The sequence below is a fragment of the Eschrichtius robustus genome, chromosome 14 (assembly GCF_028021215.1).
Source record: "Eschrichtius robustus isolate mEscRob2 chromosome 14, mEscRob2.pri, whole genome shotgun sequence".
NCBI lineage: Eukaryota > Metazoa > Chordata > Mammalia > Artiodactyla > Eschrichtiidae > Eschrichtius > Eschrichtius robustus.
Window position 1 is genome coordinate 47,694,138 of NC_090837.1, and position 61,356 is coordinate 47,755,493.

The 61,356-nt window shown below is 40.4% G+C and overlaps 1 protein-coding gene across 1 annotated transcript; it reads left to right on the forward strand.

Moving 5' to 3' along the window:
- Positions 1-17,652: 17,652 nt before the first annotated feature.
- On the forward strand, positions 17,653-55,486 carry RNF125 (ring finger protein 125). The gene is made up of 6 exons (XM_068563108.1): positions 17,653-17,981; positions 37,027-37,180; positions 41,160-41,254; positions 43,984-44,074; positions 51,328-51,435; positions 53,955-55,486. The coding sequence occupies exons 1-6, from the start codon at positions 17,818-17,820 to the stop codon at positions 54,039-54,041; spliced, it is 699 nt and encodes a 232-aa protein (XP_068419209.1). The 5' UTR covers positions 17,653-17,817; the 3' UTR covers positions 54,042-55,486.
- Positions 55,487-61,356: the final 5,870 nt, after the last annotated feature.

Genomic DNA, 61,356 nt, shown 5'->3' on the forward strand with positions numbered 1-61,356 from the left:
TTATCAATATTCATTAGTGCTGTATATATCCTGCCTACTCAACCAGTTGATCCAGTTGAATTACTGACAGGGCAATATATGGATCACTTCCCAACATCAATTACTTCACTTCCCATTGTGAACCCTCCAAATGGTTGAGAAACTGATGACAGCTACAGGGGTATTCCCCAACCTGATAAAATCACCCCCTTCCCCAAGTATTACTGCAGGATCCCAGGCCTAAGTTATGGAAACCATTCTTATTTTGAGAATGGTTATGACTTAATTCAGGCCAATAAAGGAAGTTTCTTAAGGACTTTTTGGAAATGCCCTCACTTTGAACATCTGATGACCATTCAATCCCTACATAATCCCCATGAGCTGGAAAGCCTACCATCAGGAAATAGGTTGCGTAGGACTTCCCTGGTGGTACAGTGGTTAAGAATCCGCCTGCCAATGCAGGGAACACGGATTTGAGTCCTGGTCCAGGAGATCCCACATGCCGCGGAGCAGCTAAGCCTGTGTACCACAACGCCTGAAGCCCACGCACCTAGAGCCTGTGCTCTGCAACAAGAGAAGCCACTGCAATGAGAAGCCCGCACACTGCAACGAAGAGTAGCCCCCGCTCAAAGCAACTAGAGAAAGCCTGTTTGCAACAACGAAGACCCAACACAGCCAAAAATAATTAATTAATTAATTAATTAATTAATTAAAAATAAAAGGAAATAGGTTGCGTAATAGATGTAGCCCTTAGGAGAGGATTCTGTGCTGATGCTCACCCCAAATATGGCCAAAGAGGACATTGGATAAAAGACATCATCCCAGAGGACAGAACTAGGGCTCAGTGAGGGCAAGAGAAAGGGTGATCCTCTCAGGGACACAACTCTGACTACCAGTGTGGTTAACCAAAGACCTGACGCCTCTGCATGGCATAGAGGGCTCGCTATTCCTGTCTAGCAGGATATGATATGTGTTTGGAACTATATGTTGTTGCCCAGCCTCCCATTTTCCAACTCTTTAATCAGTTATCTTGTTCTTTGATTACTGGGGTACTGGAGGTTATTTATTATTCAGACATAGGCCCCCCGAGGAACTATGGCTAGAATTGGTAAAGATGATGACGTAACACCCAGATTGCTGAAGTTGGTGCTAAGACCACAGTTGGACGTCTTTGGGTTGACTCCTGAGTGAATGCATCTCATGTAAGGGGTGGTGCAGGAAGGTGTATGTACTGGATGTCACCGTGCACCACCCAGACCTCCCCTCCATGACCAAGCCACTCTTCCCCCACCAGCTTCCGTGAGTGATGTCTGCTAGTGCCTCACCACCAAGTCCCACCCTAGAAATTGTCCTATCTCTGAGTTAGACCTATCCTCAGGGGAAGCCTGCATCCAGCATTACTCACATGGGGGCAGGGGTGCGGAATGAGGGGTGGAGCAAAGGCCTCAATGAAGGACAGCTCCCTGCCCACCTCGCCCCACAGGCTCTGTTAAACAGCATCCCAAGTCAAGTTCTCCCTCTGCCCAATCCTAACCTCACTCACAGTGGTTAATCTCAAGAGTACTACCCAATAACTTTCCTACACCAAAATTCCTATCTCAGAGTCTATTTCCTGGAAATTCGAACTAAGATAATAAATGATACTGATAATAACTTTGGGGAATACTTAGCGAGGACTTATCATGTACCAGCCACTCTTCAAAGTGTTTCACATGTATCAACTCACTTAATTCTCACAAGCCCATGTCATAGGTGCTATTACTAACCTTGTTTTATCGATGAAGCAAAATTAAGCACAGAGAGGTTAAGCAAGCTCTCCAAGGTCACACGGCCAGCTGTTAAGTGCCAAAGCTGAGATCTAAGCCTAGGCATTCTTTTTTTTTTTTTTAATACATATGTATTTTTAAAATTTATTTATTTATGTATTTATTTTTGGCTGCATTGGGTCTTCATTGCTTTCTCTAGCAATGACCTGAGTTGCGCGGGCTTTCTCTAGTTGCGGCGAGCGGGGGCTACTCTTCGTTGCGGTGTGTGGACTTCTCATTGCGGTGGCTCCTCTTGTCTCAGAGCATGGGCTCTAGGTGCGCAGACTTCAGTAGTTGTGGCACGCGGGCTCAGTACTTGTGGCACACGGGCTTAGTTGCTCTGCGGCATGAGGGATCTTCCCAAACCGGGAATCGAAACCACGTCCCCTGTGTTAGCAGTAGGACCACTGCGCCACTAGGGAAGTCCCAGCCTAGGCACTCTGTTTTGAGATTTCTGTGCTCTCAACTGTGCTGCCTCTTAAACAATTGGGATAGTACTTACTATGTGCTGACCACTTCCACATCCAGTACCACTGCTGAGACATTCAGGGCCAAGAAAAATATCACGTTGCCACAAGAAGCAGCCACAGTCCGGATAAAGTTTGGTGGTGGGCTCACCCACTCTCAGAGATCCCTGGATCATCCCTGGCCTCCTGGGCTGTCTCAGAAGGAACAGTCATCAGCCATACTGAGGGCCCCAGAGAGCAAAGGCGCCTCAGTGCAGATTAAAGACTCTGGTGCCTTCTTTAAGCAAGAATATGACAGGGCCAGTGGCCGCTGAGGGCAAGAAGAAGACTCAGAGGGAAGCCAAGATTCTGAAAAATCTCAGGCAGTCTGGCTCCACAGCCAGTGCTGTTCATACTATACCCATTGTTTCTCAGCAAGGAGGAAGAAGGGGCACCTGTAAGGATGCTAACGAGCCCAAAGGGGGGCTAGAGTGGACTCCAATATCTGTTCTACCCCCGCCCTACAGTAGCAACCATATTCTTTTTTTTTTAATTTTTATTTTATATTGGAGTATAGTTGACTAACAATGATGTGTTAGTTACAGGTGTACAGCAAAGTGATTCAGTTATACCCATACAAGTATCCATTCTTTTTCAAATTCTTTTCCCATTTAGGTTATTACAGAATACTGAGCCTAGTTCTGACTGCTATACTGTAGGTCCTTGTTGGTTATCTATTTTAAATATAGTAGTGGGTACATGTCAATCCCAAACTCCCAATCTATCCCTCCCCACCCCACACTTTCCCCCTGGTAACCATAAATTCGTTCTCTGAGTCTGTGTTTCTGTTTTGAAAATAAGTTCATTTGTATCATTTTTTAGATTCCGCATATAAGCCATATCATATGATATTTGTCTTTCTCTGTCTGACTTACTTCACTTAGTATGATAATCTCCAGGTCCATCCATGTTGCTGCAAATGGCATTATTTCATTCTTTTTCATGGCTGAGTAATATTCCATTGTATATATGTACCACATCTTCTGTATTCATTCATCTGTCGATGGACATTTAGGTTGCTTCCATGTCCTGGCTATTGTAAACAGCACTGCAATGAACATGGGGGTGCATGTATCCTTTCGAACCACAGTATTCTCCAGATATATGCCCAGGAGTGGGATTGCAGGATCATATGCAACCATGTTCTTCAGGAAGATAACCTTGTTGAATCTCCATCCTGCTTTCCAGATGTTAGTTCAGGAACTCGGGCCTCACCTTAGCACATGACATTGCCCTGGCCACAAGGATTGTAGCAAGAATTAATGTGAAATGTGTTAGGGACATTAGGAAAGTCTCCTTGAACTCATAGTCGGTTATCTCACCACTTGCCTAAGAAGGAGGTGGGCATGGAGGTGACAAGATAAAAGGAAACGGTGCTGATGTCCCCAGGTTAAGTCAGCCCAGAAGCTTGTGTTTCCTCCGCACTTGTAGCTGCAGAAGCCAGTAAGTCTTCCTTGCTGGTTAAGTCGGTGTGAGTTGGACTGTCTTTGCCTGCATGTGATATGATAGAAGGGGCATCTCCAGACTTCACTCACACCACCACTCCTCCAGACCTATCGATGTTCTTATGAGACAGACAATTGGGAAACTGCTTAACGCATTTATTTTTTTTTATAGAGTATTAGTTCAGAACTCTTTTGGTTGCAAGTGACAAGAGTGAATTTTAGCTATCTTACACAAAAGAAAGAACTTTCTGGAAAATCAGGACACATCACAGAATCCAAGGACTGAGCCCCCACTGGGCATCAGGAATAAACTAAAGCCTGAAGCACTGTAGAGAATCCAAGGTATTCCTCATTCTCCATGTCTCTCCGGTGCTTCTGCATTTTTCTTACTGCCAAAGGCTTTCTCTATTCTGCGGTCCACGATGAAGAACATAATGACACAAAGCTTCAGAATTTTACAAGTTACAGCCAGTGCAGAGAGGAACTGATTCATTTTCTCTCCCTTCCACCCTCCCTCCCTCCCTCCCTTCTCTATATTTTGAAATCTCTCTGCCCGAATTTTGAAATGCCTATGGAACAGAATTCTCAGCCCAGCTTGGGTCAGGTAGCCATCCCTGAACTAATAAACAGTGGCACGGGGGCTTCCCTGGTGGCGCAGTGGTTAAGAATCCGCCTGCCAATGCAAGGGACACGGATTCGAGCCCTGGTCCAGGAAGATCCCACATGCTGCGGAGCAACTAAGTCCGTGCGCCACAGCTACTGAGCCTGCTCTCTAGAGCCTGCGAGCCACAACTACTGAGCCCACGCACCACAACTACTGAAGCCCTTGCACCTAGAGCACCTGGTGCTCTGCAACAAGAGAAGGCACCACAATGAGAAGCCCGCGCATCGCAACAAAGGGTAGCCCCCACTTGCCACAATTAGAGAAAGCCCGCAGACAGCAACGAAGACTCAACGCAGCCAAATAAATAAATAAATAAAAATAAAGTCAAAAACAAAAACAAAAACAAAACCAGTGGAGGGTGGCTGGGGGCGGGGTGTTGGGTGCAAGGTCATTTCTAGGAAAGTGGTTACTCTTGCTAAACCGAAAGGATAGAGTAGGTGGAGAGAACAATAAACGGAAAAGAAGTTGCCAACGATATTCCTATGAATAACGAAAGGGGATGCAAGAAAATGAAAGCAGTTTTACCAGGGCTATGGGATTATTTATGAAGTTATTCTCTTAAATTCTATACTTTAGAACAGAAAACACAGAGCAGCAATTAAACTGAAACTTCATTGTCATACAGACCCGTGTCTACCTTCCAGCTCCACCACTTACAAGCTGCATGGTCTTATGCCAGTTATTTAAGTTCACATGGAGGTAGTAATACCGGTTTAAGAGTGAAGGATGAAATGAGCTAAGCTATGTAATGTACTTCGCACTTAAACGGCACATGGTAAGTGCCTTATAAGTAGTAGCTAACGTAATTTATGAATTTTCTTTAACTGATTAAAATACCACTTCAACACAAATCAAAAGTGGAAAAGGGAGGAAATTTCTGCTGTTTATCTGAAAACCAAGTCATAACTGATTGGTACTGGGAAAAACAGTCTTTGCTAGGGCCTGTGGGTGAGACCGCGCCGGCGGCTTCCTCTACCTTGGAGGTCAGAGGTTCACGAGATATGAAGTCTGCAGCCCCGCCCTACTGTATCGGAATTTTTCCACAGGGGATTTGACAATAACAGAACTATTAGCAGTATCTCCTTGAGAGCCATCTGGCATTGATTTTTCCACTGTTGCCTGAAGGAGTACTCTCCAGAGCCTGAAAGTGAAGGAAACACTGATCCTTCTCTTACCTCTGCAACTGCTGACCTAAAATCCCAATTTTTCTGTATTCTCTTTGACACAGAGCCAAGCTAGAAGGAGGCCACCGCTATGCCATAGAAAAGGCCATTATTTCTGAGTTAGACCAGGGGCACAGTGGTTCAGTTTACAATTCGTGTTTAGTTTTTATTCCTGTAAGTTTTATGTTTAGGATAGAATTAACTCATAATTAATGTTAATTTTATATTATTCTAACATAAAAATTTTCCATTTAAATTTTGCTTGTCCTTTGCATTACTGCTACTCTACCATCACTATTGATAACTTCAGTTTTTGACCAACCTTTTGGCTACTCATTCTTATCTGGCAATGGAGTTCCAGATGATTCTCCGAAGCAAATCTAATAAAGCAGTATTTATTTCCATTAAATCTTTTTTTTTTTTTTAAACATGGGGGTGATTTCTTAATTTATTTATCTATTTATTTTTTTTTTTGGCTGTGTTGGGTCTTCGTTTCTGTTCGAGGGCTTTCTCTAGTTGTGGCGAGCGGGGGCCACTCTTCATCGCGGTGCGCGGGCCTCTCACTGTCGCGGCCTCTCCCGTTGCGGAGCACAGGCTCCAGACGCGCAGGCTCAGTAGTTGTGGCTCACGGGCCTAGTTGCTCTGTGGCACGTGGGATCTTCCCAGACCAGGGCTCGAACCCGTGTCCCCTGCATCGGCAGGCAGATTCTCAACCACTGTGCCACCAGGGTTGCCCCCATTAAATCTTTTGAGTGTGTTAGTTTATGTATTACAGTTAGCAGTTGTAAATACAAAGGTTAAATATAAGGTGAATATAGAGCTGCTTATTTCTCTCTTTTTGAGTGGAATCATCTTTGATTAGACTCATATGTAAATTTTAAAATTTATTTTAAAAAATGACAAACTGTATTGGTGTGTTTCTTTTTTAAATTAATTTTTATTGGAGTATAGTTGATTTACAATGTTGTGTTAGTTTCAGGTGTACAGCAAAGTGAATCAGTGATACATATACATTTATCCACTCTTTTTCAGATTCTGTTCCCATATAGGTCATTACAGAGTATTGAGTAGAGTTCCCTGTGCTATACAGTAGGTCCTTATTATCTATTTTATATATAGTAGTGTGTATGTGTCAATCCCAGTCCCCTCCCCCATTTCCCTCCATAAGTTTGTTTTCTACATCTGTGACTCTATTTCTGTTTTGTAAATAGGTTCACTTGTACCGTCTTTTAAGATTCCACATATAAGCGATATCATATGATTGATATGCTTCTGATCACAAAATTGCTTGCTGAAAAAAAAAAATGCTCAGTAGACCCTCGTTGGCATTTTAATAGTGACTGGTTTTACATATTGGATGGGAAGCCAGTTTTATACTGGGACCAATAAGAGAAGAAAATAGGCCAATACAATTCATTAGAGGTATATACATACACTACAAAACAATTGTGGCACATTCTTTTTTTTTTTTTTTTTTTTTTTTGTGGCACATTCTTAACATGCTGGATCGAATTGCCTGGTGCCCTGAAGAAGGACTTATGGATTTAAGTTAATTCTCTTTGTATGATCTTTTATATAAATCTTGGATATTGTGCTTTTAATAAATTTCCATTTACAGTGATGATATGTTATTTTGGTATACTCCAACTGAAGTTGGAGAACTGCTACATTTTTAATAATCCCAGTTGAAGTCTTAAAATTAATAAACTTACTCCAGTGTCCATTGGTCCACAACACCTCTTCTTTCAACATGTGCTGCTAACTGTAAAGGGACACAAAGTGACCCCACTCAGCCAGCACCTCACCTAACCTGTCCGGGCACCATCTGGAAAAAGGCTCTGTGTATCTAGCACGGCACCTGGAGGGCTGCTTCACAGCATGTCCTCATCCTGGCCCAGGGGTATGCACCTAATTCCCAGGTGGACCGTGTCTCTCCACCCTGTCCCACTTTTCCTATTGCTTGTGCAAAAGATCAGAAGACCAAATACAAACAGAGGAGGAAAAAGAGGAACACAAGCACTGCATAGAACGTATTTATTCTAGAACTTTCTTATAGACAGTAGTTGTTTACTTCAACATCTGAGGACACCATTGGTCTTTCACATGGTGCAACTGATATGGATTTGGATATAATGTCAAAAAAATGACACCCACAACCCTTACTGCTATGCTATTTTTTAAGAGGAGAAGTTGTTCTTCAGTTTGAGGCACAGAAAAAGAGCTCTTACCATTAATTTTCCCAGAAATTTCTTCATAAAATTCATACAGTAGCTGTTGTTGCCACTCCAGATCATTGGAATTTAACCTCTAACATAATTTCTGTGTTTCTTTTTCAACTGACGTACCTTTCAAATTGTGAGGGCATAGCCTAGAAATAAATGGTGTGTTAGGCCTATTGGTATGCTTGAGTTGTCCATTTGTAAAGTGGGAATAACAAAGTTTACACCTGCTTTATTCTAGGGACATCTTTAATACTGTAAGATATTTTCAGTTACCTATGTTATGCCTTAAAAAAATCAAGTCTGTTTTCACCATATCCTATATTATTTTCTGGATTTGGGAACTCAGAGTGTCAACCTAAGGAAACAAACAGCATAAATAAAACAGACTCAGTCCTACCTATATATCTGATGCTATAATGGGGAAAACCTGACACCTGTAACCTTGCGTAGTGACCACAAACATAGACTTAGGAGGCTGAGCTATGTGGTGCCAAACTCTGGCTCTGCCACATGGGGATTGTTCGACTTTGGAGAAGTTACTCTCTTAGCCTAAATTTTGAAAAGGGGATCAGAAAGAAATATGTCATTGTAAACATTCAACTATACACACACATATGTATATAAACGCACATGTATGTATATGAATGTATACATGGCTTAATTGTTATAATACTGACATATACATACATCCATATATGTACTTGGCATTAAGCATTGTGCATGATTTGTAGTAATCAATCAAAATAGTGTCTGTTGGGCTTCCCTGGTGGCACAGTGGTTAAGAATCTGCCTGCCAGTGCAGGGGACACGGGTTCGAGCCCTGGTCCGGGAAGATCCCACATACCGCAGAGCAACTAGGCCTCTACGCCACTATTACTGAGCCTGCACTCTAGAGCTCATGTGCCACAACTACTGAGCCCGCGTGCCACAACTAGTGAAGCCTGCACACCTAGAGCCCGTGCTCCGCAACAAGAGAAGCCACTGCAATGAGAAGCCTGCGCACCACAACGAAGAGTAGCCCCCGCTCGCTGCAACCAGAGAAAGCCCGCGCACAGCAACAAAGACCCAACACAGCCAAAAATAAAAATAAAAAATAAATAAAAATAAATTTATTAAAAAAAAATAGTGTCTGTTGTTATCTTTATTATCTGATAGCTTAAAGAAGACTTCCATAATGGGAGCGTATTTATATACACTCATGTGTACCAATAAAGTATATTTTTGCCTTCCCCAGGTGAAAAGACATAATTTATCTATATTATTTGCTTATAATGGCAGCACAGAAAGCAATCACATTTTTTTGGAATTAAAGCCTGAAACATTGACATTATTCTGTGATAAAAGATGGATAGTTGTGTAGGTAATAGAAGAATATTCAATGGCAAATGTTGGTGTTGTGCAAAATCACAAAGAGATCTTATATTTGTATGCAATTAATCATGGACTACTTTGTTAATATTGCTTCTAATTTTGTTTTAAACTACTATTTAAATCATTTATTGTTACTTATCTTTTCATCATTTGTGATCTTGCCTCCCCAAATAGACTATGTCGCTTATAAATATGCCAATGCTTTCCGAGTACTTAATGCCTTAATTTTTCTTTCAAATGTGTCCATTTGAAATGTTGAACGATGCAGTGTAACTGCTTTCACTTCACTGGAAATCAGTTTACTAATCTGCAAAATGAGAGAACTGGGTCAGAAACCCTCTATGGTCCTTTCCCATTCTAGGCATGCCATGATTTCATGTTCATTGAAGTAGAACACCCCAAATGTGGATTTGGTTCAAACATTACTCAGTTGTGCTGTCCACTGAAAGTTACGGAAATATTTCACCGAGTTATTCCTGGAGTCAGACAGCACGTTTTGAGAATATGCTGTAATGTGACTGTCCATGGTTGCAGAAAATGGCAATGGTCGGAAAGGCACAGGGACAGCTGCCCCTAACAAGATACCTGGGAAACCTAGCAACAGACAGCAGTGAGATTGCTTAGCAGGAAAACTGAGGACAGTACTCAAGTGTGAAAAACCAATTATGCTGAAACCAGAGACGAAGATTTAGGACCTTACCTGGGGGGGAACTCATAAGTCTTTCATTCAGCAAAACTTCATTTGTGATGATGTTCTTCTCCCTTTAAGAAGAGAATCGTGCCTCATTGTACCATCAAATGACACTTCAGATTGTGGAGGTGTGCTAACACCATTCAGGATCACACGTCGGATGCCCGTATTTCTGACGAACACTATGAATCTTTATTACTCTCGATAGGTTTATAGGTAGGAATTTTTAAATTGTCTTTGTAAATAAAGAGATATGTATGTTTCGGTGCCATGGTATTTACCAGTGTAATCTCATCCAGTATTGAGGAGGCAGGGTCAAGGTGGTGGACAGATTACATTAGCAACGCATGTAAGTAACTCTCTCCTGGAAACTGACATCTCTGCTGTTGTCAAAGTAACCCAAAGGATCTGCTGCTTGCCCATCATGTGGAACCACATTTCTCAAGGAATGGTCCATTGACCCCCTGCATCAGAACCAGCTGGGGGACTGTTAAAAATGCAGCTTCCATAGCTCACTCCTGGCTCCCTGAATTGAAATATCTTGGAATGAGGCCATTTTAATAAACTCCTCAGGTGATTCTGATGCTACATAAAGTTTGAGAACCCTTGACATGAACAGAGTGACTTGTTAAAATCGCAGTATGGCCATTTCACTCTTCTACCTAACCTCCTAACTGGCTCCGCTAAACCACAGAAGTGAGTTGAAATTTTTTCACCTGTCAAATACAGCTTTCATGATATAACCTCTGCCTCGGTCTCTGGTTTTTTTCTCTCCTTACCGCCTGCTGTGTGCTTAAAATTGCAGCAACAGAGAACTGCTTGTAGACTCGGACAGAGCATGCTGCTGCTTGCCTCCTTATCTGTGCTCACCAGGTCCTCTATCTGGAATGCTCTGCCCTTCTATCTTTCATTCCAGATTCCCTCTATTTGGAATGCTCTTTCTTTCTCCTCCCCTTCATTACATTCCACCTGGGCTAAGTCAGCACCAATAATGATCTTTCTCTGTACAGATTGGTCTTATCATATTGAATAACAAAAGTAATGCTATTTTTCTGTCCATCTTACCTACTTGGCCATGAAAGGCCTTGAGAATGCGGAATAAATATGTAAGTGAGTTTGGTGGCAAGCAACAGAACTCAACTCAATAAATTAATCAAGGAAGAAGGGGAAGCACTGGTAAGATACTGCATAGCTAGGAGATAAATAGGAAGTGTGTCAACTGTACTTAGGAAGGACAGACACCAGGGAAGCTGCAGATCCCAGCAACAGGAACTCCTACTCAGGACAGGGGAGGGCAATGAGGGCTACAAAGCAGACACATGATTGGTGGCCCCACTGAGGTCGTGTGAGATGACGAAAAGTCAATTCCTCCAAAGGAAGAGGATGTGGTGCTGTTACTGAAAAAGGTTAGGAGATACTGGGCAGAGAAAAACAACAGCTTCCACTCCATTGAGTCTTTTTTTTTTTAATAAATAAATTTATTTATTTGTTTGTTTGTTTATTTATTTTTGGCTGTGTTGGGTCTTTGTTGCTGCGCATGGGCTTTTTCTAGTTGAGGCGAGCGGGGGCTACTCTTCGATGCGGTGTGCAGGCTTCTCATTGCAGGGACTTCTCTTGTTGCGGAGCACAGGCTCTAGGCGCGCAGGCTTCAGTAGTTGTGGCTCATGGGCTCTAGAGCACAGGCTTAGTAGCTGTGACGCACGGGCTTAGTTGCTCCGCGGTATGTGGGATCTTCCTGGACCAGGGATTGAACCCATGTCCCCTGCATTGGCAGGCAGATTCTTAACCACTGCACCACCAGGGAAGTCCCTCCATTGAGTCTTGCGCCTGCTTGTGTCCCCAGAGTCTAGTGAGGAGCGTGACACCCGGTAGGCTCTCCTTGGATGTTTGCTGAATAAACAAAGCCAGAGATAACTAACATTTATTTAATACTACCTGCCAGGCAATGAGCAAGGGTTTCAACATTATTGCATTTGACCTCTCACAACAGTTCTACAAGTAAACATTATCTGTGTTTTGAAAATGAGGAAACGAAACCAAAGAAGTAACTTGCCAAGGTCACTCAGCAAGAGAAAGAGCTAGGATCTTGAACATGTACTGCACTGCCTTCCCCCAGTGAGAAATATATAATGCTTTTTCTCCATAAGAAGTATAACATCTCTTTTTTCAACAATATCCCTGTTCAGTTAACAGTGTCTTAGAGATACCTCCCATGTTATCCCAGGGAAGGCCAGTATTGCATAGTGGTTAAATTCGTAGGTATTGAGAGAGATTTCCTGGGTTGGACTCCCAGCTCTGCTTTTTACCATGAATGTGATCTGAGGCAAGTTTTTAACCTATCTGAACCTCTGTTTCTCTGGAAAATCAGGAGGACAAAATTAGTTACCTATGTCATAGGGTTACCACGAGGATTAAATTAGTTACTATATATAAAGCACTTAGCTTAATACCTGATATATAGTTAAGTGCCATAAAATTTTGCTTGTTCTTTTTATTACTGCATTGCCTTCCACAGAATGTGTGTATCATAATATATTTAATCATTCCCCATGGAAATTTTGTTAGCTGCGTATTTTTGATATTATAGACAATGCTTCAAAGAACATTTCTGTTTATATCTCCTTGTTATATGTTTGTCTACACATTAGTTCAAGGATTAGAATTATTGCGTTAAAGGGTATATGTATGTTAAAATTAATTTTTATCTATTACAGTGCATACACAGCACAAATATCAAAATATGCAAAAGTTCATGCAGTAAAATTACTTCTTCCCATTCTTGCTCCCCAGCAACCGATTAGTTCCCCTCCCTTGAGGCAGTCACACTTATTCATTCCTTGTGTATATTTTTAAGGATATTAATATGCATATGCCAGTACAAATATGTGTGTGTGTATGTATGTATGGATGCGTGCATATGGGCTTTTAAAAAATATAAATGATAGTATTCAGTACATACAGTTGTGCTCCTAAAGCCTTTTTCACAACAACATATGTTGGAGAGCTTCCTTGGAGGAGAGTTACAGAGTTGCTCTTCTTTTTTAAAGACTGCATAGTAGTCCATTGTAAAGATGTACCATAATGTATTTAATCACTCTTGTATTGGTAAACATTCAAAGTATTTCTAATATTTTGCTATTACAAACAATACTATAATAAACATCCCTGTCATTTCACCCACGTGCATTTTTAAAATGAAACACTACAAACGGGCCTAAAAATGGCAAGCTGCACATTTTTTTTGAGGGGGAGATGGCTGCGTTGGGTCTTTGTTGCTGTGGGCGGGCTTTCTCCAGTTGCGGTGAGTAGGGGCTACTCTTCCTTGTGCGCGAGCTTCTCATTGCAGTGGCTTCTCTTGCTGCGGAGCATGGGCTCCAGGCGTGCAGGCTTCAGTAGTCGTGGCTCGAGGGCTCTAGAGCACAGGCTAGTTGCTCCTTGGCATGTGGGATCTTCCCGGACCAGGGCTCGAGCCCCTGTCCCCTGCATTGGCAGGCGGATTCCTAACCACTGCGCCACCAGGGAAGTCCAAGCTGCACATTTTTAAATGGTGCTTTATCTGTTTGTTAAGTAAATTTACCATACTTTACAAAAACACTTTCCTATTAGACATTTAGATTTCCTCTAAGTTTCTGGTATGAACAATAAACTTCAAAGAATATAGAGACATCTTTCTCATATCTTCAACACTACTTAAAATTGTAAATTCATTTCTTTTCATTACTCCTGGAAGGAACTAAGTAAGGAAAGTATGTATTTTTTCTGGCAATTTTATTCTCCTTTTGACTTACTGAGAGATTCATCAGCCTTCCTGATACCAGAGATGTTGATTATAGGGCTTTCAAATTTCTTTTGTACTAACCTATACTTCTGATGCCTTTCAGGGCCTAGAGTCTGGATTGTAAATTTATTCTCTGGCTGATTCCTCCATCATCATCGTCATCATTATCATCATCATCATCATTATCATCATCATTACTGTCAATTTTATAAGTTTATTAAGAGCCTTATAAATAATATCAGATGTTTAATTTTCATCTATCCTCCCAGGTCCCAGTTTCCTGCCTTAATTTATCTAATTTTTGTCTTATTCTTTTCTAAGATTCTCAGTACTTCTCATCTCTACACAAGTGCCTTAGTGAAAAGCACATGGATTTTAAAACAAAAGATCTGGTATTAAAGTCTGGATCTGCCACATATTTGCTATGTGACCTTTGCTAAGTTACATTCTCTGAGGCTATAAAATGGGAACATATAATATCTATCTTGTGAAATTAGTATTGAATTACATATATAAAGATAAATACATGTATCAGCTCCTACACGCAAGGCTCCTCCTACACGTCACATTCATTACGTCTACTCTTAGAGTAGCCGCCACAGGAGAAATAGGAAGGCCAATCCCACAGACTATGAGAAAATCAAGGAGATGATAGTATGAGATGGATGTGGTGTAGAAAGTCACCAAACTAAGACCTGAGATTTGAATTAGAGGGAGCTGAGAGTTGTGGGTGTTGGTAGGAAGTGTTCAAACAGAGCAAAAAAGCATGTATAAAGGCGCTGAGGTCAGAAAGAGCTTAGTACAGTCAAGGAATTATAAGAAGTAGAGAAATTTAGGACCATGCAGAATAAGGGAGAGAGTGATAGCAGATGGGGCCCAAAATGGTATTTTGGGAGGCCCTATTGTTGGCCTATCCAATTTCCTTATCTTCTTCTTTCCCAGTAAAGAACCCCTAATTGTATTGCTCAGACAACTGAAGTGCCAAGCCCGATGGAGTATATTATGAGTTTAAGCCAGTTAGAGTACCCTCATTATCCTCTGCTGGTGACTGGTTTAAGAACCATCATGGGGCCCAGTTTAGACAAATAGGATATAAGGGGAAGTCTGCAGAGGAAGGCCCCTAGGAAATGTTTTCCCCCCACTTAAAAGGAGAAGGAGCTAATAGAAGGAAACTCTATCTTTCCTTTCTGTTTTTGGAGATGGTTGTGTGTAGATGTGATTATTGGAGCATTTCCTGCCATCTTTCTGCCATGAGGAAGACACTACTGATACACTGGGGATGGCAAAGGGCTGAGACCTTAAGGACATCTTTAACTGCTGAGCCAACTCTGGAACTGCTTCGCTCTGGACTAATTTACATATTAGATAACAAATATCCTCATTGATTAAGGCGCGTTCAGTTGAATTTCTATTCCCTGCTGCTGAAGGTATTCTACTGATTATAGTTATGGAAGGAGTAAGACCATGGAGAGCTTCATAGATCATGCTAAGGATTTGAAATGTAATCCTAAGGGTTATGGAGAGCCATTTAAGTCTTTTGAGCATGGAGTGACACAAGATAGGATATCTTTTCAAAAGGTCACTTTAGTTGCGATGTGGATAATAGATTGGACAGTGGCAATTGTGGATGCAGGTGGAGAAGATAGGAACTATTGCAACAGGTCACACAAGAGAACACAGTGGTTTAAAGTAAGTGGTGGCTGGCCATGGGAATAGAGAAAAATGAAACAATTCAAGAACTGTTGAGAGATATATTGGAGGCAGAACTGTGATTGGGGTTGATTCAATGTGAGTGAAGAAGAGGAAGAAATCAAAGATGGCTCCCAGGTGTCTGGACTGAGCTACTAGGTAGATTATGATGCCATTTACTAAGAGAGGAATAAACAACTGGAGGTAGAACAGGTGGGAAGTCACAATAATGAGTTCATTGTTGGCGGTGTTGAGTTGAAGGTGCCTGAAGCAACCAGGTGATTATATCAAGCAAGCAGTTGGGCATTTGAGTGCCTAGAGAAAGATAAAGAGTTTGGAATCTAGATGGTAACAGAATCTATGTGATTTTTGAGATTCTTAGGTAGGGAATGAGTGATCAGAAAGGAAAAGGTCCCAAGACAGAATCCTACGATCCCTAGCACTTAGCTTTTCCATGGAGCAGGGGAGTCCAATGAAGGAGACTGAGAAAGAACAGCCAGAAAGAAAGAAGGAAAGCCAAAGCGTGTTTCTACAAGGAGGGAGCAGTCAACACTGACAAATGCAGTCGAGAGGTGAAGCAAGAAAAGGACTAAAAGGAGTCTATTAGATTTATCCACATAAAAGCCACCCACCAGTGACACTGATGACGAAGCAGTTTTTGGACAGATAAAGTGGTCAGTTCAGAACCCAGGTTAGATGGCATAAGGATGGAGTAATTAAGAAATGAAGACCTAAAAAGTAGAGCATCAGGTCAAGAAATTTGGCCTTAAAGAAGACATAGTGTAGGAGCTGAGGGAAATGTGGGATCAAGGGAAGGTTTTTGTTTATCTTTTACAGGTAGCAATAGTTATCTTTCCTTCACTCCTATATCCAATTCATGAGCAAGCCCATTTAGGTCTTTGTCTAAAATATATCACAAACCTGTCCATCTCTCGCCTACTACCCAGATGACTCCCTGGTTCGGGCCATTATTATCCTCACTTGGATTCATTCAGTAGCCTCCTAACTGGTTTCTCTGCTTCCATTCTTATTTTGTTCCTGTCTTTTCCAAACCACACAGCAGTGGAAGTAAATCAAACATGGCACCTGGAATCAAACCCAAACTCTTGGTCTTGCCCTGTAAGACTGGGTATGATCAGGACCGTCTCCTACCTCATCTCATCGCATTTACACCCCTGGTCCCTCATGCTCCAGCTCCACACCCTTGATTCTGGTTTTTGTTGTTGTTGTTGTTCTTGCCTCGCTCACTGTTCCCAGAGCTTCTTCCTAAATCTCTGAATGGCTGACTCCTTTTCATTATTCATGACTCTGCTCAAATGTCACCGCATCCAAAAAGTCCTCTCTGACCTTCTTACCCTCCCCGCCCCCATCCTCACTCCCTGTTTTATCTTCTTTTTGGCTCTTATCAGCTGAAATAAACTTGTTCATTTATTTATTTATTGTTGATTACTTATAGCTTCTCATTAAAAGTAAAGTCTGGGGAAAACTGGGTGAAGTTTATAGGATTATTATGTATTATCGTTTGTGTGTATTGCATATGCATATTATGTATTACCATGGATTTTTTTAAATAAAAAGAGCGTGAATTTATATCTCCAAAAAAAAAAAAAAGTTTTTTAAGTAAGTTCTGCGAGAACTGGGATTTTGTTTGCTTGTTGGGAACTGTGTCCCCATCACCAGAAAGGAGTCTGGCATGCAGTGGGCTTTAAAGCCTTATTAAACGCGTGAATTAATAAATGCTATATTTGGTCATAAATATTCAAAAGAGGATGGAGAGGGGAATACAAACAACAGCAGGAGATTCTAAGGCGACGAACCTGGACGGGGTGGGGGTCGGGAGGGTCCTAGGATTTAGCACTAGAATCCCTGTCCTAGCGTTAGGATTCGAATCCAGGTCCCAGAACTCTTTCCACTACTGCATGCTACCTCTCCATTTATGCAGTGTTGATTACATGACGGAAGTGGTGATTAGCACTTTCTTAGGAGACGCTCGTAGATCATCTTTGTGGCCTATTATGATTACAACAGTGCAGGACCCATAGGACCACCACCTTACAAGTGGGTGTTCTCTGATTGCCTTCAAACAGGACCACGCCCGCACTTTCATTCACTTGCTACAGTGGTTCGGAAGGAGGAGGCGGGCGATTGCTTGGAAGGCTCACTGCCCGCCCAGGTCCTCTGCTCTGCAGTTGAGGTGTCAGGTTTCAATCCTCCCAGGACCACTGGACATCGCGGCGTGCACGGTGCGGCGGCCGCCTCCGCCTCCAAGCCTAGACTTAGGCAGCGAGCGAAGGCTCACTTCAGACGCGCGGCCGCGCACTCGGCCTGCCGCAGACCGAGGCTGGGCCCCGCGGCGGAGGCTGCTTCGGGGCTGCGCTGGCTGCGCGCTCTGGGAGGCGGCGATCGCGGCTGGGCCGGGACTTCCTTCCTCCACCGCGGGACAACAAAACAAGCCGGCTGCAGGCACCGGGCTCTTGGCAACGGTCTGGGCCCGAGGCGCAGCGATGGGCTCCGTGCTGAGCAGCGATAGCGGAAAATCCGCGCCCGCCTCGGCCACCCCGCGGGCCCTGGAGCGCAGGGGGGACCCCGAGCTGCCCGTCACGTCCTTCGACTGCTCCGTCTGCCTCGAGGTGTTGCACCACCCCGTCCGGACCCGCTGTGGCCACGTGTAAGTGCCAGGGGAGCTGGGTTTGCGCGCCCACCCCCTGGGGAGGGCGATGTTTGCGGAGCCGTTGGGGATCTGGGGGTTCAGAAGCCGGCGCTTGAAGGAAACTGCTGCAGGGAGAGACCTGGACCCGTCGAGTGCGGACGACGGGGAAAGTGCCCAGTCGGAAGGTGACACAGGATTTCAGGAGGAGAAAACAGCAACAAGCGGGCCCTGCAGCCCCCGTAGAGCCGCCTCCTCCCGCAGCCCAAGTGCGGAGTCCCTGGGACGGGAATTCCGGACGCGAGAGCCGCGGGGAGCAAGGGCTTGCCGGCTGAGGAGGGTGCGCTTGGCTGGAGAAGCAGCACCCGCCTGGGCCCAAGGCAGGGGCTCCCGCCGAGCGCAGTTCCCGCTCCACTCGGTTAATCGGGCGGTGCTTCCTTCTCCGCCCGGAACCCGGGTCGGTTTTGTTTTGCTGGCTCTGTGCACGTGTTCTAGAACGCCCGCGAGGCTGGTCTCTTAAGCAAACAAGGATCTGTGCAAACTGTCTTTCCATCCCCACCTCCCTTTCCCAACACAGACACCCAAACCCCTCAAAGGTCAATCAAACGGGAACGTCCAAGTGACTTTCTGTAGTCGTTAGAGTTGAACAAGCCGCCAGGGCGGGGTCTGCGGCTTGAACGTTACCCCCCCAAGCCCGTGAATGCAGCAGTTTAAAACACAGCCAACCGAGTGAAGGAGGTCGCAGACTACCTGCCTTACGCACCGCCTCCCCACCGCGGTAGGAAGTAGAGATAAAAAGAACTGTCTTAGAAACCACGTACACACCAACTAAAACTCGCTGTTAGCGCACAGCCGTGGTAGTTTCTAGGAAGAGTTTTAAAACAAAATCCCTTTATAAAATTGGCGCGTCCTTAACGTGTGCCTGAGTAATTAGTAATAGGGGTTGGATCTATGAGTTTGTGTTCTATTTGCTTAAAAGCTTTCTTCCCGTGGATGCGTGGGTGTGTGACTGTGTGTGGGTGAGATTGGTGGGGGGGTGGGGGTGGGGGAGGGGATTTCATAGAGCATGAGTGGAAACCCACTTAATGTCTTCTCTGGGCCGCCGACTAACTAGTTTGATGAAGCCCCGAGGCAGTAAGTGCTTTCTGGCTTACCAGGAAAAAAGAAGTATCATAAATCATGAATGCAAGTGCACAAACCGGCTTTAAAAGGACTTAGGTGGTCCTTGACACCTATAGCCTAGTATCTGAGAAGCAGTTTTCAACACCGAAAAGCCCAGCAGAGAGCCAGGGAGAAAAATCTGCAGCCCACACAATGTTTAAAGAAAGAGTGTCCCTGGCCCTTCTTTTGTGGCCATATTTTCAGGGCCTGTTGTTTCAGCTCTGTACTTTAAACTCAAGGCTAATTTACCTCCTGTCTGATTACTGACGTTGTTTCCCAGCTGTCCAGATGTAGCCCATTGACATAATTCCCCAAGGCCAAGATGGAAGCCAAGATGTTATTGCGTTATATGAAATACCTTGATTAGTTCAGAGCAGTAATAACCTCAGGATACCTACCTTTAAATTTAGTCTGTATTAGCATTAAAACTTTTAGGTTGCACCGAAGACACACAGTGGGCCTCAAGTCTTGGAAGATTTTCTTTTGTAGAACTGAACTGGGCAGCTTTGCTATTGGAGATTGTTATCTTATTGTTTTCCCTGGTTTGGATTTTGAATGCTATAACTTAGTGTGTGCAGTGTTTTGCTTCTGCTAAAGAGTAATATAAATTTGCAAAATGTTGAATCCTTTGTTTAATCTTTTTCTTTGTTAGAGTGAATAGGAAACCAGCAACTGGAAAAATAGTCATGAAGTAGCACAATAAGGGCTGGACAAATGCCTTCCCTCACTTTACTGTTCTTTGTTTTGACAAATCTATGTCCATTGTTCTGGCCAGGGGCAGAATTTCCATATTCCTACTTTTGGCAAATTTACTTGGGCCTCTTCCACGTTGTAAATGTTAACTAGAGTCCCTTCTGCTCTGGGGATGGTGAGTCTTCCTAACACTGTTTGTACTTCCTAAATGAATTACTCTCTTCCATTGAACTTAATTTGGAAAATGAGGAAGTGCAAATGAAACCTCTACATTATCCCATACTTAAGCTAATTTCCAAACTTGCTGAACTGGGTTGTTTATGCTAATTTCTGTTTATAAACTAGTTTCAAGTCAAGCAAGTATAATATGGCAACAATACCTTGAATGAATATGTGTATATGTATTGTGATGCAGTAAAACAGTGAGAGCTTCATAGCCACTAACCAGCTGTGTAATCACCACTTTGGTTAATCTTTTTGAATCTCAGCTTCTTCATTTGTAAAATAAGGTGAGTAATGGAATTTTTGAGTATTTAAAGTGTAAAAGTAGCTCATAATATAGGCTCAAAACGTTTCTTTTTTTGTTGTTGTTTAACTTTTATTGGAGTATAGTTGATTTACAATGTTGTGTTAGTTTCAGGTGTCAAAACATAGTTTCTATTTCCATCAAAGTCATTCCGTAAAGCAAGCAAAAACCCATGAACAGGTTTTATTTCTTTTTTAAAAATAATTAATTAATTGATTTACTTTTGGCTGTGCTGGGTCTTCGTTGCTGTGCGCGGGCTTTCCCTAGTTGCGGCGAGCGGGGGCTACTCTTTGTTGTGGTGCGCGGGCTTCTCATTCTGTTCTGGTCATTGCGGAGCACAAGCTCTAGGCGCTCGGAGTTAGGCAGTTGTGGCTCTCGGGCTCTAGAGCGCAGCCTCAGTAGTTGTGGCGCACGGGCTTAGTTGCTCCGCGGCATGTGGGATCTTCCTGGACCAGGGCTCGAACCCGTGTCCCTTGCGGTGGCAGATGGATTCTTAACCACTGTGCCACCAGGGAAGCCTCCAGGTTTTATTTCTTATCTCTGTGTTTCTTTTGGAATAAAAGTGGGCCACAAAAGATAAGTCTGTGACATTTCCAAGATGTCCCAGATAGCCTTACTTTTAGCTTAGTTCTTTTTTCATTTGGTGGACTTTAATTTAAGAAGTTCTGTTTTAATGTCTGTCATTTCAAACTGACGTTATTCATATCTCCGTATCAGTTGTAAAAGTAGATTTGGGGGAAAAGACTTCCTACTTCTGCCTTTTTTCTATTATCAGTGAGCTGGGGAAAGAGGGAGTAGATGAGTTGAAACTGCATAAGGGAAACGAAAACGGAATCTGATTTACATTTAAAAGAAATATTCAAACAATTTGGTATGGTAGATACCGAGGGAGACAAAGGTCGAAGACAGAGATATAGGGGGACAGAGTTTAGCTCAGGAGGAAGTTAATGAACTCACAGTTAGGCCTGTTGAATGTACAGTAGTCTGATAGGGAGACATCTAAATGGAAATGTCCCAAAGGCACTGGGAAAGTGGGTTTAGGGACAGAGCTCAAGGCTGGAGCTAAGGGAGTTACCAAAAAGGGTCAAGAGGTTGAGAATGGGCCTAAGAGAGCTAAATACAAACCAGAGCAGACCATACAGTACAAAGAGCCACATCGTCATAGACCTGAGTTGGGTTGAGTTGCTCCAAGTCACAGAATTTGCCTAATTTTTTTAAATGAAACTGTTAAGGATAGTTCTGAAGTGCTTTCTGGTAACTGGATTAAAACGTTCCATTTGTGGTCAAGTATGATCATCAAATTCATGGTTCTCTAAGTAGAGTCTGAAGGTTTCCTGATGTGTTTTAAACTGACCCAGAAATAGACATCAGTGCTTTCATTCTTTTTTTTTTTTAATTTTAGTATATTTTATTTTATATTAAAATTTTTATTGAGGTAAAATTGACATATAACATTATATTAGTTTCAGGTGTATGGCATAATGATTAAATTTTTGTAAATATTGCGAAATGATCACCACCAGAAGTCTAGTTAACATCTGTCAGAATACATGGTTATAAAATTTTTCTTTCTTGTGATGATAACTTAAGATCTACTCTCTTTTTTTCCTAATTAATTAATTAATTTATTTATTTATTTATTTATTTTTGGCTGCATTGGGTCTTTGTTGCTGCACACGGGCTTTCTGTAGTTGGGGTGAGCGGGGTGCAACTCCTCGTTGCAGTGCACAGGCTTCTCATTGCAGTGGCTTCTCTTGTTGCAGAGCACGGGCTCTAGGCACACGAGCTTCAGTAGTTGTGGCACACGGGCTCAGTAGTTGTGGTGCATGGGCTTAGTTGCTCTGCGGCACGTGGGGTCTTCCCAGACCAGGGATAGAACCGGTGTCCCCTGCATTGACAGGCGGATTCTTAACCACTGCGCCACCAGCGAAGTCCCGAGATCTACTCTCTTAGCATCTTTCAAATAAGCAATACAGTATTATTAACTATAGTCACCATGCTGTATATTACATCCCATGAGTTACTTATTTTATAACTCAAAGTTTGTACCTTTTGACTCCCTTTACCCTTTTCACTTCCAAAGCCCACAGTGCTTTTATTCTTACAGGAGATACGCAATCCCAGACTTCTTTTTAACCTAAGATTAAAGCTACTTATCCTATTATTTATTATAGATATTCATACATATTTTCTATCAGTGAGGATTCTCCAGAGAAACAACCAATAGGTTATATATAAATATATGGAGAGAGAGAGAAAGAGAGATTGATTTTAAGGAATTGATTTACATTATTGAGGATAATCGCTCTACTTGAAGTCAACTGATTATAGATGTTAACCACATCTACAACATACCTTCACAGCAACATTTGCTTAAGTGTTGAATTAAACTGAGTACTATAGGCTGGCTAAGTTGATACATAAGACTAACCATCACATCTTTTCAACAGGCTTTTAAGGGTTATTAAAATCTGGTGATCAAAACCAAAAATTAGATCATTATCAGGCTTTACTAGAAGACACTTCAGAATTCTCTTAAGAAGCCTGACTATCGGGCAGCCATGCACACACCTACATGTTGCTCAAGCAGACAGTAGGAATCCATAGTTTTCTTAAAATTAAAGTCATTGTTTATTTAGCTTCATCATTATCATTTTAGTTTGCTGTGGGTTGTTTGGTTAGACCTACTGTTGCATGGGGTGCATTCGTTTTTTGATCCAGCCAACGTGGCCTGCTCTGTGCTGAGCACACAGACACAAAGGCTTATCCTTTTGGAGTTTGCATTCTTATGAGGAAGATGGACAATAAACAAGATACAGGTGTTAAGTATGTAGTTTGTTGTATAGTGTTAAGGATTAAAAAAATAAGACAAAGAAGTGAGATAGGAAGTATGTGGGAGTTGCAATATTAGGATATTTAGAGCAGTGCATCTTAAATTATCTGCTGTAAAGAACCTCTGAAGTGTTTTGTTTTAATTTCCAGCCCATCCTAGACCAATAATTTTATAAAATAAAAAATGTATTGTGGAAAAATGAAATTTAAAAATACCAAAGATAGGGAGTTCCCTGGCAGTCCAGTGGTTAGGGCTCGGTGCTTTCAGTGCTGTGGCCCGGGTTCCATCCCTGGTTGGGGAACTAAGATCCCACAAGCCATGAAGTACGGCCAATAAAAAAAAAAAAAGATATATAAAATACAAGCCGTCATTTGAAAAATTGTTATTAGACTCAACAGCATAATATTACTCTGTCAGATTCCTATACAATTTTCTAAATATTACTTCTCTCAATTTCTATTCTTAATTAAGCATGGACTCTTAATAAACAGGGCCTTATTTTGTACAGTGTTGGTCCAGAGGAAAGCAGGAGGTGAGGAAGCTAGTTTGACTGGTGTGGGGACATTTATAAGAAGTTTGCCTTTTCCTCTGAGTGAGGATTTTGAGCAGATTCATGGCTTGAGCTGATTTAAAAGCATCTCTCGGGCTGCTGAGAATAGTCTGTAGAGGGAGGAGCAAGCTGAAGAGATTGAGTTCAGAGGCCGCCGTAGTAATCCAGGTGGGAGAGGACGGGGCCAGCATGGGGACCGTGGGGGTGGTGAGAATAGTAGGGCTATAGAGATGTCTTTGAAGGTGCTGGTAACACGATGGATTTGATGCGGAGTGTGGAAGAAAGTGAAGAATCAAGGATGGCTGCAAAGTGCTTGGCCTGAGCGAAGGCTGGAGCCGCTCTAACTGAGATGGGAGAGACTAAGAGGAGGGGATGAAGATCACGGTTAAGTCAAGAGTTCAGTTACTGACAAGCCAAGTTTGAGACAACCGAGTGGAGCTGTTGAGTGGACAATTGGATATGTGAGCTTGGAGTTTAGAGGAGGAGCTGGGCTGTAGATAATAAACTTGGGAATCATAAACATATACTCGATATAAATCCATGGGACTGGATGAGCTCATCAAGGAGTTAAGTATAGTTAGAAAAGAATAGAGGTCCAAGGACTGAGCAGCGGTGCCCACCGATATTTAGAAGCTGGGACATGGGAACTTCCCCAGTGGCGCAGTGGTTGACTCCGCACTCCCAATGCAGGGGGCCCGGGTTTGATCCTTGGTCAGGGAACTAGATCCCACATGCAGGCCGCAGCTAAGAGTTCGCAGGCCGCAACTCTTAAGGAGCCCGCCTGCCACAACTAAGACGGTGCAACCAAATAAATAAATAAATAAATAAATTATTTTAAAAAGAAGAAGAAGAAGAAGCTGGGACATGGAAGCCAGAAAAGCAGCAGCCAAAGGAGAGGAAGGAAACCCCCAGGTGTCCTGGAGGCTGAGTGAGTGCAAGAAGTATTTTCCAGGGAAGAGGGACCCGCTGAATCCAGTGCTGCTTTAAAGGTCGAGTACGTGATAGAGACGGGGGAGTAGAGAAAGCCCTTTCGTGAAGTTTAGAGGCAAAGGGAAGAGAGAAATTGGGCAATAGCTGGAAAAAGAAGTGGGATCAAGAGAATTTTCTTTTAAAAGAAGAATGGAATATTTTGTATGCTGATGGAAATGAACCAACAGTGAGGGAAATTTTGATGCACAGGAGAGAAGAGAATTGCAGAGCTAGGATTTACAGTGGGGGGCTTGGCCTTAGGCAGGAGAATGGACAGTTCATCCATTTAAGAGGATGTAGAATATTAAATGGGCACAGATGCTAGTAGTTGAATTGAAGTAGTGGGAGTTCGTGGAAGGTTCCCATCTGATTGCAACTTATGTTGACATAATATTTGACCTGTGATTTGATTTTTTTTTGAAGTATAGTTGCTGTACAATATTATATGTTACAGGTGTACAATATAGTAATTCATAATTTTTAAAGGTTATACTCCATTTAGTTATAAAATATTGGCTATATTCCCCGTTTTGTACAATATATCCTTGTAGCTTATTTCATACCTAATAGTTTGTACCTCTTAATCCCCTACCTCTAAAGTGCCCCTCCCCCTTCCCTCTCCCCACTGATAACCACTGGTTTGTTCTCTGTGAGTCTGCTTTTTTTTTGTTGTATTCTCTAGTTTGTTGTATTTTTTAGATTCCACATGTGATATCATACAGTATCTGTCTTTTTCTGTCTGACTTATTTCACTTAGCATAATGCTCTCCAAGTCCATCCATGTTGCTGCAAATGGCAAAATTTCGTTCCTTTTCTATGGCTCAGTAGTAGTCTATTCGTTTTCTTCATCCATTCATCTGTTGATGGACACTTAGGTTGCTTCCATATCTTAGCTATTGTAAATAATGCTGTTATGAATGTTGGGGTGCGTGTATCTTTTCAAATTAGTGTTTTCATTTTTTTCAGATATATACCCAGGAGTGGAATTGCTGGGTCATAGGGTAGATCTATTTTTAGTTTTTTGAGAAACTTTCATACCATTTTCTTACAGTGGCTGCACCAATCTACATTCTCACCAACAGTGTACGAGGGTTCCCTTTTCTCCACATCCTCTCCAACATTTGTTATTTGTGTTCTTTTTGATGATAGCCATTCTGACAGGTGTGAGGTGATATTGTGGTTTTGATTTGCATTTCCCTGATGATTAGCAATCTTGAGCATCCTTTCATGTGCCTGTTGACCTGTGATTTGATTTTAAGATGAAATCATCCAGGCCCCTGATGCTAAAACAGATGTATATAGAATGCTTCCTCCTTCTAATGTACTTGGGTAAGCATCGCTTAAAATAGGATGATTGGAGTCTTTTGTACCATCAAGACCCAAAACTCTTGAGAGCCGTTGCTCTAATAAAGGAATGCTACTTTCTGCATTGCCACTCCTTTAAGGTCTGGCGCTTAGTAGGTGTTAAGTATTTTGAATTAATGAATGACTCTGAGGCAAAATTTGGGGGACTTCCCCGGTGGTCCAGTGGTTAAGAATCCACCTTCCAATGCACGGGACGCAGTTTGGTCCCTGGTCCGGGAACTAAGATCCCACGTGCGTGCTGCAACTACTGAGCCCGCGCACTGCAACTACAGAGGCCACGTGCTCTGGAGCCCGGGTGCCACTACTGGAGGGAAGCCCAAGTGCTGCAACCAAGAGCCTGTGCACTGCAATGAATGATTCGTGCCGCAACTAAGACCCGATGCAGCCAAAAATAAATTAATTAATTAATTTAAAAATAATAATAATAAGACAAAATTTGGGGCTTCCCTGGTGGTGCAGTGGTTAAGAATCCGCCTGCCAATGCAGGGGACACGGACGGGTTCGAGCCCTGGTCTGGGAAGATCCCACATGCCGTGCAGCAACTAAGCCCGTGCACCACAACTACTGAGCCCGCATACCACAACTACTGAAGCCCGCGTGCCTAGAGCCCGTGCTCCGCAACAAGAGAAGCCACTGCAATGAGAAACCCATGCACCAAAACAAAGAGCAGCCCCTGCTCGCCACAGCTAGAGAAAGCCCACGTGCAGCAATGAAGACTCAACGCAGCCAAAAATAAATAAAAAATAAATTTATTTTTTAAAAAAAAAGACAAAATTTGGATACTTTGGTGAGCACAACTTTGGACAACCATTTCATAGTGCCAGCCAGCTGGTGCTATGGAGTTTGAGTCATAGAGAGGAGTCCCATGATAGTTTTTGAACTCCCTTCCTCTTATAGGGTTACTCATCTGTGCCTGTATTACCGAGAATTTTAGAAAGATGTAATAAGCTGGCCTGAAATTTGCCTCATCTGGTGGTTGGACTGCTCTGTGTTACTTAGCAACATTAGTGTTGTCGTAGGCACATTAAATATTAGTGATCTATTAAATTACATATTCTCCAACAAACAGAACCTAAATAATGTAGCAGACTGAGTTTTTACACCGGGATTCTCTTTAGCACCTGACTACTGGTCCTAGGACCAGCAGCATTGCAGAATCTCAGCCCCCAACTCAAATCTGCTGAATCGCAATCTGCATTTTCACAAGATGCCCATGTGATTTATATGCATTTTAAGATTTGAGAAGTACAGCCTCAGATAACCCTATTTAATTGACATAAGATACTGCAAGTTGAGGACAGTGTTTGAGGGTTATAGAGAGGTACCCCTGTAAGACTGTAGATTAAAGGAAATAAAATTTTCGTTAGGGGGCTAAATATAAAAATCAACACGTAAAGGAGTGTAGAGATATGCAGAGTCAATTTTTGGAGGCTGAATGATTCCCAGGATGGACTTTGAGCGTAACCTAATTGAATACATAAACACCTCCAAGGAAATCTTGAGGGACAGTGGCTGAAGGCCTGTGCTCTAAGAATAGCTGCGCTTGGGACTGTCCAGGCTGATCCATCCATCATTGGATCACTGAAGAGGGAGACTGGTTGTGTGTGTGTGTGTGTGTGTGTGTGTGTGTGTGTGTGTGTGTGTGTATTGTCCTATATTGGAGTATTTTAGCCTGAGACTCTCATCCTCCCTTTGAATAACAATTGCAACTCCCCTTATTCTATTTCTATGTTCCAGCTCCCCAAGGGAGCCCAAGATTTTCATTCAGCTTCATATTGGCCTACCCACAGTGAGGCAGCCCAGCGTCGAGAACATAACGAAAATGTTAGACCAACCACATGTTGCCAAGGGCTTCTTCCAGAACCACATTTAGGGACCACCTCTGGCTACTTATTTTGCCTGTCTAGCCCTAGGCCCCATGGAGTCCCTAATACAGCCCTTTCCTCTTTAATTCTCCTATACTTAGGGTGCAGTTTTCCCCCTTAAGATTGCGTGCATAACTTTACCCAGTGTCCTCAGCAACCCTTTCCCCATTTTCCTCCAATACCTTGCTGCCCTTTCCTTATATGAGCTTTATTGCTAATCACTTAATTAGAGAAACAGAAAGGGGTTAATAAAATAAACAATGGGGGTGGGATAATTAAGTTCCCAGCTGGCTTTAAAGTTCTTAGAGTCATTATCTGGTTCCTGATTGATGTCATCAGGAGCTGCAGACTCAGCAGGGGGGAGGCAAGGGGTGTGAGTGAGCGAGGAGGATGGGTGTCTACAGGAAGGGGCACCGACCCATGTGGCCACGTGGGAAATGAGTCCAGAGTTGCAGGAGACTTAGCTTTTCAAGAGAAGCCAGAAATTTGAATTTGTGTGTGAAATCTGATTTTAAAGCTATCACAACTTGTGCTTCCACTGCCGGGGGCACGGGTTCTATCCCTGGTCAGTGAACTAAGATCCCGCATGCCACAAGGCACGGCCAAAAAAAAAAAAAAATAAGACTATGACAACTCATTTAGAATGTTTGAAAACATTAAATCGGTCTTTAAAAAAAATGCAGTTGACTTCTGTCTTTCCCCTACATTCTCCTAATTCTGATCATGTCTGTTGTGATTCGTCATTCTCAGCCGCCTTATGGAGGGGGAGAGGGGGACAGACAAATAGGAATTTCTTATCTCTGGGGTTTGTGTTCATTTTTACCCCTTGGGTTCTTCCAGAAGGACACAACACTTATTTATTAATGGGAACATTGGGCCCTGCCCAGAAAATTCCCCTTTGGCCCATTGCTCATAACTGATTTAGTTATTTCAATCTACTGACCATTTACTGAGTAGCTACTCTACCTGGGGCTGTGTGGGAGGGACCCCTACAGGATTCTGAATGGTTCTGTGCTGTGTGTATTTCTGTGATTCTCATGCAGTGTTGTTGTTACTGACCTGTTGTCACTGGGGCATTTTTTGTTTAGTTGGGTTGCGTTTTTCAGCTTTCTTGAGGTGATACAGTACATAATTGTATACAATCCTATAACCACCACCACAAACAAGATCTAGAACAGTTAGTTGCATTACCCTAAGAAGTTCCCTCGAATCCTTTACAATCAATCCACTCCCCAAACTCCTGGGCCCCAGGCAACCCCATCAGCTTTCTGTCACTGAGCTTTGGAGTCATACAGTAAATAGTCTTGTATTTGACTTCTTTCACTTAGCATAATGGGGCATATATTTGTTGTCATTTGGTAGATTGTAAGCCCTTTTGCCTCTGCTTCCCAAATCAATACTAAATCTGTCTGTCCACTTACACTGTCTACTGCTACTTTGCTGGGCTAAGCCACCATCCTCTTTTGAACCAACCCTTACGATGGAATTAACTCGGGCTCTGAGCCGTGACTCTTGTACCTCTGTAATCCATTCTTCACACAGGAGCCCAGTGATCTATGTAATGTAACTCAAGTCGTATCACTCTCCCACTTAAAACCCTCCAGTGCCTTCCCATCACGCTTAGCTCTGGCTTTATGGTTGGTCTCCTACCTACCTTACTGTCCCACATATTGCCAATTACCCTCCCCTGGGCCCCCTGCATTTCAACCACGCTGGCTTTCTGTACCTCAGCAAAATGGTCCCTGTTTTCAGCTGGGAAAACCATTCCCAGATCTTCCCAAGACTGATGCCTTCAAATGTCATCTCAGGGACCACCCATCTCACTGCGCCCTCTGCCCCACCCACTCAATTTTTGTTGTCAACTGTTTTATTCTTCTCAGAGCATTTATCGTTTGCCAGTCTTTTTGTTTACCTGCTCATTTCCTCTCTCCTCCTTCTAGAACTCTTGAGAGCAGGGACCTCGGGCACTGCCATGGTTTCATCTCTGGCATGTCAAACATTGGCAATCGTAAGCTATTAGTGAAAATTTCGTTAGTGAATGCATGCTTGTATGGTTGGGTCTGGGGAGACTTGTGCATGTTTTATAAATCTTCATTATAACCATGCAATAACTGTTCTTGCTAAAAGCCACATGAATTCATTTTTTTAAAGTTTTGTTTTCTCTCCCTTCAGCCTTTTATTATCTTTCAAATTGTTCTGTGCTCTTTAAACTTATTTAAATAATCATAAATGCAAAGTAATCTTTTCCTCACACTGAATTTGGATGCTCTTAAAAATATCATTTTTAAAAATGTTTTTCTCTTCAAATCACATTCTGTTAAATATTTCAGGTCTCTCATCCTCCAAGCATTTCCCTTCTCTGTTTTCCAACTAAATTTTTCTGAAAAGTAAAAAAAATTTAAGTCATAGTAAGGTGGTTAATTTTCCCTAACATTTTATTATGAAAAATGTCAAACATACAGCTAAGTTTAAAGAATTGTGCAGTGAACAACCATATATCCATACCTATTTCTACAATTGTTAATTTTGCCTTATTTGCTTTTACCTCTCACTTTATCACATACCTATCCATCCATCAATCCATCTTATTTTTTGGATGCATTTTAGAGTAGGTTACAAACATCAGCATACTCTACCCCTTCTCATATCAGCATGCATAATATTAACCAGAGTTCACAATTTGTTTATGGGATTTTTTTAAAGGTAAATTACACATAGAGTGAAATGCATACATCCTAGGTATAACATTTGCAGAGCTTTGACCAATGTTTAGCCCAAACCCCTATCAAGATATAGAATAGTCTCATTACCCCTCATATGGTTCCATTATGCCCCTTCCCAGCCATCCCCATCCGTGTACCCCCATAGGCAATCACTGTTGTGTTATTTTTTTCCCTATCATAGATCAGTTTTGCCTATTCAAAAATTTCAAATAAGTGGAATTACACAAGATGTACTTTCTTGTGTCTGGCTTCTTTTTTTAAAATTTATTTTATTGAAATATAGTTGATTTACAATGTTGTGTTAGTTTCTGGTGTACAGCAAAGTGATTCAGTTACATATATTTATATTTATATATATTCTTTTTCATATTCTTTTCTATTATGGTTTATTACAGGATATTGAATACAGTTCCCTGTGCTATACAGTAGGACCTTGTTGCTTATCCATTCTATATATAATAGTTTGCATGTGCTAATCCCAAACTCCCAATCCATCCCTCCCCCACATCCCATCCCCCTTGGCAACCACAAGTCTGTTCTCTATGTCTGTGGGTCTGTTTCTGTTTCGTAGATAAGTTCATGTGTCTGGCTTCTTAGTATGTCTCTGAGAGTCATCCATGTTATGGCTTGTATCAGTAATTTGTTCTTTTTTATTGCTGTGTAGTATTCCATTGTAGGAATGTGCTATGGGTTGTTTATTCATTTTCTTGTTGATAAATATCTGGGTTATTTCCAGGTTGGGTCTACTGTGAAAACATTCCTTCTGAATACAAATGGATATATTTTTTAACTTCTCGAGTAAAACATGGGCTTGGTACTGCAGGGCCAAGGGGTCCCTGTAAGTTTTGTTTTATCAGACACTACCAGACCATTTATCCCAAGTGGTTGTAGGTAATTAACTTTTTAAAAGAATTGTTTATTGTGTAGGTAATAAGGTTATATGGTTCACACTTAAGATTCGACAGTGAAAATACCCTTCTTCTACCATATACCCCTTTCTTTCCAGTTCCCATTTCTCCAACAGGTAGATACATGTTCTTATTTTCTTTACCCTAGATGTTTTTACACATCTACAAACCTGTAAGAAGCTCACACTCTATATACACTTCTACACTTTGCTTTCTAAGAGGTTTTAGTTTAGAGTTATCTTGTCTCTGTGCCCTGTTATATAATATATACTACCTAAAGCTGAATAGCCCTGTGAGGATTCTGATTAGACAATTCAAAAAATGATCACTTGTATACTTTTCACACCAAGGTGCTAGGGTAAGGATGGTAGATGCTTCAGCTCTCATGACTTGAATTTGATAACTGTACCTTTAAGGAGAGAATGTTCCCCTCAGATCTTTTGAACTAAGCAGTTCTGCAGTCTTGCTTCTGCACCCCAGAAAGTGAGACTTGAGGTGCAGCAGCATCCAGTACCTTTCCATGGTAACACTTCTAAAAGTTGTGGTTTTTATATACTCATAATCAGTAAGTTCAGTCTGTTCCAAAACACCTTAATCTTGATGTGTTTTCTCCAGTTCATAATCACTTCTATTAAGAATACAGTTAATTGACTAATCTACCGGATTGGCAACTAATATTCTCACATAATGCAACGACATCTATATAATGCTCATTTGAGAGTTTCATGCCACAGATAACACCACTGTACAGACTTAGTGGGGGTGGTTATAGGGAGGGACTTGATTTTTAAAATGCCTCAATAAATTGATATAGCCACTATGGGGAACAGTATGGAGGTTCCTTAAAAAACTAGAAATAGAACTGCCATATGACCCAGCAATCCCACTACTGGGCATACACCCAGAGAAAACCATAATTCAAAAAGATACATGTACCCCAGTGTTCATTGCAGCACTATTTACAATAGCCAGGACACGGAAGCAACTGAAATGTCCATCAACAGAGGAATAGATAAAGAAGATGTGGTACATATATACAATGGATTATTACTCAGCCATAAAAGAGAACAAAACTGTGCCATTTGCAGAGACTTGGATGGACCTAGAGACTGTCATACAGAGTGAAGTAAGTCAGAAAGAGAAAAACAAATATCGTATATTAAACCATATATGTGGAATCTAGAAAAACGGTATAGATGAACTTATTTGCAAAGCAGAAATAGAGACACAGACGTAGAGAACAAATGTATGGATACCAAGGGGGTAAGGGTGGGGTGGGATGGATTGGGAGATTGGGACTGACATGTATTCACTACTACATATAAAATAGATGACTAATGAGAACAGACTGTATAGCACAGGGAACTCTACTCAATGCTCTGTGGTGACCTAAATGGGAAGGAGTCCAAGGAAGAGGGGATATGTGTATATGTGTGACTGATACACTTTGCTCTACAGCAGAAACTAACACAACAGTGTAAAGCAACTATACGCCAATAAAAAAAATTATTTTAATGCCTCAAGTGTGCTACTTTTCATGAATATCTACTAGGAATTTCCATTGTTGTGGTTATCAATCATAGTTACAAAAACACGTATGAAGTATTTATAAAATAATAGCAGAAATGTACCCTAGGTAAAGCCCACTGGCTTATACAGCTACATCAGTGATCTCAAACCTTTGCTGCCTCTGCTTGTCACTGGGAGGAATTAAAGTGTCTTTAAGAAGACTACAGGGGGCTTCCCTGGTGGCGCAGCGGTTGAGAGTCTACCTGCCAATGCAGGGGACACGGGTTCGAGCCCTGGTCTGGGAGGATCCCGCGTGCCGTGGAGCAGCTGGGCCCGTGAGCCACAACTACTGAGCCTGCGTATCTGGAGCTTGTGCTCCGCAACAAGAGAGGCCGCGACAGTGAGAGGCCCGCGCACCGCGATGAAGAGTGGCCCCCGCTTGCCGCAACTAGAGAAGGCCCTCGCACAGAAACGAAGACCCAACACAGCCAAAAATAAATATAAATAAATAAAAATTTAAAAAAATTATAAAGAAGACTACAGGGACTTCCCTGGTGACGCAGTGGTTAAGAATCCGCCTGCCAATGCAGGGGACACAGGTTCGAGCCCTGGTCCGGGAGGATCCCACATGCCACAGAGCAACTAAGCCCATGTGCCACAACTACTGAGCCTGCACTCTAGAGCCACAACTACTGAGCCCGCAAGTCACAACTACTGAAGCCTGCGCTCCTAGAGCCCGTGCCCCACAGTAAGAGAAGCCACCGCAATGAGAAGCCTGTGCACCGCAACAAAGAGTAGCCCCCCGCTCGCCGCAACTAGAGAAAGCCCGCACACAGCAACAAAAACCCAACGCAGCCATAAATAAATAAATAAATAAATGTATTAAAAAAAAAAAAAAAAAAGACTAAAAACTTTGAGCCTCTCCCAAAACAGTTTGAGGATAAAAATACTACTGTCTTCTGGCTCTGTGACTTCGGCAAGTTGTTACACCTCTCTGAACTTCAGTTTGCTATCAGTCAGGGTAAGGAGAAAGCAGCATTTAGGATTCCTGTGAGAGCGAAATGAGGTAAAATGAGCTGATGTGTATCAGTGCCCACCACGGGGCTTGGCACCAGTATATTTTGTTTGTTTGTTTTGCATGTCCCCTGCATTGGCAGGCAGATTCTTAACCACTGTGCCACCAGGGAAGTCCCTTGGCACCAATATCCATCTTCTGTTTGTATTAGCATAAAACTCAAACAAACTGTGAGAAAGGGGCGAAGACTTTTAGTTGACAAGAAACACAGTGTTATCTGCTTGCTCCTAAATTATGTAAACAAAGAATTCCTGTCAGAATCGCAGGTGTTGTATTAGAAGTGTTAATTATGAGTTGAGCATTTGGACCATTTGTAATAAATACCCTTCAAAGCTTACACTTTGAGAACCAATTCTTAGGGACTAAAAGAAATGCAAGGACAAATGTGCCTTAGAACTTACAATTAATCACCTGGGACAGAAGTAAAATACAGCAGAGGACTTAGGTCTTTCGATTCTGAAAGTATTGCTCTTTCCAACTGGGGTAACTGCGGTTGTGGAAAGATAGGTCACTGAATTCTGAGTCAGGAAACCCCAGCTTAAGGTCAACAAAGTTCAGGCACTTTCTGTAGCTGTGACCTTGCTGAAGTAACTTAACCTCTACGTACCTCAGTTTCCTCATCTATAAAGGAAATAATGATCTTTCTTAGGGGTTTATTAAGGTTAAATGAATTACGGTATGTGGAAGTGTTTTAAAATTTTGTAAATAAAAAAAAGCAGTGTATCAAATTTGAAATTATATCAAAATATAAAGTTACCAAATGACATTAATAACAAAAACACCCAGGAAGAAAAGGGTAGGAACCCAGGCAGATCTGGGGTTCTAAATAAAGAGCAGGATAGTCCTATCAAGTTGTTGCTGAATCAGTCTTTATGTCACTCTGTTTAGTATTCATCTCCCAGAGAGAGGGTTTACTTAGTGTGGCCGACATTAGGTGCTCTGCCTTCAGCAGGGGATTATGGGCACCTGGATTGAGGTCCCACCAAATTGTATCTCATATAAGAGGTGTAGTTCCTGCAGAGCAAAACCAGGATGCTATGGCAAGAGAAAGGGGAAATGGGTGCTGGGCAGGCATCAACATCAGGAAGGCATTCTTGATGCATTCCTGAGGCATCTGCCTCAAGAACAATGAAGACGTAAGCATCCTCTGTGTGCATATAAGAATTTTATAACAGAGGCAGAAGAGAGTACTTTTAAGAATCAGTAATGGCTGGGCTTCCCTGGTGGCGCAGTGGTTAAGAATCCACCTGCCAATGCAGGGGACATGGGTTCGAGCCCTGGTCCGGGAAGAATCCCACATGCTGCGGAGCAACTAAGCCCGTGTGCCACAACTACTGAGCCTGCGCTTTAGAGCCCACGTGCCACAACTACTGAAGCCCATGTGCTTAGAACCCGTGCTCTGCAACAAGAGAAGCCACCCAATGAGAAGCCCCCGCACCGCAAAGAAGAGTAGCCCCTGCTCGCCGCAACTAGAGAAAAGTCCGCGCGCAGCAACGAAGACCCAACGCAGCTGAAAACGAAAATAAATAAATTAAAAAAAAAAAAAAAAAGAATCAGTAATGGCTAATATACTAGGAATTTTGTTTGTGAAACTTCATTCAGCTCTATGTATACCTATGATATATGAACTTTTCAGTATGTATAGTTTACTTAAACAGCTTAACTTTTGCCGTGTATAAATATTCGCAAATATATATTACGTGCTGAGTTAAGAGCTGTCAGCTCATGCTAATGTGTATAATCTATTGAAATGCTCACTTTTACTTCTGTGCACGTGTAGCCTTCAGCAGCTCCCATAGATAGGTCAAGATTTTCTGTGAATTCCGTTGACTGTGTTAAGATTTTATCATGATCATCTTTAAGTAAACAGAGAATATATTTCTTGATGTGGAGGACATCCTAAAGTGGTAGTTTTGATTAGATAATTTCCTGCATCTGAGGATGAGTTTAAAATTATTTTATGAAGACTTTAACATGTTTCGTATTTTTACCTCCTCAACTTGCTGCTATTTTCTTATCTAACACACAGAATCTCACAGAGCAAAGACCTATTCCCCCCAGCCCCACAGATTTTAAGATAAAATAGGATTAAAGAAAAGAAAGAACACATTAGATATCCTTTGAGTTATAGGGGGTTTTTTGAAGTGTAGTTGATATACAATGTTGTGTTAGTTTCAGGTATCCAGGAAAGTGATTCATTTATACACACACTTAGATATAGATATAGATATATTCTTTTTCAGATTCTTTTCCTTTATAGGTTATTAAGATATTGAATATAGTTCCCTGTGTTATACAGTTGGTCCTTGTTGTTTATGTATTTTATATATAGTAGTATGTATCTGCTAATCCCAAACTCCTAATTTGTCCCTCCCTCCCCCTTTCCCCTTTGGTAATAATAAGTTTATTTTCTATGTCTGTGAGTCTGTTTCTGTTTTGTAAATAATTTATTTGTATCATTTTTTTAGATTCTACATATAAGTGATACCATGTGATATTTGTCTTTTTCTGACTTACTTCACTTAGTATGATCATCTCTAGGTCCATCCATGTTGCTGAAATGGCATTATTTCATTCTTTTTTATGGCTGGCAATATTTGAGTTATAGTTTTCATTCTGTTTGTAGGAAGGCTGTTTCACCACTTTGTCTGTCACCTTCTGTTTAAATGCGTGCAGCACATGTGGTGAGAACATGTGGCCCCAGGGAGGTCTTGCAGGGAAGGTAAGAGACTCCCCAGCAGCTGTAGGATGCAGATGGAGCTTTCGTTTGGCAGAACAGCTCTTAGTGTACAAGGTGTCATTAAAATACAGTTTCCATAAATGAACACCTAGTGGTGGCTCCTTTATACTGTTAAGGAAAGTGATGTATTCTTGGTTTGTGTCCTGTAGATTCTGCCGTTCTTGCATTGCTACCAGTCTCAAGAACAATAAGTGGACCTGTCCTTACTGCCGGGCATATCTTCCTTCTGAAGGAGTTCCAGCAACTGATGTAGCCAAGAAAATGAAATCCGAGTTCCAGAATTGCACCGAGTGTGACACCCTGGTATGTGACCCTGCCTTTGCTCATAGTTACCGGCTTAGAACTCTGAGAAAATTGTTTTGCAGCCAGTCATTTCACCTATGCCTTTGACCTCATCCTACCCTGACTTTCCAAAGTTTATTGTCTCAGCCTCTCCTCTTCCTTTCCTCTGGTTTCCTATGTATGGGCTGCTGGACAGCTGTCACCTGATGCCCACCATCACCTAATTTTTCAAACAAATGCTTTCATTGACCACCTCCATTTCCTCTCTTCCCATTACTCCCATGACCCCCTATTATGTGGCCTCCATTCCTGCTATGCTGTTGCAGCCCACCCAATGAATAGCTTTATTTTCAATTCCAGTGGCATAATTCCACCTCTACTGTTCTGGGCTTTGCAGTATTTATCTCTGTTGACCACTTCCTCCTTGTTGCAGTTTTCCTCTGTTGTTACTATGCTAGCCTGGTTAGATCATGTGAGGTCTTAGAAGCTGTGACAAAGATTCTAGATTTTATCTTAAACGCAGTAGTGAGTCATAGAAAAAGTATAAGCTTTTGATCAGGTTTATATTTTTAAGATGTCACTCTAGCATGTGAGTGGAAAATGGTTTGGAGGGGGCAAAAGCAGGATTGGTGAAGCCAATTTAGTGGATTTTAGGATAGGTGTTAAGGAAGCTGGGTTAGGGTAATAGCATTAGGTATGGAATAAGAAGTTGTTTCAAGGTGTATTCTGGAGAGGGATTGAAGGAAATTGATAATTAACTGGATGTGGAGGTGAGTGACAGTGAGGTATCAAAATGCTCCCCAAGTTTCTGAGATGAGTAGGTGAAGGTGCTAATATGGCGAGCAAATTTAGAGAAGAATCCACAAAGTTAAGTCTTAGATACATTAAATTTGAACTGCTAACAGAAGGATATTTAGGTATTACCTGTCTAGAGATCAAAAGAGAGATCGTGTACTGAAGATCTGAATTTCTCTAGAGAACCTTTCTTGATTGTTCATCTAAAATATAGCCTGTTACACTTTCTCTTAGCAGTCTGTGCTTTCTCTTCGTAGCACTTATCACCATTTGTAATTATGCTTTTGTGATTTTTTTAAATTTAATGTCCATTATCCATTATCCCCACAAGATTCCATGAGGGTAAGGACCATGACTGTTTTATTGACAGCTGTATACCCAGCACTTTGAAGAGTGACTGGCACATAATAAATGCTCAATGCATTTTTGAATATTTTTGTAAGACTCAAAAATCTATTCGTGGCTGCCTGATTACGGAATCCATGCATGGTCTTTGGAGTCAGACATGCTGGGATTAAACACTAATTCTCTCCCTTACTCTTTGTGATTTGGGGCAAGTTATTAATCTAAGTTTTTGTTTGACTCTTTTAAATTGAGGGAAAAGGTAATGCTCGTGTCACAGGGTGGTTGTAAAGGTAAACAACAAAACGTAAGTGGCTTTTAGCACTGTGGAACATAGTAAGTGCTCAAAATCAATAGCTTTTCACATTCTTAATATCATTACTGAGTATTTTTACTTTGATATTTTGCCATCATTTAAAATTCAACATGCACAAAATCAAACTCCGCGTATTATTTTGTCTTCCAGTTCTTTATCCCATCTTTGGTACCTGTCAGAAGCAAGAGCATTCTCTCAGTTATCCTGGGTGGAGATCCCCTTCCTTTTCTCACCCTGCTGCATTTCTGATTATTCACAAGTATTTTGATCTTTCCTTTGAGGTATTTCTTGTATCTGTTCCTCTTGTCAGGAATACCGCCATTCCTTCTACAGACATTTTCAACTCTTCTTACTGTTCAGAGTCCTCCCTACCTCCCTTCCACGAGCCTGGCTTTAGTATTCCAGTCCCCAGTATCAAACGGTTTCCTGTCTGCTTGTCTTCACATCTTTTGTTTGTTTGTTTTTCCTCCATTAGATGATAAGCACCTTTAGCGCAAGCTCAGTGGCTTGTGCTCCTTCTGCCACCTCTGACGATGGCTTTCACAGTTTTGTGTCTGGGGTAGACACTCTATGAATTTATCAATTCATCTGTCAGGGCATAGTCCCCAGATTGCTAATTTATGTGAGGAACGTGTCTCTTTGTTGATCAAGGAATATAAAGAAGAAGAAAGAAACTTTTAACAAGTCATAAGGAGATGAGAGAGCACTGATGTGCAAAGTTGGATGCTAAAAGTTGTAAAACAGTCTGTCGTTTTTTTTTTTTTTTTTTAATTAACTATTTGTTTTTGGCTGCGTTGGGTCTTCGTTGCTGTGCGTGGGCTTTCTCTAGTTGCGGCGAGTGGGGGCTACTCTTCGTTGCGGTGCGTGGGCTTTCTCTATTTGCGGCGAGTGGGGGCTACTCTTCGTTGCGGTGCGTGGGCTTCTCATTGCGGTGGCTTCTCTTATTGTGGGACAAGGGCTCTAGGCACGCAGGCTTCAGTAGTTGTGCACATGGGCTCTAGGGTGCAGGCTCAGCAGTTGTGGCGCATGGGCTTAGCTGCTCCGTGGCACACGGGATCTTCCCAGACCCGTGTCCCCTGCCTTGGCAGGCGGATTCTTAACCACTGCACCACCAGGGAAGTCCCAAACAGTTTGTTTTAAGACAGATGTCTAGATCGGTCCTAGTTTTTACATCTTTTTAGATGGATAGTTATAAAACAAGGATTTGTTCTTACTTTTCCATTTGCTTTTTTTAAAATTATTTATTTATTTATTTTTGGCTGCATTGGGTCTTCATTGCTGTGTGCGGGCTTTCTCTAGTTGCGGCGAGCGGGGGCTACTCTTTGTTGCGGTGCACGGGCTCAGTAGTTGTGGCTCGCGGGCTCTAGAGTGCAGGCTCAGTAGTTGTGGCACATGGGCTTAGTTGCTCCACGGCATGTGGGATCTTCCCGGACCAGGGATCGAACCCGTGTCCCCTGAATTGGCAGGTGGATTCTTTACCACTGTGCCACCAGGGAAGCCCCCCATTTGCTTTTATTTTTGTCTTTTGTGACAGTTATAACTGTTTTCTTGACATGGTAGATTTCATGTCTGAGGTTTAACTTCCGTAGCTTGGGCAAAATGAAGCAGGGTGGGTCGGCCACCTTACAGCTGTACAGAGCTTCCTTTAGCACAAGATCTTATCAGAGTTTCTAATGACACATTTAGTAGAGTATGTGTTATTTAGCAACAGATCCCTCATGGTTAGGAAATCTGAATGTATATCTGGAAGGACAAGGGCTCTTTATTCTGCCTTGATAAAAATGGACTGCAGTAGCTGTCCTTTATGTTTGCTCTTAATGGGGCCATTAAGTATACTGTATATTGTGAATTCATGTAATACTACTGGATGTATTATAAAGCCATGGTATTTATATCTTTCCCTGAAGCACAGGGTTTCTTTTTACTTACTCTGGACATCTCTAAAATCCATCTATTTATTCTTTTTACCTCTCTTTGTTTTTCTTTCTTTCTATCTCTCTTTTTACTTTTTTTCCTTTCCTTCCTTTTGCTCTTTTTCCCCTCCCCTTTTTCTTCCTTACTTCCTTCTTTCCATCACCGATTTAGGTAATAGTATCCAAAAAAGTAAACTTGATTTAATATACATCTTTCCACTTTAAAAAACATATACTTTCTAGAAGAACCAAATTCAAGAACTCAGCTTTTGGGTCTTCTAGTTGTAAGAAAATTTTAAAATAGTGTTTTTTTTTGGGACGTCCCTGCAAGTCCAGTGTTTAAGACTCCACGCTCCCAATGCAGGGGGTGCGGGTTCAATCCCTGGTCGGGGAACAAAGATCCCACATGCCTCGCGACATGGCCAAAAAAAAAAACTACTTAAAATAGTGTTATTCTTGATAATGCCTTAAATTGGTTGTACTATTACCATGATTGCATCCTTTTAATCAACTGACCCCACACTATGACCTTATTTGAAATAAGGAAAGCAATAAAGCTGGGTCACAAAAGACTTCATTGACTGAAATGAGCCCCTTTTCAACAGTGAGCTTATTTTAATCTGCTTTTATATAGGTTTGCCTCAGTGAAATGAGGGCACACATAAGAACATGTCAGAAGTACATAGATAAGTATGGACCACTACAAGAACTTGGAGAGACAGCAACAAGGTTTGTTTCAGTACAATTTAGTTTAATGCTAAATTTGATATGCTTATAAAGAACTTAATGAGCCAGAAAGCTTAACATTTTTGTGCTGAAAATATGTATGTAGTTATGTTTTGGCTTCTAACCATAATACCTATTATTGGTAATCATTTGTTAATGGGAATAATTACAAAAGAATTTTGCTCTCTCTGCTTTAAAAACTTTGTATGGGGAGAACCAACTGAACACTGGAGAGACTGTGGAAACTTCCTCAGACAAGTTTATGTGGAAGAAGATACAAAAATAGAAAGCAGAACTGTTCAATTTCTGCTAGGCTTTATTTTGTGACTAATAGAGTCCTGAAGTAGATGATGGTTTAGAGGTTGTTGTCTTTACTTTTCCATCACCTCCTCTCAGTTCCCCAGCTCATTCTCTCTCATTTTGCTGGTTTCTCTTTAGAAGGGACGAAGTGACATCTCAGTATGTATTCTAGAAAGAAAGAACAGGCGTGGGGCAGGCATTCTGAATCCTATACCTGTTTGCTGGGTAGTCTTATATGGGGCTGGAGGAAGGATGGAGGTGGCTAGTAGGTGTAATGGAGGATATTGATCATTAATTATTTTTTCTTAAAAAAAAAAAGAAAGAAAGAAATCTGGGTTATTACTCTCCTGATGGGCAGAGGAATTAAAAAGTTTGGCATCTGCCTCTGCTAAAGAAATAAAGAAATGATTTGTGTTCTCCTGCATAGGGATGATGGTTTTGAAACCATTAAATCTTCTTATGAATGCAGCTGTCCAAAGAGGTATTCAGTATAATTTCTTCTTTTCTCCTGAAGATAAATGTTAGTTCTGCTTATTTTAAGAAAACACATGTATAGCCCAGGGATAGATACCCAATATTTTGTAATAACCTATAAGGGAAAAGAATCTGAAAAAGAATATATATGTATGAGATACATATGTGTATATATATATATAACTGAATCACTGTGCTGTGCACCTGAAACTAACACAACATTGTAAATCAACTGTACTTAAATAAAAATGTTTAAAAAAAGAAAATATACTACTCAAAATATAACTTAAATTTCCTAACCCAAAAGTCTAAACGATCACCCCATTCCTCTCATTTTACTAGAGATTACTTTGCAAATGTACATTTTATTATAGGATTATACCATTCTGTTAAATTGTAAGTGAGTATTTTAGCTCTAGGCAGAGTATGAATTCTGTGTGGTTTGATTATAAGGTTGATAGGTTTTATGAAAATTTTAAAATATACTAAACCGGGCTTCCCTGGTGGCGCAGTGGTTGAGAATCTGCCTGCTAATGCAGGGGACATGGGTTCGAGCCCTGGTCTGGGAAGATCCCACATGCCGCGGAGCAACTAAGCCCGTGAGCCACAACTGCTGAGCCTGCGCGTCTGGAGCCTGTGCTCCACAACAAGAGAGGCCACAATAATGAGAGGCCCGCGCGCCGTGATGAAGAGTGGCCCCCGCTTGCCGCAGCTAGAGGAAGCCCTCGCACAGAAACGAAGACCCAACACAGCCCAAAAAATAAATAAATAAATAAATAATAATTAAAGGTGCTAAAAAATAAAAATAAAAATAAAATATACTAAACCAATTTAAATACTAATTTCTCCTGCTAGTTAGAATGAAATAATAAAGAATTGAAATAACAGAAAATGAGAAGGGTTGTTGATTAATCAGTATTACAGGATAGATTAATATTTGCATTTAAGATAGAAATCTTTGCTTTATGGAAGAACTTACTACATAATTCAAATTTAAAAAATTCTTATGCAGGGAGCTTGTCCAGAATACAAGTCTTGGGGAACAGGAAGTTCTATCTACAATGGAAAGTGAGCAAAAAATTCCAAGCCTCCATATTGTCCCTAAGAATTTAAGGCAGCACTGTGCAATGGAAATATAATGCAGAGCACATATGTAATTTTAAATTCTCTAATAGCCATACTCAAAAAAGTAAAAAGAAACAAGTGAAATTAATTTGTAATATATTTTATTTAACTGAATATAGCCGAAGTCTTATCCTTTGAACATGTATTCAATATATAAATTATTGTGATATTTTACTTTTTTATGTATGTATAAAGCCTTCAAAATTGAGTGTGTGTTTTATACTTCCAGCATATCTCAGTTTGGACTAACCCAGTAGACACATACCGAATGACTAGTCCGTTGGACAGCACAGATGTGAGGGACAGATACGCCTAGGTGTGCATAAGGATGTAACAAGGTAGTTGCAGGCCGTTTTCCATTCTTCACTGGATGCTAATACTGTGAGTTGACACCTGTAGTTATATATGCCAGTGTTCTTACATATGCTAGTTGGAGAACAAAGTAACACCCCATTCAGATGTTACCTGATTTAGGAAAGGGAGGAAGTAAAAGGGACAGAAGAAGTAACCTAGGCGCAGCTGGGTGGTTTGTTCCTCTGTTTCTCAGTTGATGGGGTGCTCAGATTGTACTTCTCTTCCAAAGAAAATAAAGTGCTTCAAGCGCACTATAACTGATTCTCTATCCTGCCCCTGTGAGGTTACGCATTTACATTTCTCACGAGAAGAAATTTAGGCACCAAGATTATTATCAGGATTGGAAAAAGAACATCAACTCAGAAAGAATGAGGACTAGAAACTAGATCCACTTACATTCTATTTTTTACCTCTAGTTAAGTGACTACTGTCTAATTATCAACAATTTCAGTAATGTTTGAATTCTATGTAATTTCCAGGTGTGTATGTCCATTTTGTCAGAAGGAATTGGATGAAGACAGCTTGCTGGATCATTGCATTACTCATCACAGATCAGAAAGGAGACCTGTGGTGAGGATTTGTGTTACTATACATTTCTGCAGTGTCTATATTTGGTACACATTAGAAAACGTGGAGTCTTAACCACTGGACCACCAGGGAGTTCCCCTTATAATTTTCATTTTTGTATAGTTGAGAGGTAAGGCAGGGTGGTGATGGATACGTCATCATTTACTTAGCCATTTTACTATTTTAGAACATTTGGATTCGTGACGATTTTTAGGATTTGAATTCACATTCTTGTACATTTAAACTTTTCCTTCTACAGCACTTTTTTCCTAAGAGGAGATTCCTTAGATTGATATTTCTGAGACCAAGAGTGCAAGTTTTTATTAACTCTTGAAATGTGTTCTAAAAAGTTTGAGTCAATTTATATTTTTGTCAGCAATTTATGAGTAAACCACTTTCACCTTAACCTGGCCAAGATTGGGTACATTTATTTATTTAAAAAAAATTTTTTTTTTGATTTAGGAGAGTGTCTTGAATTACCCAATAAGAGAGTTTTTTACACAGTAATATCCTGTAGCATATTTCTAACTCAGAGAAAAAGGACAAAATATGATCAACAGAATCAGAGTAGAGACTATTCTTATATGGAAAGAAATTATGAAATGATGGTATGAACACAAATGTATGGACTTTTGAATGTTGTACTTATAAGGGATAAATTATGCGTACACTTATTTTTAAATTATCCAGGCTTAACAGATGTAAAATGATACCTTGAAGAGTTTTTTGAATTTTATTTTAGTTTTATGTTGTATATGTGTACATGTGTATATATGTGTATGTGTGTTTTTCATATACATGAGTTTGGGGTTTTTTTAATTTGTTTTAAGGTTTGGTTTTGTTTTTTTTTTTCCATAAAATCCTTTTGCAAAGTGGATGAAGTTGAAATGTAAGTATATTATATAGGTGATTGATGGAGAGATAGCTAGACAGCACTTAACGACAATCTTATGAGATACATATGATTCTTATCCCCATTTTACAAATGATAAACTGAGGCTCAGAGAGGTTAAGTCTTACGAGGTAAGTCTCATAGCTGGTAAATAAGCAGAGCTACAGTTTGAACCCAGTAGTCTAGCTCCAGGGCATAAATACTGTGCTCCACTAGCAAGTTCAAGACAAAAGTCCTCCCACAGCACAGTCAAAGGAATTTGTTATTCATCCTAATGGCCCAGAGGTTTGGTTCTTGGAATGGCTAGCTAAGAGCTTGATATGTGTTGGGGCAGCAGAGGAGGGTGTCATGGGCTTTTCCTGCTCAAGTTGCTCTGTGGGAGGAACTGGGCTAAGGAGGTGTTTTATGATAGGTCCCTGGAGAACTGTCCTAGAGGAAGCTTGAAGAAAGCATTAGGATGGCATAATAGTGACTACCATTTACTGAGTTCTGGGTGCCTCTTTGCCTTCTCCTAGCAACCCTATGAAGGAGGTATTATCGACACAGTCTGAGCCCTGACCAGTAGTGCCGGGGTGCTGCTCTGGCTGGAGGAACACTAGGCACTCTGGACCATGGGCCGCATTACAGCACCCCTCCAGGGCAGGCCCCATATTTGTCCATCCATTGGTACTGTGTACCTGCTCCGCAGAAATCCAGTCCACGTGCCGCTCAGTTTGGCCATCAGATTGAAGGCAGCCCATGGAAGCTGGGTCTTCTATGATTCAGAGGTCATAGAGGTCACTGAAGAAAGCCGACATGAGGACAGAGATAAACCAGGAATCGTGGAATTTAGTAGTTAAAATGCCTAGGCTCTGCTGGGGCAAAGTGAGAGTAGCATCGACATATATACACTACCGAATGTAAAATAGTTGGCTGGTGGGAAGCAGCAGCATAGCACAGGGAGATCGGCTTGGTGCTTTGCCATGACCTAGAGGGGTGGGATAGGAAGGGTGGAGGGAGGCTCAAGAGGGAGGGGATATGGGGACACGTGTATGCATATGGCTGATTCACTTTGTTGTGCAACAGAAACTCACACGGTATTGTGAAGCGATTATACTCCAATAAAGTTCTATTAAAAAAAATAATAATAATTTGTATATCTGGAGTTATATACAACATATTACCACCTGTTTCCTTTTAGTTTTTGTAATGTGGCTACTCAAAAAATAAAATTATGTGTGTGGCTTCTGTTACATTTCTATTGAACAGCAATGCCCTGGGGCGGGGGGAGGAAAGCCTAGGCTTTGGAGGAGATAAGCTTTGGTGCAAATCGCAGAAAATCCCATTAACCTCTTTGCCTCTGTTTCATCATTTGTAAAATGGAGATGATGATAATGATGATACCTTTTGCACAGGGTAAATGAGTCAGGTGATGATGCCAGGTTACTACCATTTTTGCAGCTATATCAAATCAAGGCTGGAGCAGATTTCTCAGAGGAAGCCATGTACTCTCACAGTTGGGGAACCCAAGCTGGGAGAGGTGGAGGAGGTGAAGTAAATTTTACCACAAGACCAGGATGCTATCAAGGCCTTCAGGCAGGAACAGATTGCTCAAAAAAGCCATGGTTCTGTAATACACCAGGGCTGTGTAAAAGTGGTCTCTGGAACAGAAAACCTTCAGGTTTCCTGTGTTAGTGTTCCGTGCTTAAGTGTAGAAGCTTAAGACACATGCACTCGGAAGCATCTAGTGCCACTAGAAGTCCGGAAAAACCCTGTGGTTAGGAAAAGGCTGGATGCAGATACTGTGGCAGGGCTGGAGTCACGTGCTTAGGGATCCTCTGGGGGCACGTAGGTGAAAACACCCGGTGGAATCCTTGGATGAGGAGGGCTGAGTCCAAGCTGCTTCTGGATTGGTGTGGAAGTTAACAAGGAATTATTGCTCTAAAGGACTGAATTGCTGGGTTTGCCTTCAGATAAGATCAGTGACATCATCTGACTTACCAGATATAAGAAGTTTCAGGGCAGTTAGAGATTTGGGCTAACGATTCTGCCTTCCAGATAGAATTAGATAATTCAGAGGTGAAACCACAAGCAACTAATCTTTTCTTTCTGAGTTGCTCAAGCAAACAGGGGTAGTAGGTTATGAACATCAAGGAATTTTGACTCTTCTCATGTGCAACCTCAGAACAGCTCCTTTTTGTCACACAGTAATTATATTCTGCCATGTTTTCTTTTTCTTTTTTTGAAAAATTATATCTATGGAATATTGGACTCAAAAAAGGCAAATGACACACACAGCATGCTTCAGATTGAATTATGAGACCACTCTTGAGAGAAATTTAATATTTTATCTTATAAAGGGAAGACGTTTCAGCAAGAACCACACTTTCTGGCTCTTCTCTCTTTCCAGTGTTTTCTTTCACTTGTTGGTTCTTTTCTGTGTGCCCCTTCCCCCTCCCCCCCTACTCTGCCCAGCATGTGGGATCTTAGTTCCCCAACCAGGGATTGAACCTGCGCCCCCTGCGGTGGAAGCGTGGAGTCTTAACCACTGGACCGCTAAGGAAGTCCCCACTGGTTGGTTCTTATTTATCCTTTAGAACTCAACTTAAAATTCACTTCTCTGACACCCAAATTAATTTCCGCTCTTGCTTTTCTCCCCTCTTTTTTCTCATTTATCACAATTCGTTAATTGTGTATTTGTGTCTGTCTCTCCCTCCAAATTATTAGGTTCATGAAGCCATAGAACTTAATTTCTTTGTTCAGCACTGCATGCCCAGCTCTTGGCAGAGAACCTAGCACATAGTAGGATGTAGTGATATGAAAAATAGGATATTTAAAAAATCATATTTCCATTCACACAGGTTCAAAGGTAGTCTTATTTTCTGCCTTGATCCTGAGGTTCATTCCTTATGGGAAGGGACAGGACTTCAGTTGGTTTGGAATTAAAAGCTGTAGTGACAAGAGCCTGAGCCCTCAACCCCACAGCAGTTTATTTCCGTGGGGATTCAGAATATCTGTGGCTGGACTGGGCAGTGGGAGCGTATGTGCATAAACGTGTTAGAAGGAGAAAATCTTCCTTAGATATGCTTCCAAACTCCTATTAAATTAGATGTGCCATTTGGTACCTTAAGTTTGGTTGCATATTTGTCTGTAATTATTTTCAGTGCATGTCTCTTTTGGCATTGGATTCCGTTATCTTTAATTTCTTCCCCAAATGGTGTTTACCATTATATAGAAAGTGCCCTGTAATTGGCTGAGTTGCTGTGGGAGTTAATTGAAACCACAGATAGAGCTGGGTGTCCATTGTAATAGATGCTCCAAAGGATTGAGGTTAGTGGTAGCTTCTAATATGGTGGCTGTTATTTACCCATTGCGTTCACTGTCATATAAAGTCCATGCCGAGGTGAGGCCAACATCCTTTTTTTTTTAATTGAAGTACAGATGATGTACAATATTATATAAGTTACAGGTGTAGGTATACAATATAGTGATTCACAAGTTTTAAAGGTTATACTCCATTTATAATTATTATAAAATATTGGCCATAATCCCAATATATGGGATATATGTTGTATAATATATCCTTGTAGCTTATTTTATATATAATAATTTGTACCCCTTAATCCCCTACCTCTTAATCCTCTACCCCTATGTTACCCCTCCCCTTCCCCTACTGGTAACCACTAGTTTGTTCTCTATATCTGTGAGTCTGCTTCTTTTTTGTTATATTCACTAGTTTGTTGTAATTTTTTTTAGATTCCACATATAAGTGATATCATACAGAATGTGTCTTTCTCTGACTTATTTCCCTTAGCATAATACCCTCCAAGTCCATCCATGTTGCTGCAAATGGCAAGATTTCCTTTTTTATGGCTGAACAGTATTCCGCTGTGTATATATATACCATATCTTCTTTATCCCTTCATCTGTTGATGGACACTTAGGTTGTTTCTATTATTAAAATATTTCTTGGTCTTAGCTCTGTTCTCACTATGTAGGGATCTCAGGGTAGATTGAGTGCTATTTTGGGATAGCCATATTGTCAATTAACCAAGATAGCTAGAACATAAGGACATCATTAATTATTATAAAGCAATAATAATTTAAATGATGTAATTTTATTTAAAATAAGACATTAAGATTAATCGAGTAGAGCAAAATTTTAAAATGGACCTTATTTATAGAAGTTGAGCATATTGAAATTGGGACCCAACCCCACATAAAATAATAAGAAAGAAAAGAATTATGTAAAGATCTCATTTAAATTTAGAGAAAAACATCATCCAAGCTGATAAATTAGACACTGTTATAATATGAAAAGGACATTGGATTGTCTAGTAGAGGCCTAGATTCCAGCTCTGATACTTGAAGTGGTGTAAATTTAAGCTAATTTTTTTCCTCTCTGAAATTGGGTTCATCAACAAAATAAAGATGATAATTCACTGGGTTTCTGTGAGAATCAAATGAGAATACCACCTCATTTATTGCCTAACATATACTTGGCACTCAGTAATGATTCTGCATCTCATTTTTAAAAATGAATACACGAAGAAATACAATTTAAAAAAAAAAACCTATGTTAAGATGTAATAAAGTGGTATATATTAAAAGAAAGAGTCACTTATATTAGCCATTTGAGAATTACAAATTAAAACCATGATGAGATACCACTACATGCCTATGAAAACAACTAAAATAGAAAAATGTTGACAGTAACTAATGGTGATGAGAATGAGGAAAAACTAGATAATTCACTCATTGCTTGTGGGAATGTAAAATGGTCCAGCCATTTACAAACAAAATAGTTTGACAGTTTTTTACAAAGTTAACTGTAACACTAACCCAGCAATCACACTCCTAGAAATTAATCCTAGAAAAATGAAAATATGTTTATGCAAAACGTCTATGCACAAATGTTCATTGCAGCTCTATTTGTAGCAGCCCAAAATAACAAATGTCCTTCAAAGGTAAATGGATAAACTGTGGTACATCCATACCATGGAATACTACGCAGCAGTAAAAAGGAAGGAAATATACTGATGCACACAACAATTTGGATGAATCCCAAGGCCATTATGCTTAGTGAAAAAAAACCCAGTCTTAAAAGTTCTGGAGAAGAGATCGGTGGTTGCCAGGGTTTGGGAGAGAAGAGGAAGTTAAGGAGCAGCACAAGGGAGTTCTTTGTAGTGAGAGAACAGTTCTGTATCCTGATTGTGTTGGTAGTTACATGCATTTCTATATGTGTGATAAAATTTCATAGAACTATACGTACACACCCCCAAAAAATGAGTTCATGCAAAAAATGGTGAAATCTAAGTCAGATGTTGTCTAGTTAATTGCCAATTTCCTGGTTTTGGTAATGTACCACAATTATGTAAGAAGTTACCATTTGGGGAAGCTGGGTGATTGTGACATGATACCTCTCTGCATTATTTTTGCAATTTCTTGTGAGCTTATAAATATTTCAAAATGAAAAAGTTTTATTAGAGAGCCATTAATGGCTATTAAATTAGGAAAATATGTATAAATACTAATACCTGATGCTGGTATTAGTATTTGATGCTGGTGTATTATAATCTGTATTGCTGGTGGCAGTATAAAACTATAGAGTAATATATATTATGAACTGTGAATTTCATAACTTTGACCTTCTAATCTCCATTTATGGTCATGTATCCTAAGAAAATAATCCCCCCGAACGTAAACAATATAGATACTGTAATTTGTAATAATAGAATATCCACATACCAAGAAAACGTCAGTATTCCAAGAGGTAGGTAACTAATTAAATTCTGGCACACCTACTGACTGTAATATTGTTTAAATGATAAAGTGATAGGGACTTCCCTGGTGGCACAGTGGTTAAGAATCTGACTGGTAATGCAGGGTACACGTGTTCGAGCCCTGGTCCGGGAAGATCCCACATGCCGCGTAGCAACTAAGCCTGTGCGCCACAACTACTGAGCCTGCGCTCTAGAGCCTGTGAGCCACAACTGCTGAAGCCCATGTGCCTAGAGCCCGTGCTCTGCAACAAGAGAAGCCACCGTAATGAGAAGCCCACGCATCGCAACAAAGAGTAGCCCCTGCTCGCCACAACTAGAGAAAGCCCCGCGCTCAGCAATAAAGACCCAATGCAGCCAAAAATAAATAAACTAATTTTTTAAAAAAGTGATAAACATATACTTTTATATACAAGAAGTGCATATGAAGAAATAAGTGCAATTTTATTTCTTTATGTTGCTTTAATATTTATACAATTCTAAAACAATACCAAGGTATGGCCAATCTAAAATTCATTTTGTTGAATGGTTATTTAATTTTTTAATTCTGACAATAATGATTATTTAAAATTCTTTCTTGAACTCTTGATCTTGTTTATTTCCAGTTCTGTCCACTTTGCCGTTTAGTACCTAATGAGAATCCAAGCAGCTTCAATGGCAGCTTAATAAGACATTTGCAAGTCAGTCACACTTTGTTTTATGATGATTTCATAGTAAGTATATTTTCTTACTTTTACATTATGTTTTTATGCTGTGTTTAGCTTACCTTTCTTAATCCAAGTGAGTAAGATTGTAGAGGAAAAAATGTATGTATAGCTAAAATGTTAAGTATTAGCATTAAGTAGGAAATCATAAAAACATGCTGTTTTATAAACTGACTGTTAATAGTAAAGTAGTTACCTGCCTTAGACAAAATCATTTTCTTTGTGATGTAAATAATTAGCCATTGTATAAAGACCTAGGTTTCACTTTCACATTATTTTAATTTCTACTCTAGTGCCTCCCAATATATGTTAATAGTTATAATTTTTATGAAGTAAAAAACTTATATAGCTGAGAGGAAATCATATCAGTAAGGAAATGGCTCAGAGAATTTGCGTTCATTTTATAATACACTGAATGGCTAGTAACAGACATGACATTATCAGTGTAGCGAGACACACGGGCTCTATTTTTAATTTAAATTCTATAAAACACAACTCTCGTGTTTATTGAACTTTTTTAAACTTTAAAAAAATTTATTATGAAAAAATTTTAAACATACACAGAAGTAGACAGGATAATATAATGAACCCCTGTATACCCGTCAGCTACCCATCAATAACTACCAACTCATGGCCAATCTCATTATATTAAGGATTTTTTTAAGATGAAAGAAAAATCTGGTATAGTATGAATAGTTCTAATACTTATGACCGTAGTTTCTGTTATCAGAAATGGTAATAACAAGCAAAAGGTTAACATAGTCTTTTTTCTATGTGTTGTCATGTGAGAGTGGTGCTTTGTCCCCAGAGTCCCTTTCAGCAAAAGGGTATAGCCTATCATGGGCGGGAAAATCACTCATAGCCATGCTCTGAAACAGTACATTTTATTGTTACGTTTATCTAAATACATGAAATGTTAAGGGTTAAATTTGAATTTGCATATAATTTTCACATGATTTTGACTATTTTTATGCAATCTCAAGATGGAATTTAATAATTGTTGAAGGTTGTCATTGGAAATTTTTCTCCATGCATTCTGATCTGCCCACTATGATTATCCAGATTCAACACAGGGGACCTGGGTTCTGACCTGGGTTTCAGTAACAGCCCTGTCACAGCTGTGTGACCTTAGGCAAGGTATTTCACATTGGAGCCTCTGTTCATTTGTTAAGTGAGGAGAGCAAAGTACATACTGCTTCCAGAAGCTCTTGTGGGAATTAAATGAGATAACGCATGTAGAGTGATTTGCACAGTTAGGGCACGGATGTTAGGCAAACTGGAGATGGGGAGAGGGTAAATGGGAATATCAGGACCACTTGAAGAATCAAACAAACCACACTACAGAGGCTTCATATTCTTCCCTCCGTCTCTCAAATAATGTCTTTTCTGGCCACCAAGGCACACAAGCCCTCAACAGAGCCATGTGTTCTCATTTTTCATAACACATAGGGGTTCCTCTTTATCTTAGCTCCATAAGACACGTTCTAAAAGCCAAGTTGATTCCACGCCTGTCTTGGCTGTTCATGTTCAGTCCATTCTTCTCAAGATCATTCAAAGTATGACCCAGGGCTGGTCAGGAAGAAGCCACTTTGATGAGAGTACTTTCCACCCACTCAAAACCATATTCTTGGATGTGGAAGTGAGGTTGAAACGGTGTTCTTTGTTTTGATTTTCTGTTTCCTAAACTACCAAGTACTATGCTAAGCATTTTATGCAAATTATCTCATTTTATTCCTTGCAGCAACTTCTGTGAAATGAGTGCTATATCATTATCCTTACTTAGCTATGAAATATCTGATGCTCAAAGGTTAATAAATTGCCTCAGAACAACCTGGCATTGAGTCCAAATCTTGTGCTCTGCTGTGCTTTATAGCTTTCCTTTGGATTTTTTTTATTTGCTTTTATGTTTTAGAGTGGACTTCCAGTAAAGATTTTATTTCATTTTTTTAGTTTATTGGCGAAGAGGAGATGGACTGCAGAGGATGGGGCTCTTAATACTTTTTGCTTTATTTATAGAATGTGCTGACCTAAAGTTTTGAATTCCATTTTGACCATAGGGAAGCAAGGAGAAAGAGCGTTTTGTTTTCAACCTTTTTTTTTTCAAAACTAGATATTCAGTAGTACAGCTGGGATTGGTGAGTCCTATGGGAATGTCTTAACTTTACGTGTCTTAACTATTACATGTCTTATCTATGGGAATGTCTTAACTGTTACATGTTTATGTGGAGCATAGCACTCTGACAGGATTTGTACTGTTGGCTAAAAACTACTAGTTAGATCAGATATAAATTCCAGATCAAAACTATTTTACTATGACTGTAGCTAGTTGATTGATAGGCAGTAAAAATGAAATAGAAAATGCACAAGCCCCAAAGCAAAAGTCCTGGGTTCTATGAGTTTTTGTGGAAACTTGGACTAAATTCAGGGCTTCACTTTGCAAGATGAGGCATTGTCTTAACTCTCATCCTCCAATTTCTGAAAACTGTCATCTCTGACTGTATGTTTCTAATTATTTTTCTTTATTGTAGGATTTTAATATAATTGAGGAAGCTCTTATTCAAAGGGTTTTAGACCGGTCACTTCTGGAATATGTGAATCACTCGAACACCACATAATGGTATTAAAAGAAAAGGGAAGGAGACCGTACAATTGCACCATTTTTTTCAAGATGCTGCTTGAAGAATTGGAGGGAAACTGTCAATGTTTGATGGGCAAAAAAGTGTACAACCCAGTTATATGTTTGTCCATGTTTATTGTTATGCTGCATTTTAAAACTGCTTTCATTTTGGTGGTTTAGGTCTGTTTTACATTCTTGAGTTTCTCAGACACTTAACAGCAAAAAAAGTCTCCATCAGCCATTAATATATGGAAGAGAACATAAGGCTGAGTATGTGGGTGAAGGATCTTTATTTGCAAATCAGATGACATTGTGTGTAATGCTACATATTGATAACTTCCCTCATGGTTGGTCAAAATAACTAATCTTTGTTCTATGGAGAGTGAAACAAAGTGTGGTCATTCAAGGAAATGTGAAATCTCTTCTAGAGTTCACGTTCTAACTGCTAATAGAATAACAGGAATAACCTTGTATGGAGTAGGAAAGGAAAGTTTTGGCAGTTGACAACGTCCATTTAATCAAATTGTATAACATAATACTGTAATAAAATAAATTTCATGTTAGGAATGTATACTTAATGCTTTAACTTTTTATAACTATGCACACATAAGATTTTAATATTATATTTTTCAAATATTTGTAGCTTATTATTTAGAAATATTTCTATAATACAGGCAACTTCTTAAGAACCATCAGCTGATATTTACAGTAGAAGTATTCACATCCATAATTTTTAGTGGAAAATCCTAAGGGCTTTGATTTTTTTTTAATTTTATCTTTTAGGAATATTATAAAATAAACAGAAATACTGAAAACCAAACAGAAAATGTATAGCTTATTACATTCTCATAAGCAAACATTCTTTTAGAATTCTGCCAGTCACCTTGGATGTCTTCTATGTGTCCTGTCACAGTTAACAAACCTCTTCCTCAACCCCACAGGAGTAAACACTACATTGATTTTAATAGTACTCACTGCCTTCCATTTCTTTCGTAGTTTATCCCCCAAGTGTGTGTCTCTACACACTAGCTTTTAATCTTACCCATTTAAAATTGCTTTATTAAATATATCTCTTAATGTCTGTTTTTAATTTCTGGGTTTCTCCTTTCTTTTCTTTAAAATTTACCTATTGAAGAACCTGGTTTTATAAATTTCCCACTGTCTATATTTTGTTAATTGCATACTCATGGCACAATTCAGCATGTTCTTCTATCCTCTGGATATTGACACATGGATCCAGAGATCTGAGCAGAATCAGGTTCAACCTTTTGGCCAGACCATAGATCATGGTGTATTCTTTCAACAGAGGGCACAGAATGTCTGGTTCTGTCTTTTGTGATGTCAGCTGAAATTGATACTCAATGCTTAGATCCATTGATTTGTTGTGGGTTGGAGAATATTCTATCATTTCTTTTTCATTTATTAGTTGGAACATTTTTATAAAGAGGTGTTTCCCCATATCTACTATTTGGTTAACCAGTGGTCAAGTTCATATAGGAAAGGGAAAATAAACTTGAATTTTCCCCTTTATTTACCAATTTTCAAGATAATAAACTTGTTTTCTATCATCCTCTGTAGATCACTTTTTTTAAGTGTTGTGAACTCATGGATTCAAACATATTTGATAGGCTTTAATCCATTTCACATATTGCCTTATTAAAGCTCAAATTGTCCTATCTTTGGTCATTGGGAGCCTTATCAAGTTGACTCTGAGTCCTTTTGACACTACTCTAGCAGTCTTTAATGGCTTCCTTGTAGTCTCCTATGACAGGCTATTCCAGGCTCAACTTGTATGTTTCCTGCCCCAGACCTGGTAGCAGCCATTTCTCTTAATGAGCCTGGTTACTTTCAGTGAGAAATAGTGCTTCAAAACTGTAATTGTGACTGTTAAGTTCATTGCGGCTATATTGGTCTTTGTTTCTAGGAGACAGCTAGGAAATATCCTTTTTTTAAAGATAAAACACTTCATTCATGAGTTTATTTTGATACTTGCAAATCAAATTAAGTACTACAGGGTTCTTGCCTAATCTTTTCTATTATGTTTGTGTCTTTTGCTTTTCTCTACTGAGAATCCTGGTCTTCAAGGACACAGGAATATCCCACAATTATTCATTTCCTTCATCTACTTTATGCATGCAACAGTCTCAGAATAATAATACTAATAAACCATCACCAGTATGATAGCTGGTACAATTAAAAATGTTTTTCATTTGTTCTCCCTAATCTCCTATTTTTTAAAGTTGTACTATATCAACATTTTCAAGGAATTCCCTGGCGGTCCAGTGGTTAGGACTCTGTGTTCTCACTGCCCAGGGCCCGGGTCTGACCCCTGAATGGGGGGAACTAAGATCCTGCACAAGCCTCATGGCGCGACCAGAACAAAAAAAACCTTTTTTTGAGAACCTATTGGTGTAACATACAATACTCCCTTCTATCCCCCATTTAGCTAAGTTCTTCAAATACCTGTATATTTAGTGCTTGCTACCACTCCTTATCTGATGGCTCTATTTTTTCATATTTGGCTCTCTAATGACAAATCCAGGACATAGAATAATATTTCCATCTTGAAGGCAAGCAAAGAAGCTACGAAGACGCTTGATTTCAACTCCTGAGCATAAAATGTTACTTGGTTGTGGTTAGCTTCTTAATTGTAATCGTCTATAAGCTTCTTTGTTCCTTACACATAAATGTAGTCATAGCCATGTTCCCCAAAATTTTCTATAGTAAATTATCCATTACTTCTTAAAAGCCTTGCTTACCATTCTGCCATCCACCGCAAGGTAATTAGAAAAACGTAAAGCTGGGTGAAATCTAGAGGGCCATATTTCCTCCCTTTTAGATACTGGTTTCAAGCTTGCTTTTTGCAGCTGCTAACAAGTAAGAACAGATTTTTAGTTTCACCACCTCTCTTCCTACAGTTTGGATGGCTCAACCAATAAAGCAAAACCTATTGGACAACAAGGGCAAAAGGAGAGGAACTTTTAAGAGGTAATCATTAGATTGAAAATATAGTCCTGGAAAAATAAAAGAATATATTTCTGAGTATTAGTACTCACTATCCAGAAAATAAATTTTTGTTAATTCCGAGCAATACAAAAGGCATCTTTAAATCTGTAAAACTTGAAAAAAACTTCAAAACTTAAAAACTGTATTTTGAGTAAAGCTTTAAGTCACCTGCCACTGTTAAACCTCAGTGCAGCAATTCTACATCCTGTCCCTGGATATCTCTTATGATAATTTTGCCCCCTACGGGACAAACCAGGTGCTGGCCACCTGAATTATTTTGCCTTTTGAATTATTTTGAGTTCTAAAATAGTGAAGTGCAACTATTATTCATTGTTTCACTGTGCCTTTAACCTTTTATTAAAAGGAATTTATAATTCATTGTCTTAAAAAACGAAAACCAATATTTGAAGCTGTTGACTAAGCAAAAAATTTCACTCCTTTTTTTTAATAGCACCTCAAGATGCCAATTTTTCAAGGCCTTATGAGGGAAAAACTGATTCACATGTTATTCTTTAAAAGCTAAATTCTAATCCTACAAAAACCTATGGAGATTTTCCTTTTACATATTTTTTTCACCCAAGTTTCTAAAACGTATATTGAGAAATAGGATTGGGAATCTACGCTGAAGATAGTTCCAGGTCAGATCTTCTAAAAGATCCTGGCTCTAATGATGTTACTTTATTACTTTTACTGGGTGCTAAGTGTCCTTTGTTTTCAAGTGAGCTTACAACAGTTACTGAATACGTTTAACATATAATTAGTACCTTCAAGTAACATTGAAGTTATTCTAAAAAGTCACTAAGAGATTCATCCTTTTATTATTCAACTGCAAAAAATAAATCTGTATAATGATCAGAAATTAAAATGTACAATTCCTTTTCTTCTGTAAATATGTATTATTGTGAGAAATAAAGAATGGCAGGACCATTGCTTTCATTAAAATATCTACTGTGTCTGTTCTTAAACATGGATCTTGATAATTTTTTACATCTAATACCCTTTTATGCTTTTAAAACTCATATGTGTTTTAAATTGTCATCATTCAGCAATGTCTATCATGAAAATATACTTTCATTTAGGCCAGTAGTTCTCAATCGGGAGCAATTTTGCCTCCCAGGGGACATTTGACAATGTCAAGACATTTGGGGTTGCCACAACTGTGATGTGCTATTGCCCAGGATGTGGATCAAAGCCAGGGATGCCACTCAACATTCTACAATGCACAGGACAGCCCCTCACAGCAAAGGATTGCCCTTCCTGTCAATCATGATGAGGTTTAGAAACCCTGGTTTGAGTCAAGGTAAAGCTGAGCATCATGGAGTTATTATTGGCTCTGCTTCCAAAGGACTCCATTGAAATTTAAAAGGCAAGATGAAGATGAATTTTGTATCTCTTACTCCCTGCTAAATACATACTAAGTTTGGGGTGGCTATAGCTGTCATATGTACCCCAGTTCAGAATGTACTAAAGCATAGGAAAGTTTTTTTTGGATTTTTTTCACAAGAAGAGGAACAGGCCAGAGCACAGGTCTTAATGGCATGACCTCTGATGACTGTTTGCTGAGTGACATCCTAAAAGATACCGGGAACCCAGAATGGTTTGGGAAGGCTTACTTTTATCACTTAGGTTAGAGTTATTGAAGTAAATAAGGTAAAATGGGACTTCCCCGGTGGCACAGTGGATAAGACTCCGTGCTCCCAATGCAGGGGACCCAGGTTTGATCCCTGGTCAGGGAACTAGGTCCCACACGCATGCCACAACTAAGAGTTCGCATGCCACAACTAAGGACCCCGAGTGCTGCAACTAAGGAGCCGGTGAGCCACAACTAAGACCTCACGCAAACAAATAAAAATAAATAAGGTAAATATATAACAGAGGGACACCTATGTCTGAGATCCTTGAGGCTAAGAAATATTTAAGCTTTTATCTTATGTCTAGAAAAATCATCTGGTACTTTAATCCTGCGGGCTTCAGAGAAGACCATACACGGGTCTTGATTAGGGCTAACCATTGCCCCAAAGCAGCCATTTAAAAGGCCCATGGAACTTCCCTGGTGGTCCAGTGGTAAAGAATCTGCCTTCCAATGCAGGGGACATCGGTTCCATCCCTCGTCAGGAAACCAAGATCCCCCATGCCGTGGGGCAACTAAGCCCGGGTGCCAAAACTCCTGAGCTCGTGAGCCTCAACGAGAGAGCCCACGGGCTGCAACTATAGAGCCCACTCGCTCTGTAGCCCAGCGCTGCAACTAGAGAGAGAACCCGCATGCCACAACTAGAGAGAAGCCCACGCGAGGCAACAAAGAGCCCGCATGCCGCAACGAAAGATCCTGCATGCCTCAGCAAAGATCCAATGTGCTGCTGCAACTAACACACAGCACAGCCAAAAAATAAAATAAATAAATAAATAAAATGTTTAAATAAATAAATAAAAATAAAAGGCCCAATGGGGACTTCCCTGGTTGTCCAGTGGTTAAGACTCCACGCTTCCATTGCAGGAGGCACGGGTTCGATCCCTGGTCGGGGAACTAAGATCCTGCATGCCACGTGGTACGACCAAAAAAAAAAAAAGGGCCCAGTGAAGGTGAAACACAGAGACTGGTCAAGATAGATTAGGTCATGCTTCGATTACAAACAACCCCCAAATCTCAGTACTCACCCAAGGTCTACTGTGGATCTTGGCTCTTCTCCAGGCAGCTGTTCTCCAGCCTCAGAATTCCGCCTTACTTTGATCTCATAGCGTTTGTATATGACCATGTGCCTCTCCAGCCACCCCTCACCACAACGGACTGGAGAATTGGTTACAGAGGTCATTTCCACTCTCATTTCATTTGCCAAGGAAAGTCATGGCCGCACGTAATTTCAAGGCATTGGAGAAGTGCAATTTCAGGTAGAAGAGAACTGGATATTGGGATATAATATTAATGCCAACCATGGAGGTACAAGCTGAGAAGAGCTGACAGAGAAGCAGAGGTCCATAGGGGAAAGGTCTTAAAAACATCTTTGAAAAGGAGGGGTGAAAGTCAAAATGAGACTGGGTTTTTTTGTTTTTTTTTGTTAGCTTCTGCTTTATAACAAAGTGAATCAGTTATACACATACAATATGTTCCCATATCTCTTCCCTCTTGCATCTCCTTCCCTCCCACCCTCCCCATCCCACCCCTCTAGGTGGTCACAAAGCACCGAGCTGATCTCCCTGTGCTATGTGGCTGAGACTGGGTTTTTAAAAACAGGAAATAATATTCTTTTTTGCCATGGTAATCTTTTCATTAATTTTATTCACAATTTGGGCTCAGTTTACCAAATGAAAAACCTGTCTGTTTCTCAAACATAAGACAATAATTTCTTTTTTTGAATCATTTTTCTTACTTATTAAAAGAAACACCAAGTGCATTCTCAGTCTTTACCACTGTATTTTCTCAGTATACTTCTTGTGTATCTTCATCAGAACCACTTGGGTTACTTGGTATAACTGCATTTTTCTCAGCCCTCCCCAGATGTACAGAATTAGAATGTCTGAAATTCTGATGGATTCATCAGCAAGTCATCAAAATACATTCAGCTCTATCAATTTCTCACTGTCTCCACGATTACAGTTTTAATCTAAACTATCATCATCTCTTTCCTGGATCCCTGTAGTAAACATCTAATTGGCCTCCCTCCACTTATGACAGTATGGACCATTATCCATAGAGCAGTCAGAGATATCTTCAAAAGCACAAATCTGATCATGCCCCCACCCGCTTCCCACTGCTTAAAATGCACCAAGGGCTTCTCATTGTTACTTGAATAAAATTTAAATGCCTTTCCATTCCCTTCCAAAGTTCCTCATGATCTGGCCTCTACCTATTTTTCCAATTTCATCTCTACTCTCTCCCTTAATCCCTACATTTCAGCCACACAGGTCTTTAGGTTAAGCACACCAAGATTAGTGGTTCCTGCACCTTGGCACTTTCTATTCCTTCTGTTTGAAAAGCCCTTTCCCAGAGTTTGACATGGCTGCTTTCTAATCTTTAACTCCCAGATCAAATGTCATCTTCTCATAAAGGATTTTTCTCATAATTCTAGCCAAAGTCATTTCCCCCTTTTGTCTATTATCCTATTATAGTTTCTTCTTAACTGCTATTAGAATTTGAAATTAGCTTACATGTTTATTTTCATTTTAATTGAGTGTCTCCCCTCTCTAGAATATAAATTCTTTGAGTGCAGGTATACACCACTAATCTACCCAACATCTTAATGTGCATCTTAAGACAAAATCCAAAACAGTGGCACATGGTAAGTACTTAGTAAATATTTCTGCTAATCTAT

Excerpts from the sequence above, each read along its gene's own strand:
- RNF125 (XM_068563108.1), top strand. The coding sequence starts at position 17,818 with ATGGGCTCCGTGCTGAGCAGCGATAGCGGAAAATCCGCGCCCGCCTCG. Across the intron at positions 37,181-41,159 it reads GCACCGAGTGTGACACCCTG|GTTTGCCTCAGTGAAATGAG; the intron begins GTATGTGACCCT and ends GCTTTTATATAG. Across the intron at positions 41,255-43,983 it reads CTTGGAGAGACAGCAACAAG|GTGTGTATGTCCATTTTGTC; the intron begins GTTTGTTTCAGT and ends TGTAATTTCCAG.